Genomic DNA, 72,089 nt, shown 5'->3' on the forward strand with positions numbered 1-72,089 from the left:
TCAGCTACAAACACAAAATGACTTCAAAAAGACACATAACAGCTGCAAAGAGATGCCAAATGACAACAAAGAGACAAAACTAAATGACTACAGCCATTGATTTTGCATCTCTTTCAGTCTAGGAGCTCCTGTAGTAAGGATGGGGGGTCTTTCACAAGTCTGTGCCCAGGGGCCCGTGGTTTCGTAATCTGTCCGTGACTGTACGGTGTTTTGAGTTTGCATGCATTCAGTGATACTGTACAATATGTTGGCATTCACATGTGACCCGTTTCCCTCCCCAAACTTCCTGAAAAGCACTTGACAGATCAGTGGGTTTTCACAATATCAGCATCCAAAATCAGGCCTTCTTTTTTCTTTTGTGTCTTTGTTTCCATCGCTCTTCTTCACTATCCTTTCATCCTTGATTGCATTTAGCCAGAGGCCAGTCTGCTTCTTTTCTTCTCCCCTTCCCATGTCACGTCTAATGCCCTCTGTCATTATCACACCATCCTTTTCTTATTACACCGTGTTACCCGATTCCATTTTTGTGCTCACAAAACTCTTCAGCCCTTCTTCCCTCCCTTCTTCTCTTGCTTCTAAGCTTCCATCTTTCTCTCCCAGCTCTTCGTGCGCTGGCTCCAGTAGAGTTATTGCTCCAAAGTTAATTGTGGTATCCGTATTGCAATATACCCACACAGTATTGGATTACAGTGTGATTTAATGGATGGAAGGACATTTTCTCCACTCTGAAATTGATCGTCTTCAGGGACCAGTAGCATGTGACACCAACTGACATGAGTTGCACTTGTACTTTTCATGGCTGTAAATGGTTGCACTTATAATGTAAAGAAAGAGTTGTGGTATTCTGATGGCTTTTCGCAAAAAAATCAAAGCACACTAGATTGCAAAGTAATCATACCTGCTACTGGACTCCCTACCTTTTTGTCTCCATCATTTTTATCTCTCCTCTCTTTCCTGTCTATCTACGCTTTCCTCTCTTTTCTCTGCATCCTCATCCTTCGTTCCTCCCTCTTCTCTCCAACTTTCCTCTCCGTTCGTTCTCTGCAATCCCTCCTCCTCCTCTCAAACATCACACAATCCCCTCCTATCCCAATCCAGTGCACCCTCACTCTCTCCCTCCCTCTTCCTTTATCTCTCCCTCCCTTTCTCTTTCTCCCCTTCATCTCACCTCCAGCAAGCCGGAGCACCCTCCTCCTCTTCGCACAGCCCGCCTGATCTCGTTCACTTTCTCTCTCTCTCTCTCTCTCTCTCTCTCTTTGTACCTCTAACTCTCTCTCTGCTCTATCTTGTCTTTTATCTTTCTTTCTCTCTCTTTCTGTCTCTTTCTGTCTGTCTCTCCTCCACTTCTCTTTAGCTGCCAGAAGCTCGCAGGCTCGCCGCTCATCCTTCAGACACTGAGGATTCAGAAGCACCCGGGACGAAGACTTTGTCAGTGGAGGTGAGTGTCTATAGTATGTCTATGTGTGTTGCTATTGGTCATTAACCTGCATCAGCTGCTGCTTAAGGAGGCAGATGGGATGACTTGTGAAAAGAAGAGAATAAGGAAAGAAATAAAAACATGTATTGGTGGAAGACAAATGTTCTGCAGTACATGGGAAAGTGGCATGACGAGAGAGTGAAAAAGGGATAAAAGGGGCAAACAAAACTAGGGGAGGACAATGATGATGATGGTGATGTCATATCAGGGGAACAGTGAAAGAGAAGCACGTGAAAAGAGTGGCTATTTGATTTGTGATCGTCATTATGCATCAAAAACGACAAAAATAGTCATATAGAGTTAGAGGGAATAGAAAGAAAAGCAAAAATGGAAATGAGGGCATGAGAAAAAACAAAACAAGACATCAAAAATTAACTAGAGAGAGCAGCTAACAGAGAGTGAGAGAAATATTTCAAGAGCAGGAAAAAATGAGAATGGGATGGTGATGTTTCCCCAGTGTAGCAGCTGCATGCCTACAAATGCAGAGGTGTCTGCCTCCTCCTCTCCCGTAAAAATCCCATTCACAAACAGGACCTGAAAACATGGATGGTGATTGGTTCCCTCAGTCCTGTGTGTGTATGTGTGTGTGTGTGCGCTCCTCAGTGTATGCGTGAAAGAAAGAGAGGGAAAGATAGCGGGGGGAGGGGTTTGGGGGGGGGGAATAAAACCTATTACATTCCTGTGCTGGTGATGCTACGGTTTTGGAGCAGATACTTAAATGAAACTGCAGTGTATGTGCTTGAACATTAATGTCACCTATAATGCACAGTCCGTACTATACAGGATTGTAGAGGTGTTGAAAGATGTACAATGACATTGCATTTTAATTTGTGGATTCATTTTTCCGTTGGCTCAACATAACGTCGCAATGACAGATGTGTAGACAGACTGGGGTGCTAGTTTTTAATTTCGGACCAGACTCATACCTGTTTTTTTCTAACTCTTTCTCCCTCATTGCGTCATTCTCTGTTGTGCTGTCAACCCTCTCCCCGCCACCGTCACTGCTACAATCTCACTGCCACCACCAGCCCGTCTAGATTAACAGCTGTCCAAACAGCCATGCTCTCCTGCCTCACCAGTGCTGGCCAATTAGAAAGTGACATTTGTGTGGGGAATGGTACGTGGGGATTTGGAGGGTTTGGGATGTGATGAAGGTGCAAAAGTGACGGAGGTAAGAAAAGGACGGGTAATTTCAGATACCTTTTTCAGGTAACAACGTACAAAGACAAAGGAAAAGGAAAAGAAAGGCTATATTACCTAGATTAGCGCAAATCTTTGACCTCTAGGTACGTTGAGTATCTGGAGTGAAGTTCATGGCAGTTCAACCAAATGTCATCCTCCTGGTGGCAGTTGGGGAAAAGCTAGGGGGTGACCAGTTTAGGAAAAATCTGGAGACCATCAATGTACAGAATCTCATGACAACCTGTGATATATTTTGGTCTGGACCTAAATGATGGCTGACTGACTGACACTAGACACTGAGATAAATGACATAACATAGATATGGAGATATAAAATCATACAAAGCAATTAAAAACCTGCTTAAAAGGTTTTAACTAACATTTAATGGAACTGTGAACGGTAATTACACAATAGCAGAAAATGCCATCACTCCTGGTTTCCAATCTAGAAATAGTCTTTTCCATTGACATAAGTGTGTGCCCTTACATGAACAGGCTTTGTAAGCAAGGGATGCCTTGGAGCCTAAAGCCAGTCCATAATCCATTTTATGTCAAATCACAGCATTTTGAACTGTTTTCTTGAAGCCATGTGAAGCCAATAATGTTCCAGTTAAAATTCCAGCAGCACCATTTATTTATTTATTTTTTTAACAGAGTACAAAAATTCTGACAGAATAAATAATTCACTTTAGAAATATTTCTCACCTGATAAAATTAAGAGTGAATGTCCCCTTCCTCTCAGTTCTGCTTAAAATCTAAAACGATCCTTGGAGTGCCTCAGCAGCTGGATGATTACTGCATGAGCTACATAAACACAACATCACTGGTTCAATTCCAGATGGGTATTGAATCCCTCTCTGGATAAAATAGAAGAACCTTTCAAACTTTTGGAAGACAGCTTTGTCAAAATTGTGAGGCTTGGTTAGGAAAGAATAGTGATCTGAATCTTCATTCAGTTCATTAAAATGGAGAAGCTAAAGTTCTCAGACCAACTGTTTAGGGTAGCCAATCTACAAGAATCAGTAGGGTTCACAGGAAATAATAATAATAATAATATATAATTGCATATCATCTGCATATACATGAAACAAAATGTTTACTAAGTATGTATATGGTAAAAATAATGAGACCTAATATAGACTCTTGAGGTACACCACAGATACATTTTGTAGATGAGGAAATTTTTAGGAGTTTTAGTCAGCCTTAGCCTTAGTAAGAAGACACAAAATGATAAAAGTTCCTCTTCTTACCAACAAGCAGGATATTATAGAATACATGCAGTCTATACTTAAAGTATCCACACACCTCTCTGAACTTTTCCTCCAGCACATTATGCTATCTCACTTCACTCTTAAACTCACACATAATATGTTCCCATAAACTTTATCACCACTTCTCCATTAGTTATAAAAGTCAGGCCTGATGCACAGTATATCTTTTCCTCATTCCATGGGAATTCAGTGATTTAATGAGCGTGGAGCTCTGTGGAGTGTAAAATGCCCCATGTGATATAATGCTCCTCAGGGAGTAGACCTCACAGTGTAGTTATGAGACATTTGTGTGTCTGTGTGTGTGTGTGTGTGTGTGTGTGTGTATGAGACAGAGAGAGGGAGAGAGAGAGAAGGAGAGAGATGGTTATGTATTTCTGTATATGAACCTGGAAAAGAAGAGAAAGACAAAAAGAGGGACAACCAGATGGAAGAACAGGTGGAAGCGTTGATGATGTGTTTAGGGAAGCATGGAGAAACAGTGTCAGTGAAATTTCAGACGTGTGTCAGTGGCATTGACATTAGTGGACTGGGAAAAATATACAAGTACCATCAGAGTCAGACTGGGTGTTCACTGAGTGTGCTTGTGTTTGCGTGTGTTGACATTATGTGATCTTGATCGTTCTATTAATTGTTAGTCTGTGTGAGTTTGTGCACTTGTATGTTGTATTCAATGCAGGGAAAGACAGCCTACATTGTGGTCAGCATGTCTGCAGTACTGAATGGACATTTGCATATAAAATTCATCCATCCATCCATCCATCCATTTTCTATACCACTTGCATATAAAATTCCCACAACAAAATGAGAAGTTCACCACTTGGAAACCTTAACGCTAATTCTTACAATTAAAAGGTGCAAACATAATATGTTCTTTTGTCTATAGCCTACTGCCACTTAATGGTTTCAATAATTTGTTTTTACAGACTGTGCTCTTTTTACACTTAATAGTTATCATTGGTGGAGAATGCAGATATCTGCTCTGACATCACTACAAATGAAAAATAAATCTAATAATGTGAAATCATTTAAAATATATTTATGTGTGATGCAGAATAATTTTAAATGTATAAATCTTAACTTCTGGCTCTGTTAAACAGCATTAATGTAAAACAAGAGTAAGAATCTCATTCCTTTAATCTCTACAGCCTAACATGCTCATTGGCAAGGCAAGCATGTTGGCTGGTGGAACATTTTGCTTTAGCATCTTAGCTAACATTTGCTAATTAGTACTGAATGCAAAGTACAACTGAAGCAGGTGGGAATATCATTAGTTTATGGGTATTAATGTTGATCATCTGCTTATACCAGATTTGTCGAGACATCTATGACAAACTTCATGACAATCCATCCAATTGTTGTTGAAATATTTCAGGAACAAAGTGGAAGACAGATTAATGCTGTCATTCCTCTGGTTGTCTGTTTTCTCTTCTCTTCTGTTCACTGTTGTATGGAGATGAGGCTGTGAACATGAGTGAGTAGGATGGAAGCTTGACGGGGTGGACTGCATAAAGAAATGTCGTTTTACTGGTAAAGATGGACGTGTGTTTGCCTGTGTGGGCTTGTTATCGTAGGTGAGAGACTATCAGGGCAAGGTCAGTTAGTTGTGAGTAGTGAGATGGAAGCACAGTGCTTATGTGAGCAAACATCCATAGAAAGATGATCCTTGAGAAATCTAAATATGTCCTCTGTTGTGTATTTATTTCATTATTGTTTTTCTTCTTAACCATTATTTCTTAACCATTCTTCTTAACCATTATAAGCGTTCAGCATCATCATCTTTTTCTTCTTTTATCATCTAATCCCTTCTCTCCATTCCCTACTTTTCCTCATTTCACTATTGCAAAAATCTGTTCTCAGCATTAATCTTTTTCTCGCTTTTGTTCCCTTCCTCCACCACCTGTGAGCTGAGAAATAACGGTAAGATAAGTTTTGACTGCTGAGCATATGGTCACCTCATCACTGCTGTTTCTTCACCACTTAAGAGGTTGTCTGGATAATTAAAACACGGTTCCCAGCCACGGCACAGAGGCCGCTCAGAGACAACCGGAATTTGCGCTGATTTTGTCATGAAAAGCACAATTAACCCAGTGTTCAGGGCCCTTGTTAAAAGGTATTAATTAAAACACAGATTTTGAATAAGATGATGTCTTACTTTTTGCTGAGGTTTCAGAATAAAAGGGAAAACTCTGGGTTTGATGGCAGACAGAAACAGTGTTCATCTTATAGAGCTCAACAAGTATGCATACAATGCACTTTGGACTACATTTGCTTAACGGGCTGCATGCAAAGGCATCTAGGTTGATAACATACACATTATATGATGTGCTGTAGTCCCACGGGGCACTAAACCTTGTCCACCAGATGCAAACTGACACAAATACGTGTATACAGGTGCACACATGGACAAACTGTGTACTGAAGCAGGGCAGGTCACACATGACAAACATACACACACACAGGCTAAAAAAGATGATAAGTTAATGGCCCTAGACAGAAGGCTGCAATAAGCAGACAGGTTCTCTGGAGCCGTCACTCGTGAGACTTTGTCGCCAAGGTCAAGGACAGATGTTTTGTTAGGCAGCTGGCATCTGGAGGAGCGCTTGATGATCTCACTAATACGCAGGATGATCAGTGAAAAACGTGCCCGACACTGCCGATCTGGGGCTTATTGTGGTGTGTATCTGTGGCCGTGTGTGTATGCCTGTAGACAGCGTTGTTCGTGTGGGTGGTACCAGCACTGGAACTGAGCCACCTGCTAATAAGAAATTATGAGCATGAAGTGAACAGCATCTATTGAAACATCAGATGGTGAGGTTCAGCTAATATTTGAATAAGTGGGACTATAGCCGTGCACAGTGTTCTGGCAGACAGTGCTCAGCTGGACTTTGTGAGGTCATGTGAAGGTGCTGCACATAATCGATATGAATGGAGAGGTCTCTGGTGTTAGGCTGTCTTATGGTGTCTAAACAGCTATAGCTGCGCTACTCTAAACACCTTTAGTTTAGAGGTGCCCCGTGCTGTAGCTCATTCCTCTTCTGAAAAGCATCCTCACTGCAGCTTTTCTCACTGCCTCTTTGTCCATCTCTCATGTGTTGAATTAATGTCACAAACCACACACACAGAAACCCAACATGCAAACTAAAGAGTAACTTATCTGTCTTTTCTGTGTTTCTGTTCATGCAAAATATTTCTTTTTCCTTTAAGGATAACCTTGGGTCCAAACGTTGATTGAGCTATTTGCAATGTTGGGTGTGTTTCTGCTTCTCTCAGTGCGAGTATTTTTAGTGAGGTCAAAACGTCGATACTAACTTTAGACTGTCACAGAGGTCAGCTCAGCGCAGCAGAAATCAGCCCACCTCTAATTAGAAAAACCCATGACCTCTTAATTGAGATCATTAACGAACCCATTGTCAGATGGGACAGTGAGTGAGCAAAACTGGATTGAGACTTTTCTTATTTTAGAGCTTGGTCTTTTTTTTTTTTTTTTTAGACAATGAGAATTAACTAGGATGATGATGTGACCTATTTTGTCAAAGCTAGTGAAAGCCTTCATCTCTGGGGAGCAAAGTCATGGTATATAAAGGTTTACACTGGCTTTTAAGCAGTGACTAATATGAATCCTGAGCTTAAACATTTTTAGTTTTGTTAGTATCAATTAAAATGAAAACACTTCTGTGGACTGATAAAATAACTCTCAGATGAGAGTGAGCGCAGAGCTTATGTGGACGCTACACTCACTCCGATCTCCATTTATAATTGAAAATTAGACCATTTTCCATCCATCATTCATCCAGATTTTACTGAATATTGACAAACTGTTAAATAAATAGATATGAAGTAAATAGGAGTGTCACAATTATGGTTCTAAATTAAAAATGGAAAGCAGGATCAGCAATTCTCCCAGCATTTTTTTCTCTCCACCTTCACACCTGTCTGGTGCACGTCCAGAGGGAAAACCACTTCACAGACGACACAACTTACCTGTAAACTGCAGCCGCTTATCCTGTGTGCAACTGACTGGTACCCTGGACGGCGTCTGAGATGTTGAGGTTATTTTCTTTTCAGACATCCTTGTGATGAAAGAACTGAATTGAACAGATTGTTTTTTTTTTCTTTAAAGAGGGTTTAGATTTCAGAATCTGAACTGAAAATAAATTTCCAAAAATGGAGCACAACTTTAAATTCTTTACCTGTTCCCCATTCCTTCTACATCTGATATTTTCAAAGTAAGATTATTCAAAGTCAGTGAAGAATTCTCCCCGCTCCCAGCAGAAGACAAGAGAACAAGTGGGAAAAGGAAAAACTGCTGTAAAGGCTTGGTGCCAAAGTACAGTTATCTTGAAACGGCTCAGGCTAATATGGAGCAACTAACTGTCAATGGTCAGATAGAATTGCATTACCCATGAAGTGAATGACAGCTCATCTCGATAGCAGAGATTAGGCGAGATGAGCCTTAGCTGTGGCCTTGCAAAGCAGCATTCGTTGCGAACAATATCCATCAATCCCCTTTGAATGTCATATCCCAGGCCACATCCTGCCCCTCAGGAACAAAAGCCAGGACAGCTGCAGGGAAGTTCTCCTTCCATTTTTCGCTTCCTCCTTTTGCTGTATTCCCCTTTCGTCTGACCTTCATTTCCAATTCCCTGACTCTACATTTAATTTAATCCACAATCCTTATCCCATCACCCATACTCTCTCTTGCCTGCGTCCGTCTCTGCATTATCGCCTGCTTTGCTGCTCAGTTTTATGCCAGAACATTCCTAACAGAAAGGCTTCAGAACTTCTTGCCTTTCTCCCTCAGTCTCTCTCATTCTTTCTCTTGTACACTCAATTGCTGGGTGGTGGATGGAACCAAACAAGGGCTGTTTATGCAAGGAATATAATGTAAACAGAGCCAAAATATATGTGCATATGTATGACTACACTTTGCAAGAGCAAGGAGATAAAAGTCTGGAGGAAAATCAGTGTAACAATTGTTACCTAAATGAATCAGTACTGCACTTCAAAACAATTAAAACCGAGGCAGTAGAATGAGAGAGATCATATTTTTTATTTCACATTTTCCTCTTCCTTGTCAAGACCTGTTGCCTACATTACCCACAATGCAATTGAACCACCAACTGTTTGATTGAAGATTCAGGTGTGTTGTGCTGGTAGTGGCTAATGTAGCCTGCTGTCACCTTCAGGCAGAGATGAGGAGCGAGCTACAGAATTCTGGTAGGCTTACTTGTTATTAAATACAGACCTCCGGAATTTTTTCATTTCTAAAACTTGTAGTCTTCAGATGAAACTGACACTCAAATGATATCACTTCCGTATGTCACCATATTCCCAAGGACCAGCAGAGAGACTTGTTTGTAAAATAAGTGGGGTTTCCCTTTGAATCAACCTGTCTCCAAGCAGTCACAGAAACATACAGTATGTTTGGCTTGTGGCGGCCACCGATGTAGATTTCAACAAATATAACCAACTCTGGTTTTAAATACTGTGATATTTTCATTCAGCATTCACTGATCTGATCAAGTACGATAAACAAAATCCAGCAGCAGAAGCAACACTCAGTGACAGTGTTTATCCCATATTGCACTGGTTCATGAGACCCATTCACTTCAGTGTCATATTCAATCTGGTGACGGCAGGCTGAGGCCTGTGTTATCATCAGTAAGAGGCAGTAGATTGGAGACCGACGACATTTTGATGAGGCTATTTTCACTTTCATAATGCACTTCTATTAAACAAAGAGTTTTGCAGCTGACTTTTTGCCAAGATGATTTGGAAGTGTGTGTCTGTGTGGGTGTGACAGCATTATTGAAGCTGTTTAATACACATTACTTTACGTGTACAAAAGTTGAATTTTGTTCAAATGTATATCTGTGAATCTCTACACATGTATGTAAGTGATACTTTCATAGAAGTGTGTCTGTATTCACTTCTTCTCTTAAAGCTATAAGTCAGATACACTGACTCAGTCTTTTGTGGCTACGTGAATGACTACACATTTCTCTCGTTCATGTAAATGTGCATGTTCCATCCTCAGTCCCTGCCTTCCACCCATTTTCCATCCTGCTGGCTTTCTCTTCCTTTGTGAGAAGGCTGACTGCGTCAAAGAGGCCGATGGCGAGTCCTAAGTCCTAGAGTGCAGACTGAGTGTCAGAATGAACATGAGCGACTGAGAGGGGGTGTGTGGTGTATGCCCCAGTCAGAGTGGGTGTCTTTGTGTATAAGCAGTTGAGAGTGTGCTATTATTTCTGTAACTGTTAGGATTTTCTGCTGCAAGGTCAATGGAGAGCTACCCCCGCCCCCACCACCACCACCACCACCCATCTCTCCCTTGAAGCACTGCAGGAGTTGCTGTCAGTAGCAAGCGGGTGTCAGCTGCTGATGCTGACCAGGCATCACTGCTGGGGTTAGGGATACGGGGCAACACACACATACTGGCACAAATTGGCATTCATGCGCACACTCATGCGTGCGGGTCAGCATTGCTCACTCACACGAACGCAGATTCAAATGCGTGTACACACCCCATGCCACCAGCACTGAGAAGTGTATTGATGAGCACTTGAGTTGTGATGTGTCGACAGCCATCCCACTTAATCTCCTACTCCACTAAATGCGTCGTTATCCAACTGTGAGTCTATATTTAGACAATCCTGAGCAACTACCTGATAACTCAAGCTCAGTGCAGAAAAGTCATGTGTATACAAACCACTCATGTAATGGTGCATAAAATTATGTGGATGAATGGTACGAGATGAATGCCTAATTGCAAGCAGCAGCAGAATGAAAATGATTATGATGGTATTAAGTGGATAACAGTGTGTTTGATTACCTTATCTCACATTAAAAAAACCATTCTGTCGACAATGTAAGCAAATGCACTCAGACCCCCCACTGTATGTCCAGTGAATTTAACCAGCCTTCAATCTGTGACTTCAACAAAACCTCCTCCCCTCGTTACCCCCCCCCCCCCCCCCCCCCCGCGCTCCCCTTTTCCTCTCACATCACGGACGTGGTCCAGAATACAAATTGTGTTTTCCCTTCTTTATTTGGGTAGCCTATAATGCTGTAGGCCAGAACAAAATGGGAGACGGGAGTGAATGTGTCCTGCCAAAGAAAAGAAAGGCAACAATAGGGTACTAAAGCTGCTCTAGAGACAACAAGACGGAAGACAAAGAGAGGTAGAAATAGAGACACACCAATATATGCAGAGAATTTGCAGAGACCTAGGATACAGGAAAAGGGAGAAAAGATACAAAAGTGAAGTGTAAAATGATGATAAAGGAGGGTGTACTTGAGATGTGTTCGATAAAGTCTTCCAGGTGTGGTTTGATCCAAGCAACAAAGATTTGATAGTTTAATAGAAGATAGGTTCCCCTCAATAGGAGCTGAAAACTGCGTCGTGCTGCGTTGATTCACTGTGAGATCGACACTACGAGTGTCCCTTTCACATTACAGTGAATCATTAGATTCCATGTTCAGATCAAAAATATTGATCAGAGGAGCTTTGACCTTTACTTGTAAGATAATGCAACACATCAGGTACCGACTGGATCCCTGAGTCTGCTCTCACAGTGAACATCAGGCGTGAAGGGCAACGAGAAACAGTATCCTGCGACAAACTCAAACTATGTCTTGTCACCTTTTGCACTTTTTTTAGACATACGACGATGCGACATACGTTTGGATATATAGTTCAAGGTCGGGTTTCACCCCAGATGGCACCTTGGCTGTATCAGATGGAGGGATGGTATGTGATCAGGCCGCATTGTGCTTTAATTATATTTCTCATAGTAATTGTTTAATAAATGAAATTACACATAACTTCCACCAGAATGGTCTACAATATCCTCAACATCATCAGGGTTTGGAAAGCTGTCAACAGAACAACAAAAAACAGTTTGTGACGGGAAGATCACTTGATTTGTCACTGGTCACCAGAATATCCATAGCTGCAGGAACTATTAGAAGTAAGCCATTCATTCCCAAATTAGACTTTCAGTGACACCAAAACTGAAAGAGCTTGTGTGCAATTACAGTGGGAAGGTGATTGTATGTGCTACATGTAATTCCATGAATGACTGCACTCCATGCCCTCAGGCATCAGTATAACATTGTGGGAAGAAAGAGTCTGTTTTTCTGCATGGACAAACATTTGGCGACACCTGTGATATACTGACAGCGGCAGTGATGAAGTAAGCCGTTACTCTTATTTAGACAAGGTTGTCCTGTGCCCCTCATAGACATTATGTGGTGAGTCAGACTTCAGAACCCATCAGCGCTCATTAAAATCAACAGAAATGGGCCTGTCTGCCACTCATCCCATAGGGTCCCTCACTTTGTCCACGGGATGGAATGGTAAACACTGCCAGTGCTCCACTTACGCTGGCCTGCTGCGTGGGGCAGCTGGCAGAGAGCAACGACATTAGAGGAAACAAAGCGGAAAAAGGCTGAGAGGGAAGATAGGATCAGCAGCAAAAGACCTGGGGTGTTTGTAAATACCTGTGCTTCATATATTGTGTGCGTGTAGACCACTGCCTGGAAGAGGTTTGAATCATGTAAGTGAAAAAAATGGGACATGTGGCACACATGATTCGCTCTGGCCCCATTTACTTAGGACTCAAAGTGTGTTTGTGTCGCCGCACTCTCGCACATACGCACCTCTGCCTCATTTGATTTAGTGTTTTCTTTAAACAAAGCTCAGCCAAACTGGACTCCATCACTTTAAAGCAGCTGAAGAAAAAAAAACAGGCCCTTACATCACACTGCTGTGAGCCAGCCAGGCGTGACGAAGACTGCAGTATTTTCAGCAGGGGAGACACAAACTCTAAGACACACACGCTCATACACACACTCTGGCTAAACTAGTTGGCCCCTCTATAACACTGCAACTTCAGTGACAAATAACAGCATTTAGAGATTCTTATAGTCGAGTGAACCTCGGTGAGGAAAATGTTTCCTTGTTTCCTCAGGGCAGTTGCACATGAAGGTTAAAGCTACACTTTGATGCTTTTCCACCTGTCTTTGTTCTTTTAGTTTTTACACTGAATGAATCCATCAGTGTCAAAGTAAATGATATGTGTGAAGAAATTCATCTTAAGATAATGTTATGCTCCAGTGTGTGTGACACTGGCCTCAAAAGACCCGCGTCCTGTTGAAATGAATTATCTACAGGACTGTGACTCTTCAAGTAAATGCCTTGTCCAACACTTATGTCATTTACTAATGTGTGTATGTGTACAGTATGTGTGTCTTTTTGTATTGTGTATATGTGTGTGTGTGTAGCGCCCTGGCCCCCAGGCTCTTTGTCGTACAATGCTGAAGTATAAAGCAAGAGAACGAGACGGTGAAAAGGATGAGGCAGCGCAGTACAGGGACAGAGGAGGGGAGATCAGTCTGACTGACGTGCAGCCTGCAGGATGCTGACACTGATCACAGAAAACACACATTTCACAGTCAAAGTCAAGGTCATGTGTATACAGATACGTTCTAGTGAAGCAAAAGCTATCGCGTCCTGTTCTCAACACTTTCAGGTTCAGTAAATTGTGTCCTGGGTTTGAGTCTGTTGTGGCAGAGTGATAGTCCTGCAACTCATAGATGTGCAGGCTCGATAAGGTAGGAACTCTCAATTGCTGGTAAGTATGAGTGTGTTTTGTCATATACTGCGTACGCTCTGTGATGTACTGGTGTCCCGGATCAACTGCCTCTTGTCCAATACATGCTGGGATGGTCACAACCCTGACAAGGATGAAGCGAGTACATAAGATGAATGAAACCGAAGTCCGTGAAAACATTTTTATGATCTACCTTCAGGATTTGCAGAGACTTACCATCAGCAGTGTGCAGCACATCATTCAGACCCTTTTCTACTACACCACCAAGCAAATAAGAAAGTATAACAAGGATTTAAAACGTATGTGAGCAGGCCAGTCTAGGATGATGGACTTCCATTGTTAGCAGTGGTGGGGGACGAGGAGCGAACTACAGGGAAACAAATTATCCAAATATATCCCATCCATGGCAGCAGTGAGCCTTGTTATACATTTTAACACTGAACTGAATTTATTTCTGTAGGTAGATAGTCAGTGGCATTTATAGTGTCTTTGGGTCCCATGATGCGAGTCTTTTTTGAAGTGCCTCAGTTTCCAGCATTATTCCCAGGAAGACTTTTTTTCAACCTTGTCAGCAGCTTGACACACATTACATCCTAAACTCGTTCTCTTTTCTGCTTGGCAGAGGAACAAAAAAGCCTCATCTAAATATTTCTTTTCATTCAGCCTTTTTTCATTACACAGAACATAAATATGCCATTGTTTGAAATTTTTAACAATTGAGCTATTTCCATTTTGTAGAAACCACATAAATTTGTCCCTCAAGTCAGTCTCTCGCAAATATCAATACGAAAAGTAATTAATTCAGGAATTCTCCTTGGCGGTTGCAAATGCCTTACTTATTTCTACCATGAAAGATTATCTCCATTCAGAAACTCCCATTCAGATACAGTGATTCTTCTGTCTTACTCAACAAGTTATAATAGCCATTTTTACACCTCATTGAGCCTAGAAGCAAAGTTATGGTATCACAGTCTTGGAAACTATTGATGCTGCTGTCTATTTGGAATTAGAAGAAGAAAGAGAAGAGGGGGAAGACAGTGATGTGTGAACACATTTCTGAAAAGTTATCTTACTATAGTTTATATTGCAAAAGCCCATATTAGCCACAGTCTGTCAACACTACTGTCTGAAACAGGTGCTATAGCTGAGGGTGACTAGCAAAACATGGCAAAGTCTTGTTGGAAAGAGAGCAAAGAAACACAGGAGAAATGCTGGGCATAGAAAGGTTGGTGCAATGATGGGGCCATTGGCTGCTCATTGCTCTGTGTGTGTGTGTGTGTGTCTGTGTGTGTCTGTGTGTGAGAGCCACATTTTGGTCCTCCTGTGGTCATAATTCAATGCACCACACCTGGAGTATGATCCTGCCAGAGGGGGTGGAGGGACACGGGAATGAATGAAAGGAAATAAAAGAGAGTGTGTGTGTGTTTGGGGGTGGGAGGTGGCCAAGGATTAAGGGTGAGAGAATAGTGGATGCAAAATGTTGGGAAAACTGGAAACGAAAGCGAAAAAATTAATATAACAAGAAGAAGGTGGGGAGGGGGGGGCAGTCAGCCAAATGAGAGGGAGGAGATGGATGGAGAGGCAGTGCGATAGATGAGGCTGTTAATTTGGGTTGCAGGGACACATTGTCTCTGCAGCTTCAAGAGGATGAAGAGGAGCCACGCAGCAAAATTAAATTAAAAAAAGCAAACACAGAAACAAAAGAAATGAGAATGGACAAGAGAATGAGGCCAAACCTGAAATAAAACACAAAACATGCAATAGGTATAACAGGTGAGAAAGCCTCATTATACTGCTATTCATTTTCACTCTGCTGGCCAGTCTGGCTCCAGTCCCAATGAATTATATCAGAGCATTACTTTGGAGGTACTTCAACATCGTTCTGGCATTAAATGGATAAAAGTTAGACTCAAGGACACAGCTCCCTCCTTCACTAACTCACTCACCCCAAAAAGCATCTTTCATATTGTGTGCCTGGCAGAGACAGACTGATGCAGGGTGTAATTACTGTGTGAAATGGAGACCATGAAGACATGTTGTAGAGAGTTTTTCTTTGGTTTGATTCTTTTGCTTTGGTGTGAAATTGAAACAAAGTACAAACAGGTTAGATGTTTCGCCTGGAAAGAAAGAAAGAAAGAAAGAAAGAAAGAAAGAAAGAAAGAAAGAAAGAAAGAAAGAAAGAAAGAAAGAACACCACAGAAATGTGGTCTCGCACCAGATCTTAGGGGAGGGGTGAAGAGAACATGGGATGACATGGAGATGCAGCAGAAAAGAGAGAAGGTGAGGAAGAGAACATGGTAAGATGCAAAACGGAAAAATGGAGAAAAAGAGGAGAGAAGTGATGAAGTGTGAATTTGTTCTCTCTGATAAGTTGAGACTGTGAGCCCAACATGCTGATGTTAAGTGGGAATAAAGTTTATGTTCACCATATTCACAAGCTAGCCAACGTTTTGACCTGATGGTGGCTGTAGATAAAAAGAGGGGGATCACCAAAGTCATTAGTATTCACCATTAGTGGACCATGAATGCCTGGGGCAAATTTCACACCACTCTGTGCAATAGTCACTCAGAAATTTCAGTCGGTGGAGCGGTCGGCCATGTCGCAAGAGTAGCTCGTGGCTATAAGGAAGAAGAGCGAATGTGGAAATGGAGGAGGGCCATAAACATTTTGGGCCCTCATCCGTCTCATCACTGCAGCTGAATCACACTCACCACTAACTGAGGGGACATCAGTCCTGTTGAATTTCCTCCTTCACCTCCACTTTTCCTCCCTCCACTCCCTGTCTCATCTCCACCGTCTCCTTCCCGAATCTCCCCCTCTGTAGCATCACACGCCTCTCCTGATTACTCTCTGTGTCTGTCTCCTTGTCTTCCCCTCCCCCTGCCTCCCTGCTCCTCTCCTCACCTGCCTCATGTGTCACCTCTGATTCTGTGTTGGGAGCTTTTATTGACAGGCCCAGTTCAACATCCACTACAACCATAATCCTCTGTACGCTGGTGTGTGTGCCCTTCTTTCTGTGCGTGTGTGTGTGATGTGATTTAAGAGAAGAGGAAAGAGAAAAAAAAGAGTATGTGTGACCTGATGTGTGTGTCCTAAATCCTGGCAGCTGCTATTAAGGTTGCTAAGCAAGTAGGGAAGACAGAAACACTGCTGTTGAATGAATGATAAACCAAAGCCTAGTGATCAGAGGAAATCACTCCTTCTCCCTCTTCTCCAACTGTTTCTGCCATTCACTGTTTTCTGCTTTCTCTCTCCACAAGCCTTATTGTGCAGTATATTGAAACTTTATATGCGCTGATCCTGCACCCACACTCTCACATAGAGTGTGAAGGCTGACATGCAGCAGCAAGTCTGATGCAGGCCGTTGAGCACCGATTCCCTTGGGTTCAGCAGCTACCCTTCAGGTGGCAACAACAAAGGTCAAAGTATTGATTGTTATTCATTCTCACAAATTCTGTGAGGTAGTGAACACAGCCTTTGTCTCTTTTCTTTTTACACACACACACACACACACACGTTCACCGACTCACTCCTACATCATTGTTGCACTTTAGACGATAGAGTAATGCATTCCAGTACTGATTCTTCTCACTGTACAGCCTACACATAAAAGATGCAGCACACTCGCAGGCATAACTCTGAACTGCTGAACCAGAGCACTCACAGATCTCACTCACATGTTTGAAGTCACATATACAGTACATGCATGATGCCTACACAAACACATAAACACTTAATTGGACCCCCCACTCTGTACATCATGTAAAGGTTCCTTGGGCTGATGAAAGCCAAAGTTAATGCACATTAACACCGTGAGGTCACTTTGTGTGTATTATGCTTGTGAGTGCAGGCTTTATGTGTAATGTAGCAGGTAGCAGGTAGGAGAGGTCAATGTAAAGGTATAATAACTGAGTCATGAACTTGTTGTGACAAGTGGAAGGGAATGTTTGTGTTTGTGTGGGTGTATGTGCATGCGTGTGTGTGTGTGTGTGAGCATGTGCAGAAGGATGAACAGGCCAAAGGGTAAGCCAGGAGCAGACAAAGTCACATTTGGAAAAGTCTTTTAGATCTAAAGCAAGCAATGCATGAAAGCATGAGAAGAAAAAACTGAAGATGAAATTGAATCCTGAGGCTGGTGGATGCTCTCTTTTTGCAGAGGAGCTCTGACAAAACGGTTTTCTCAAACATCTTATCTTCTCTTTTCCTCTCTTCTCTTCTCTTCTCTTCTCTTCTCTTCTCTTCTCTTCTCTTCTCTTCTCTTCTCTTCTGCATAAAATTAGATTAGATCCTTAATTATATTTCAATCAAAACATACCTCATTGTATTAATATTTAACGTGCCCTTTGGCCAACTTGTATTGGGATTTTCAAAATTTACATTAGCTGTATGAGATCATTAACATTAACATTATCTACTAACATTGTACAGCTATCAGTACTTACACTCTGCAGCCACTGTTCATTATAATTTACATTAAGTTATTTGCCAACAAACTTTAGAAAATCCAACATGAGACAGGTGAGTCTCCGTTTGAGCCACTGGTTAATCAAGCCCTTCATGTATTTCTGCAGTGGGAACAGAGAGAGCAAGACATTCTTCAAAGGATTAATTACATCTGTTTCCCAAGAAGTCATGAATGATGCAGAGTTTGTTCAAAGGCTCGAAGACACCTCACCCAAAACTCAGCTCAGTTAAAACTCCACTCTGCTACTATCTGCTCCGTAAAATGAAATGCAGCTAGTTGTTGCTGAACTCTTTTTAATCCAGGAATTAAAATAAGACCAATTTCTATTTTAGCAAGGCATAAAATGAAACATTGTTTGGCGTTTTTCTTATTACAATAAGATAAGAGGACTTTGCTTTTCTGGTCCCCACAGAACAAAATCATCATTCGCTCAACTTCCTTTTGCCATTTTTACTGTCACTGCTGCTGCATTCAGCGACAGCACATATAGCTCAGTCTGTTGGTTGAGTAAATGCGCTTCCGTCTAATCAGATCATACTGTGGTTGTAGGTGTGCACTTAATAAGTCTAACAAGTCATGTCACCATGGGACACAAGCAGGGAGTGGATCGATGCACACGAGAAGCCAGTGCATTAACTTGACTTAATTATAGTGTCTCTTGTGTCAAACCCCACCTCCTCCCCCCCTGCAGCACACATGAGTACACTCAGTAACCAGTTTATTAGGGTACACTCTAATAAGCTATAATGCAGCCTCATATGATTGTTCTGCAACAAATCCTCCCTTTAAGGAGGTTGTAATATTCAGTTTTTTGTTCTCTGAGCCCGTGTTTCCAGTGTTAGCTAGTTCCTGTTAGCCAGAGCAACTCTCTGAATTAACCAGCTGCTTAACACTCTAACACTGGCTTTTCACTGTCAGGTAGCATGTGTAGTCCCGTTAAGCTATAAGCTATAGCTATAGTTAAGCTGTTAAGCTAAGGAGATATTAGTCATTGTACCGTAACTTTGCACCATGTTTACACAACAGCAACTTCTTGATGCAGGATATAGCACTGTTGTTGCTCTAGCCAACAGAAGCTAACATGGCAGTAACATAACTGTGCCCTGAGCCTGAGGATTTTTGCTGACATTATAAAATTCCACTAATGATACATAAAAATGTGATGTTTTAAGTTAATTTATTGGTGTAAAACTATTCTTTTTTAATTTTTTTTTGTAAGAATTTGCTTAGTGTTGTCTTTACCAGAGATAGTAAAAGGATGTTATGAGTATGAGTATGTCACTGACAGGACACCATACCCTCCTCGCTGTAAACACTGAACACTGTTGGTTTTGCAGGGATTATTATATTGTTCCTGTGTAGACCAAACCAGCATCAATGCTGTCCACACATCTGGGATTAGTTCAGTCATTAACAATTAGATAACATGCTTTAAAAACTCCAAATGACTTAGTAAAGTAAGTGCAGTAAAAATACACACACGCATGCACCCAAGTGCATTCTTGCTTCTTTCTCTCAACAAAGCAAGTTTTGTGTGGTAATTAGACATGTTAATGCATGTTAAATTTAACATATAGCTTTTAAAACATGCATAAATTGCATACAATTACAGTTCAGGGGAGATCACCAAAAAAAGCACAAGTAACATAAGCATAAATAAATAAGCATACAGAAAAACTGGAGCCACACATACACAACTTGTATTTAATGTACACTAATGGCTTCAGTCTGTTGTTTAATTGATTGATGGATATAATGATAGAAGTTCCTCCTATCTGCCTTGTTGTCCAGAAGAATCCCTCACCCGAGTGAGTCCTTCACTTAAATTAGATTTTAACTGCAATGCGTCTTCCTTTCAGTGCACACTGTTAACTTAAACTGTCCATAAAGAGCAAATACAGTCACATATCTGCAGGATGAGAGTGCAGAACAGGGGTCATTTTCTCCACTAATGCCAGCCTTATTACGGCTCTAATTTTTTTATAATGTGCAGCATTTAGTTGTCATACTGGTTGGTCATACTGAGTGGCCCTTGGATTAACAAAAGGAGCACATGAAAATCAGGCTGCCTGTGACAGACACTTATTTCTGGTTATTATCATAATGTGCAGATGTGGCCATGTGCCACTGATGTGATTCAGGCTTGAGAGGATTTAAGGGTGGAATAATCTTCAGATTTTCTCTTTTTTATTGCCTGACACCAGTGATTTGTTGGAATTCAGCACACTTTACTGCTCACACCCCACACATACCATAGAAAACTTCAAGGTCAAACACCTCGCTGTTCATTTATAGAATATGTATGTGTGTTGCTCTGCTGTACATGTGTATATTTGTGTACTTAGATGTATACGTTGGCAAAATTGTGTAGGTGTGTGTGTGTGTGTGTGTGTGTGTGTGGGAGGGTCATCTTTAGATGCTGTAAATCTCCGTACTGTAGATAAAAAAATGAAAAATGAAACACTGTCATTCAGATTAATGTGATGTGTGTGTGAGTCTGAATTCCAATCAATGTCATCCTCTTGTAATAAATAGTTTGATGGGCTGTTGAACCATAACTCAGACATTAAAGTCCCACTCCGTGACTTGTTTCCAGCACTGATTCTGACCACCTGTCACACTGACTCCACATGATTCACATAGCATTGAAGTCAGCATAATATCCATGGTCTGCATTTGAACAGGAAATATATTGTGTAGTGAACTACAATGGACATTCTAGTTAACGACAACCCACAATTTCTGGATAATTTTCAGTATTTAGAATCTCTCTCTATTTAGACATAATTATGAATAAGAAACAATCCATCTTGTCTTATGATATAATATGAACGCCGTGCTTTCACAAACAGTTGTACATATGTAATATATATCGTTTTTTTGATATTGGAAATATTGTTTAGGCTAACTTAGGCTAGTGTTGTTAAACTGTTTGAAATAATCTTTGATTTACTTATTAAAAATAATTTACAGAGGGACAAAACTTAATTAAATCCTGTAATTCTTTTCACAGCTTAAGTCAAAGATTGAAAATGTCCTATATGACCCCCATAAACTCCCTTCACTTCTAGCAGCCTTTAAATCTTTTTCATTTCCTCCCCTTAGAAAAAAATAACAATCTAATCTGATTAACTCCACCCAGTATAAATTAACTGCTGAACATAAACGTATCGAGACGTGATTTTTTCAGAGATCAGGTCGGTGATATTGTACACGTCCTCTCAGGTTGAAGTTTCGACTCTCTTTTACTCAGTAGTAACCCTCACTCCATCACCACTGTGTTTACCTCCATTCATCACTCTCTCCAGCACCTTCCGAACACTTTCCTTTTCCGGCAGTTCTGCTACATCCTCTTCCTCTTTCATCATGCCTTTTACCAATGATACATTCGTTTTAATTTTTTAACTTTTTACTCTACAGCCTCTCTTTGTTCTTCCCTCTCTTCCCTCTCTGTCTTTGAAAACTCACTGGCTGTCATATCAGCATGCTGGAACTCATATTGCTTCTGAAGTCAGTGTCAACTCTTCCCAGACACCTGTTGCTGGACTCACACTATTCAGCCAACCAAGGCCAGCACCAGATACTGTGTGAATCACGCAATCACCCTGCATCACCTCACACACTGTGGCTCTCTTCAACATTCCTGCTTCGTGTGTGTTTGTCCAATACATGTATCAACACATCAGTGTTTTATATTTCAATGGGGATTTTCAGATGTCTACATATGTTTTACATACGCTGATGGACCTGCTCATCAGTAGCAAAAACCACTCATATATTCAAATGTACAGCACTCACACGCTGACGGAAGAGCTATCAGGAGCAATTTGGGGTTCAGTATTTTGCCCAAGGGCACTTTGACGTGCAGCCTGAGCCAGATATCAAACCACCAACCTTCTGATTAGTGGACAACCTGCTCTATAATCCGGTGACGTCCAGGGAATGAGATTCACTGAGGCTCACTGATGATGACAGTGGAGATATAGTGATGAAAGTGATAAAAATGCTGTTGATGACAACAACCTTGACACATGGATAGTTTCAGCACTGACCTGAGAGATTTCATTTTCCAGTCTGTCCAGAGCAATGGAAAGACACGGAGACAGATGCCTGACTGTCTTCTATCGTCAAACTCATACATCTTCCTTCTCAAATCACATACAATGAATTCATTTTTCCTCTGTGTAGTCTTTTTCCACCTCTTTTGCCTTCCATCATCCTACCTTCTCTCTGTCAAGGCTTCCTCCATGTATACACAGACAGGTCAATCATTCATTTGGTCTTCTAAGTCTCTTGATATCTCTTCTGCTTCTGATAGAGGGTGAGTTCTGTCCAACCTACAGGCCTGGGAACAAGGACTGTCAAAAGGATGTGATTATATAGTATGCAGGGGGGTGCTGTGGGATGGGGATTTGTCTTGACGCCTTAATATTTAGAAAGAAAGAACAATGATTAAGCATGTGCTGCACGAATGACAGGCGAACATCGGACACACGGACAAAAGCAGACAGCAGGCAAGATTGGATTGGATTTCCTATTAACAGGCGAATCATTCCTGTCCACTCCTGTCTCATTCTCATTTTTGCTGTCAAGGGTAACGTCCCCCTGCCAAACCCCCCCCCCACCCCCCATCTATCTATCTATCTATCTATCTATCTATCTATCTATCTATCTATCTATCTGTATGTCTTGTCTCGTCTGAGTGGAATTTCCTTCTATTCTCAGATTCACTTCTTTATTTTTCATCAATCTCTGCCTTTCATGTTTCCCTCACTATTCTTATTGCACTTATTTTTTTTCATTCTGCACCTTTCTACTGTGACAGAGACATATGGAAAAAACATGCTGAGACAGAGTTATAAAATAGTGTACGTTTTCCTCTGTCTGCCTGTCTGTCTGTCTGTCACTCACACATTTTGAAAATGTTTTCACCAAGGAAATTTCACATATTCCCACATTCCTTACCTTAACAATTAGATTTTTTTTTTGTTCTTTACAGTGGCTGACAAGACTTGATTTGTTAATAGAATGATGTAAAATGTTTTGTTTCCTCACATCAGTATTGGAATCCTGAAGCATCCTCATTGGTCCATGGCATTATTCATACACAAGCACATCATCTAAATTTTGGCACATGCTTTAAATCTAAATATTCTTTGCTTCAAAAGTACTTAAGTATTGTTCGGGGGTAGATGCACTTACTGAAGTCTCTACCTCAGCATCTTTTCTGTGCAGTATTTTCTTTATCATGTCTTTCTCCCTCTATCATGTCTGTGTCTATCATGCCTGCCACTTTGCACAAACATCAGCCCTTGAATGCTGCTTTGAACTAAAGAAATCAAGCATACTGACCTTACTGGAATGTAAAACCTTGTCAAAAAAATGCTGATGGTGGAACTTTGTTCTAAATGCAAAATTTTCAAAGTCTTCCTGTTGTGCGGGGACAACCTGCACAGTGCTGAGGACAAGTGAAGTCAACGATCTGGAACCTCAGTTCCTCATCAAATGCTATACAGGAAGATGTTCTTCTTCAGGGGTTATTGGTGTGAAACTACAGTGGAATAAGTGAATGTACTGTACTTCCTCTCTTAACAGGACATTTATTTTACTGTGCTATATAAACCATAAGTGTGAATAGTAGTAAAGTAAATAGTTGAAAGCTATTTTTTTCATGTTCCTCAAGCTGCTGACAAACATTTTTTTAAAGAATGAAGAACAGGATTGGCCTGGTGGTCATATGTGACACTGCATTGCTTGAGCTCGTATACTATTGCCACCTCAGTTTGAGACTGAAAATTCATTGGTGAAAAAAGAAACACAGTTTCAAGTCTTGAACAAGTCAAGAAGTTTGGCAATATGTTGCGAGCCATGCAATTTAATTGTTCAGGCACAAGCTGCTGCCTTCAAGGACGAACACTGGCTTCTGCTTAGTGACGTTCATCTGATAACTGATATCCTCAAACTGCAGCCTCGCCTGCTAGAGGACATAAGTATCACAAAATGAGTGTCAAGTACATTTGGCGTCATCCAATATGAACTGTGCAACGATGCCCTTGCCAATTCCATATGATGCTACACCTTCTTTCTCATTATATGTTCTTGAGCCTCCCAGTGAGGGCCAGGAAGGAGAAGAGGGGTGGAGTATCATTTGCATAGCACAATGTACGGTGATATGCAGTGAAGACAGATACCTCCATGTTGTAAAAGAACCATAAAAATGTCACAACAGACAAGACGAACAAGACGGAAAAAGATTGTGGAGACAGGAGAGAAAAGGTTTAGATCGGAGAGAAAATGGATGCATTTCAGCCAAAGCACTTGATGTCATGTTTAGGTATTTTCTAAAATTTCTGGCATGTCCATGCTTATTTTCTTGTGAACAAAATCAAAATGTGCAGAAACCACATGGCTGGGAACATAGTTTCTATGTCTCTCTATGCTACCCTCACATAGGTTGTGTCTGCATTATGTTGGATTACCTGGACTCAGGTTCAAAGGCATCTCTCACTCCTGCTGTTTCTTATTAGCACCACCCTTTCTTCTTTTTCTCTGTGGAATTTTTCCTTATATTACCTGCTATACTCTTAGTTGATCCCAAAACTAACTTCCCTTTATTCAAAGTTACAGGATATAATATGAATGTAATCTTATGTTTATTCTGGAAAAGTTTAGATCAAAAGTTTGTGCAGTATCCAAAAACAAGGCAATGAAAACTGTATAGTAATTATTAGTACTGTAGATAGTCTGAGGTCATAGGTCTCACATATATGTCAGTCCAAATATGAAAAAATAATTAGCATGTTGATTTAAATTTGTGGTAAATGAAGTGGGATACTTTCACAATGAGCAGTGTTTGTTTGTGTGATTAACCAATGGTCTGGTGATGGTTCGCATGCCTGCTAAGAAACTCCCAGTGGAAAACACACTGTAAATGAGCCATCATGGAAGGTTGTAATTTAATAAATTAGTCAACACATAACTAAGTCATTTGAAACAGTCTCAAACAACCCACTGTGAGTCCCATAAGTAATCGTGCAAGCCTAAAGGCTTTTTAATGACAGCGATTAAGAGAAAATGAAATAATTTGAAGCAGTAGGACAACCGAGACTTTTGTCTGAAAATTCTGACATATTTTTGCTAAGGGAAGTTTGTGTTTATTATTAGGTATGCCAGGTTGTCAATGACCAGTAAACACAAGAAGAAAATCATGAGGAAATGTTTCCATTCTGTCTCTGTTAGGAACCCCTAATGTTCAGTTTATTCAGACAATATGTGAGATAAAACCGTTCCTGTGATTTGAATTCTCTCCCTCATTTTCAACCATTTTGCTTTCTCACCCCTACCCTCCGCCTCTGTCCATGCCCCATCTAACATCAACATTCCCTGGCGAGATCCATTGTCGACTTTGAGCCCTCTACCACTTCACTGCTTTGCTCTTTTAGTCTCTCCTTTCCCATACCTCTTTTAATTCCTCCTCTTTCATCATCTACCTTTATCCCCCTCCTGTCACCACTCCATCACCTCCTTCTCATATTCCCTCTTGCCTTCTTGCAGTTCTCTTTGCCCCATGCTGGCTCAAAGAGAACTGCAAGAAGCTCCCTGGCACATCATGGGATCAAGACAACTCCCTCTGGGGTCCTTTGGCTGCTGTGAGGGGATTGGAGAAGGTGATAAATTTAGAGGAGTGAACCAGCAAACGGATGAAAGGAGGGAGAGAAACACTTGCTGCATCAAAATTAGAAGAAGATCGTTGGAGGAGAGATGAAAAAGAACGGCCATGGAATGGTTAAAGGGTTTAGGACTTTGAGAGGAAGGCTTGTGAATTAGACTGGGAGTAATGTCCCTGTGCAGTTATGCCATAGGGATTACAGAGCAGAGGACAGAAATACACCTTTCACACTGGACCAAAAAAAAAAAAAAAAAAAAACATGGGCTGAATTTTAGGGATGTTGGCTCAGAGACAGTTCCCCATCTGACTTCATCATTCAGTCAGCATGGAGTTTGAAAGAAAGACTCAAGTAATAGATAAACAAGTAACCACTGTGACAGTGTCATTGTCCTCCACAGTGCTTTGTACTGTTGTTTTCTAGTGTATTTTTAATGTTGATTTTGCCTCTTTTTAGTAGTTTACCCCTTTACGCTGCATATGCAGGTTAATTTTGGTGTAAAAAAAAGTCTAACAGAAAGACAGGGAGTAAAGGATAAGTTTCATATAGCTTTTCGACATTTGTCATGGTTGGGTTAAAGAATAATTGTGGTTTGAGTAACACAGATTGGGCTTGACTTTTGGGGTGACACAGGGTGCAGACTGCCTAGTCATCCGTGCTGATTTATTCTCTAAGGACGAATTTGGACGGACAACAGTACTGCATGAAAATAGTGGCCTCTGTATCATGAACTGTGTATTTCTACTGTTTACCTGCTGATTTTACGACACAGGACAAGATGATTGTGTCATGATGACTTTCCTGGTGTTTGATTTGATCTAAAATCCTGTTCAGACCTCTGAAACTAATAGATGTATCACTCAAGCACATTTTTTCAAGCCTCCAACATCCTACTTATGTTTTCATACAGTCTGAACATTGTATGTTGTAAGAGATGTTGTGGTGGTTTAAACACCTTACACTCCCTCTTTTCTCCTAAGAGAAGGCAAGCACTATTCACACACCAGGAGGATTTTATCAGTAAACATACAAAAGTATTTGCTCACACGACCCATCTTGTTTTTCTGCAGTCCCTGGAACTTCTACAAAACATTTTCTGATTGACTTGCAAAGATAATCAATGCAGTTTCAAAATGACTGACTCAAAAAACATCAATAAAACAGATATCATGAAAACGATAGATGTGTATATATAAATTTCAAAGCTTGACAGTAACTGAGATAATACCTCCTGCTGTTGAAAGGTATTCCACAGTAGAGAACACCAGCCCCTGATTTAATGTCTCATACTCACTCACACCTTTTCTCACACTCGAACACACACAAACATTCACAAGATGCAGAGAGAGAGAGAGAGAGACTCAATAACACATAAATCTATGCCTTCCAAGAAAACCTGTTTATGGCTTTCACGTACCAACAGTAGCCCTTAAGGCTCATATTGGCCTCTCCCAACCAATACTTCCTAAAGGTCAGCATGAGGCGTTCTCCAGTAATACCACTGGTGGAAACAGCTGATGTTTGCTGTGATCCATAAACACTTTACAAGTATAAGTGAACCTCAGGGAGGAATCCTGGACAGGGAGTGCCGCACTGTCCCAGAGGGATGTATAGCCTGCCAATGCTGAGTGTTTTATTATTGGGGTTAGTGATGTAGAGCAATGGAGCCCTTGCAGGTCCCTTTTCTGCAAAGTCATTATGGCCTGCAGAGATGGAGGTTTCTGCATTATGTAGCCTTGTAAAACCAAAAACACAGAACAAAAACGTCTGCTCTAATGTTAGTTGCAAGGGTTAGCATGTCTGGCAAATTAACTTAACCAACTATGTCCACTGGTAACCTTTTTAATAATAATGCGAAGACTTGCTCTACAATTCAATATAACTTCTTTATTTCTATGTCTTTTATATGGGCCATTAACTGCTGAAGATGCTGACTTTTTTCTTGGAACATGCAGATCATTAACCTCCATCTTTTTGCAAAGACTGCATCTTCAGCTCATAGAGCTGTGTTTTTTCATGGAGTTAGTGTTAGCTTAATTAGTTAGCAAACTACATCTGAAAGAAATATAATGTCAACAGTTTTCATTTCGGCTGTCAAAATTAGCAGCTGCTGGTTAGAAAAGAGGAGCTGCTTTTTTTGTCTGCCTCTATTTGAAATGAAGGACCCATTGATTCAACAAATCATTAGGATTTAAGACTGGTAAATTTGCCCCCTTATCACTGCGAAGTAAAGCTAAAGCTAGATAAGGTTTGAGCTTTACAATTTGTCAGTGATGACAGCAAATACCTTAAAGGAGGAGATGGTAGATGAGAACTAAAAGTAAAAATTAAAAGTTTAAAAGAAGGGAGACAGAGAGAGAGGCAAAGAGAAAGCAAATGGGAGAGATTGGATCAGAGGGGAATTAGAGGACAGACTGAGGTTCCTCGGGTGGGAGGTGTGAGAAAATGAGGTGGAGAAATCAAATGGGAAGAAGGAGGAAGTGTTTGAGGAAGGGAGGGGCGGAGAAAGGATGAACATAAGAAAAGAAGTCAGTATGTCGGTATGAGAGGAGGAGATTTAAGCTTATGAATAGTAATGTTTGATTAGCATGTGTGCAGTCAGGAAAGCAATGTGGGCAGGCCAAACAGTAACATCACTGACCCAATGCTCATTCGGTCAGCCATTTTTTCACCCCAAAATACTTAGAGAGGATATGTATAAAAGACAGACAGAGCATACCCTATCTTCTTTACTGGACATCCCTGTAGCAACCATCTGGCCTTTCTCCCAAGTCCCGTCTGTCACTAACCAGGTAAGACCAAGAAATCAAAATAGAGCTTTGAAAAGCTCTGCCAGAGAGAGGCAGATGGAAGAGATTGTAACAGAAATACTGACAGTGGATATTTGATATTGACATCAGTAGTTCTACAGTCCTTGATATCACTTTGTGATCAGATTCAGAGATAAAAGGAACTTGTAGGTGATAGAGAAATGTATAAAGAAATGCCATTTACTGTCTTCACAGGTTGATCTATAGAATGAGATTATATTTCAATACAGAGTATATCAACAAGGTAATTACTTTCTGATAGCAATAGTTTACTGCCAAAATAGGCACAGGTGTAATTCTGTTGCATTGCTTACTTGTGATATCTGTCAAGGTCAAACTTTAATTACACCTAATGAGATTGAATACCGTGCTGCAGGGTAACACAACTTTGCCAAAATGCTGATGCAGTAAAAGACATGAAGTTCCTCATGAGAATTAATTTCTGTGTACAGCTGATCCTTTGGCTGATCACAAAAACCTTTCATGTACTCACACAGTAGAGGCATTACGTAGCATGAATATTCATCGACAGAACGATGCAGGCTGTTAATTAATGAGGGCAACGCACAATATTTTGTTTGTGTGTCACAATGAAATATGTAAGGCTTTCTAACAGTCCTCACGCTCTTGCTTTCAGTGGCTAATTAAAAGGAATTTACATCTTTAATTTGTTTTCTAATATTTTATGCAAATGTGTGTTGAGTCTGCATGCTTAAAATCCCTTTCATCGTGTGTGTGTTTTGCAAAGTCACACACATGCAAAAAAGAATTTGTAACCTTATTAGATTATGAATCTTGGTGATGACTGCAGTATGTTAAGTGGGAGAACGTACACACCCACACACACACACAGCACTGTTGTGGTTGCTAAGCTGTGTAACTGTGTGGTTAAGCCACACTGTCCTGTACCTGCCAGAGGATTAGACAGTGGACAGTGGTGATAACAGCCACACAATCCCTCCAGGCCTCGGCACTACTTGTACATTGTCTATCAGCCTCTCTATAAAATCATCAGACAATGTAATGCACACTGAAAAGATAGCTGTGGCCGCGGAGATCTGTAGCAAAGAATCACTGATGCCCCTTTGATTCAGAAAATTGACCTGTTGGAGTTCTTCACATTCATGGTGCAACTTTAGCTATAGCTGGGTCTCTGGACAACAAATATGTCATCATGTATAGATACATTTAAGATAAATAAATACACAATATATCAGAGAGTCAATTAAGATTCTGGATCGATTGAGAACAGTTTAGTTTTTATCATCTGCGCTACTGTAAATGACCTACTGTATAACCAAACTTATTTACAATCTTATTTACAAAGATACAAAGGGCTTCTTGGAGAACAGAGAGAGATTTATTGAAAACATTACATTATCAAAAAGATGAGGTGTCCATGAAAAATGATATGACACTCAAAGTTTACAGTATAACACAACATGTTCTGTTACATTCACAGAGCAGCTCAAACTCATCATTTCAGAACACTGTTGGATAAAGTCAGTACTGTCCTACCTTCTGTTTATAATAATCTGAACCAGTCATAATGCACTGTGTGAATCTATGATCTAGAAGAAATAATAACCTGAATTATATTACATAAAGTGTTTTTTATTGCAGCGACATGGGGATGAACTTATAACTAAGCAACCACTCACAGATGCAGTCATTACAAAAAATAAAAATAGAAAAAAATCAAATCAAATATTGGTGACCTCAGTTTAAAATTAAAACAGGGCATATGAGTTGCATCAAAAACAATGATTCTACAAAACAATGCTCACTGTTAAATGTCTCGCTGCAGTATACTGACACCGCAGCACAAAGGGGGGAAAAAAACTATTAGCTTCAAAGTGTTTTCTGTAGAGGACAAGAGTTCACCTCCAGTTCACAAGCAATGATAGTGAAGAGAAATAGTTTTTCTGCAGTATGTTTCCCCTTCTCCTTTTCCCCTCATCTGCGTCTCACTCTAACATATATTTTCCCTGCTTTTCGCAAACACAGCACACAACATTCATGAGAACATAAGGGAGTCAGGTTTCTTGAAATGCAAGTACATTCTTCTTTAAGCCTTGCATGTCTTCATCCCAGTCTGTTTGGCACCCTCTGTAATGCACATAAACACTTGCACACACACCAACACACACACACGCACATATTCACACTTTAATGCAGCTGTTACAGTAGACTGAGGAGTTGGCAGAGCTGCAGCACGGTTAGGTTTCCCACACCTAACGAAACCATCAGTATGATGGGATTTCCCACTAAGGAAACCCCAGTTCACATGCTGTATTAATCACATAGCATTGACCTCATGTAGGAGAGACCATCCATCAGTATCCTGCAGAAACCTTTAAAACACAGGGTTTCTGCTACATATTGTTAGCTTATGCTTCACTGTTCCACATGAAACACATTCAGTTAAACATTTTTTAAATATGTGGACTGTATCATCAACAGCTTTAAAATATCCCAACTGAAATGAGCATGTCAGCCTTAAGTATGAGCCAGCTCTCTGTGCTCTCTGTCTTGCCTCACCGCAGCACACCTCAGGGACAGGGTTTCAAGACTGCAGAAATCAAAAATAAGAATTAAAAAAAAAATAAACAAGGGAAGGGCATCCAGGACAACTTGAAATTCTCAAGTATAGTATAGTAGTATAGTATAGATACACCAATCATCCGCACCATTAAAACCACCTGCTTGATATTTTATATGTCTCCCTTGTGCTGCCAAAACAGCTCTAACCCATTAGGGGAAGGGACACAGGACCTTTGCGGGTATTGTGTGGTCACTGGCATCGGAATGTTGGGTCCTTTGGGTTTTTCTGGTGCATCCCAGAGATTTTCAGTCAGGGAGGAGTCATGGGGTATTATATTCCACCATAAATGTCTCAGTTAAGTCTTCACAATGAAAATGTATCAAATGTAATGATGAACCTGCAAGAGATTATCACCTGAATCTTTAGTTCCCCTTGGCTTTATGAAGCTTCAAAGCAAGTTTCAGTTCAATTCCAGTGGCAGCAGGCAGCTGGCTCTGAAAAGCCTCTAAAAAGCTTAACTATTGGAGTACTGAGCAGCTAAACAACCAAATCTGTCTCTCGAGAGATGGTGGAGAGCAAAACCTGAGGTAAAAGAGAGTGAACATTTAACTTACACTCATCAGATGCACAGAAACAAGACTTCATTTGAATGATAGTCGTCAGTCATGATGATGCTGATAGTCATGATATGTCAGTGCTGTATTCAAAAATTATTTCCATGACTCCCAGTGACTGAAAACAAACGTTAGTGCAGATTAGTGCAGAAAACAGAGCATTTCAAATAACTGACTGGGATCAAAGATCTGCAGAGATGAGAGCAGATCAGCACAATTACAATTGGTCTTTATACTTTACATAAAATAAATCAGTGCGAAACAATCTTTACAGTTCTACTGGCAGCATACTACCTGAGATATCTCAGTAAATCAATCTTATCCTCCTCATTTCACGGTGAATTGTCTCTTTTCCCTGTGGACACCTTTGTGGTAAAGGTCAGAGACGGAGGTTGTGCTTTTATATCGATAAAAGATGGAATATATGACCACACAAGTTCAGCTTAGTTGAATATTGATCTGTGTGTGTAGCAGAGAGTTACAGAAGGAGATAATAACATCCCTTCGAAAGAAGTGCATACATCACTAAAGCCGAGTGTGACACCAAGCAGGACTGAACAACTATAAGTACAGATTAACACCACATTTATCAGTAAGTGTCAAAGTCCAAACCAAAATAAGCTTTATTACTTTGTAAATCTTTCCTTATTGACCATTTTCTAAGACATGTCTTAATTTCTTTTATTTGAGGAGTGTAGTCAAGCTTTGGTGCCCTCTCAGGTAATTAACTGATGATTTCCCCACACTCTAAAAAATATTTTACGATGTTTTGGAGCTGAACCCATATGGATAGCGTTTTTGTGGATATCAATCTTAAATGCAGTCAAATAAAACCACAGTGTGGCAGACTATCAAGTTGATGATATTAGAGGAGCTGCACTGCTTTGGGCATGATGCAGCAAAATACTTTAGCTTGAGTGATTTGTGATGGGAGGAAATGTACAGAAAATTCAGACTGTATTTCCACGGGGAAGGACAGAGCAATGATATTGGCCAGCTCAGCGTTACGTGCTGCACAGAGGGAATGGCCATGATACAAGGATGATGGCAATAGTATCATTAATGTGACCTTTCCATGCGACATCGCCCTTCTCCATGCTTTGCATCAGTATCGTTCTCAGTTGAATGTATATATCATATATCCAAGAGCTCTAAGGTCCACTGCAGATAAACTACAGTAAACTAAGTTTGGAACATGGTTGTTTACAGTGAACTCTACTTCACAGCAGCATCCTTGAAAAGCCAGCCACACACATGTTCAGTTTTTATAGCTATGTTAGTGGCTCTAGGAATGACAGTGTTAGAATTTGTGCAATTTTGATGGAAATTACAGCAAGAAATACACAGCAATTAAGTGGAATTAAGTAATTTTTATCATTAACTTAGGGGAAATATAAAAATCTGAAATGAAATTCAACTTGAAATTTCTGAATGAATATACTTTGATTTCAAATAAGTTTCAAATAAGTTTCTAAACAAACATAATCAGCACATTAGGATACTTTGGATGCAGAGGTGCTTAGTGGGTTAAAATTGTTATTGTTAGTTGTTAATTAGCACTAATTGTTAGTGGCTGAAAAGTTGTAGATAAAATGCTTGAAAGGTGTACTTTCTGTGTTTAATGTTTACTAGCAAATGTTAGCATGCTACTCTATGAGAATGTTGTAAATATTAGGAGCTGGAAATCAGCACATCAGTACTGAGCTGCTCGCATGTCTGTAGACCCTTCAGGCGTAGTTCATGCAGAAAGGGTTTTTAGAAGCCTTATTGGCATTTGTCACTCAACTGCACACACACACACACTTCTGTTTTAATAAATGAACTGGTCTACACTGATACTGAGACATGCAAGTGATGCACGTCACCACATCTTCTTCAGTCTCTATAAAGACTTATTTCTGATTCCACTGAAGACACTTTCCTTGCCTGCTATAGCAGGAACTTTGAATAAAATCAATGAATGTTGTTTTCTTTCTGTAAGAGATGTAAAAGATTTTTTTCCCTGTACCTTTCTGATATTTTAGAAAAAGATAGCCAGTTCTAAAGACTGAATGTAAGTCAGACTTAGTTGAAAGGAGTTGGTGCTCAATGATATTGTGTTTTTGAGGTGGATGAAGTTGAAGTTTTTTGTATGGAAACACTGGTTGAGAATCTTTTGAGTCTGGCAGCTGGAGGCTGAACCAAGCAAGAAGCTGCTAGTATAAAGATGTGACTCACTGAATGTGAAACCCTACAAACTGTTGGACAACTAGTTTAAAATACTCTAGGAGTGAGTAGTCCTGAATAGTGAATACTGAATAGTCCTATGTCAATGCAAATGTACTCATAAACTGATGTTTGTGGAAGCAAAGACCTCTGACAGGTCACCAAGTTGTCTGTGTGTTCAGTTGTCAGGTTGGGTTCAATTGGATGTCTTGCATGAGATCTCAATCATCTTGTCTTACAGCCTACTTAAAATAATGTGTGTCCCAAACAAATACCTAATAGGGTTTGCCAGACCACAATGAATGAAGAGAAACCAGATCCCTGCATCGCCTGCTCCATGTGTCACTCACTCCTTCTCACCGCCACAGTTTCCTACACTCCGGTCTTTTTCCGCTGCTCGTTGGGAGACTGCCTCTGTCTGTGTCCAGCATCAAGTATTTACATGCTGTATATGTGTGTTTGCAACAGAGGACAGAGGGCATCAGTCAGTGCTGAGGGAAGGTGACAACAGACAACGTTCAGTCACCCATGAGGCAAAAAGCCAAAGCACTTTCAAGTGCCAGGCTCAGGTTTCAGTACGAGAAGAAGATTCTCTATGTGGACTGGGCTGACAAAATGAATTCTTCTGATGCATTTCAGTCACAGCAGAGGACTCAGATGGTCTTGTTAAACCCCTGCTGACTTGGCCTCTGGCTTTGTGCCCTCCTTTCATCTGTAACAACTCAGTGATATCATAGATAAAATGGACAACACTGCTATGCACACCATGCTGTCCATTTGATCCCCTCCTGTTCCCCCTTTTCCTCAGTCTTTTCTTTAATTTTGAAGACCATGGTACAACATCCTGCAAACGCAGAACTAAACCTCCTTTCCCTCCTTCTTCTTCTCTTTCTTTACATTTGTCACTTCTTCCCGTCCCTCTCTCTGCCACCCCCCCCCCCCCCCGACTATGACTAATTCTCTTTATCACTCCTCACCTTCTTCTCCCATGCCCTGGTTTCCTGCTCCATTTCTAGAGTGTCACCAGTGTAATATGATAATGTCTCCAAGTTCTCTCTGGCTTCTAGTGACCTTGTTTTTAACCTTGTCCCCTCTCTGTCCTTCTCTTCTTTCTTGTCTCTCCCTCTGTTTGATCCAGCAGCTAAGATGGCAATGAGCAGCATCCTCAACGCTGATGACATCAAGAAAGCTCTAGATGCATTTGCAGGTAAAACACTTATCATGGGGGCGGCACGGTGGTGCGGCGGTTAGCACTGTTGCCTCATAGCAAGAGGGTTCCAGGTTCGAATCCCGGTCTGGGCCCTTCTTCGTGGAGTTTGCCTGTGTGGGTTTTCTCTGGGTACTCTGGCTTCCTCCCACAATACCAAAAACATGCACATTAGGTTAATTGGCTACTCTACATTGTTTTAATTATTCAAATTTTGTTACATGAAATCATGTCTTGCCCATCATTTTGGCCTGGCACATGGCTGAAAATACTATACTACTCATGAGCCTTAGCCACTGCTGTTTATGGGAAAAAAGGAACGGTCTTCTGAAACAGCATTCCCAGCTTTGCAACTGTAGATCACTAATGAAAGAAAAACATTCAAAACATCAAAAAATGAAGTCATGCATAAAACTATTGAATACATTTTCTTTTACAGTTTCTTCTACATGCCTGTAGTTAATGTTGGCATGTATAGAGCAGGCAGACAGGAAATGCATGGAGCTTCATGACCCAGAACTGATGGGTCCTCTGGCAAACACATGTTCTCAGTCTATAACTGTCACACTGTTAGAAGGCTACCGAACTACAATTAAATCTTTGCCTCTGGGTCTCATCTCTCAGATCAACTCAGGGAAAGCAACTTAAATTTAACTTAATGCCTCTACTGGCTGTGTGTGGGATTTCAAGCCCATTATCTTTGGAAAGAAAAATGTAAGTCTGCAATAAGTGTCAAACATCTGAGGTTAACATTTTGGAGTACTTGTAAGTAGTGACATTTTGCATCTGTGTGTGTGCAGTTGCTGACTCCTTTGACCATAAGAAGTTTTTTGAGATGGTGGGTCTGAAAGCCAAGTCTTCTGATGATGTGAAGAAAGTCTTCACTGTGTTGGACGCTGACAACAGCGGCTTCATTGAGGAGGAGGAGCTCAAGTAAGTCACCCACTCACCAACACACACACACATACACATACACACAAACCCCAAAAGATGCAACAATTGATGTTTCTGCACATTAAACATTAGTGTTCTGTGACATCGTTCTATTCTGCTTTTCTGTCCCTGGTCAGATTTGTCCTGAAGGGTTTCGCCAAAGATGGCAGGGACCTGACAGACAAAGAAACCAAAGCATTTTTAAAAGCAGCCGACAAGGATGGAGATGGCAAGATTGGAGTCGATGGTAAGAATCAAATTCCATTAGTGGGAGTGTCGCGAGATCGCACAAATAGAAACATAAACAGAATGTAGAACAAAAGTCACTGAAAGACACACAGGCCGTCTTCATTTATTGGTCACACACTAAGACTGTAGCTTCACTCTAGATTCATTTTCCTACAAAATATAAAAGCAGACATGTAGTGGTCCTAATAAACCCCTGATAAAAAAAACCAAATCAGAATCAGAAAAGACTTTATTGCCATTGTAAGTGAAGAGGTTTCACATTACTAGGAATTTGTCTTGGTGATTGGTGCATACATAGACCGTAACAAGTAACATATAATAGAAGAATAAAATAAAATAAAAATAAAATAGAATAAGGTAACACCAAATAAAATAAAGTAAGTAAAATAAATATGTTTCTGGAGGTAGTCCAAAAGTGAGGTAGTGCAGGGTGGAGTATAGTGCAAGTGGGTGAGGTAAACAGTGCAAAATGAACAGCAGGTGGGTAATGACATGAGCATTACCCACCTGATAAACCTAAAAGCCTTTGTTTTTTTCTTCCTCTCTTGCAGAGTTTACTTGGCTTGTGAAAGAATAAAACATCATCTAGTGCGACTGACTAGATGATTCAAGATCACCTCCTAACCACCGCTACATCCTGACAGCTGCTGGGCCCCTCTTCCTCCCCGGCACCCACACCTCAGCTGCCCACTCCAACTGCAGGCGATTCCTGCTACACACACTCCTCTTCCTCACCCTCTCCCACACTGCTGTCTTCACTTAATGCAATGCTGCACTATAGGAAGTAAGCTGTGGTGTGCTGGCCCTCACACACACACCCTCAAATGTCCTCATTGCTATTTTCATCCTATTTATTTATCCTTTTTATACTAACTGTTCTTGTTTCTGTTTATGTATAGGTATAAGACATCCCTGCAGGAATAAAGCTCACATTTTAATGCATAAAGTAGATATTCAAAGTTAACAGAGATTATAAGAGAAAGACCTTCATTTCCCTCTGTATTTACCCTCTTTCTTAACTCTTCATTTTCTTATTTTCTTAGCCAAATCTTCCTCTTGCTTTTCTTTCTTTCTCTCCCTTTTCTTTCTTTCTTTCTTTCTTTCTTTTTTATTTTCATTGTCTCTCCTCTCTATTGATTTCACTTATGGTACTGTTCCCTTCCTCCCATTCGCTCTGTCCCTCCCACACCATTACCTCCACCCATCCATCCATCCATCTATCTATCTATCTATTCATCCCTCTCTCCTCTGGTAATGAGCTGTTGTAAAACATACCAAAAGAAGAAAGAGGTTAAGCTGTGAAAGAATCAAATAAAATGTAAAAAAAAAACCCCAAAGCCTCCAGAACACTGACTCACTAAGACTCTTCTGTTAATTCTTTGCTCTGATGTGATTCTTCTTTCTCTTTTTCCTTTCAATCTAGCTCCCATTTTCTCCTTCCTTTCTCTATTTTGCTGTCACTTTTACTCTTATCAAGCAGAACAAGCAGAACATATCTTGACAGGAATCTCATAATGTATAAAGGGTGTACTTTAAAAAGTGAGAAGGTCAAAATTAGCCTTCAGTGTCATTTGCTAGTATTCATTAGCACTGGCTGAGTCTTCTAAGCAGTGTCGGGAGAAACAAAAATTAAGACTCTCTCTGAGGAGCGTCACTCTGCCAGCCTTTTCTTTGCAGGCCATGCTGCATTATGGATGCAACTTCAGTGAAAAACAAAAAGGAGGCGGAGGACACAATATTCCACTTGCCAAAGCATCTTTACTCAGAAATGCTGCGCTAGTTTAACAGAACCATGCTGTCAAACCATTAACAGAATTGGATTCACACTAAGGTTCAATTTGGGTTAAATATCCCCTGTGGAGGGCCCAAACAGGCATCGCGGGAATCCTGATCTTCTTTAGCAGGCCATTTCACTGCCTGAGCAAATAAATACACGTGTGGCTTAGGGGCTATCACTTAAACTGTTCAGTGTAGTGTGTGTAGTTCAGACAAGCTCATTATTGGTCCCAACAGACTGTCAGGAGAGTGAGGGTTTATTGGAAGTGGCATGTAGTCATCTTTAACCTGTGATGAAGTGCAACATATGCTCCTAACTGTGTGACAGATAAGAGTGTGACTTACTTTAAAGGGCTCTGATAACATTTTCTCAACCAGATTTGTAGTACGAGTGAGGGGTTCAACATGAAAAATTTTCTGTCTTTAGTTTTTGTCCATGCTCTTCTCACTGGTCTGAAGTGGGTGGGCCTTTGTTGAAATAAGACAGTGTCACATACTTATAAAATTTAAACCAGAATCTGATGACAGTTTGGGCCTGATCAGACTGAAAGCATTTTGCAAGCTGCAAAACACTGGCACAAAGCACTGCCTTTTAATGAAGGCTTCAATTAAAAAAAGAAAAGATGAGTGGTGAAAGTTTTTTGTTGTTGCTGTTGTTTCTAAGAACCCACGAAATCATGTGTCATTAACATAACCACAAGCACATAAAAAAAAGAGATCTAACCTTTAATTTTTGACTGAAGTAGCTACCTTCCTATAGTTAGCAGATATTTAGTTAGCCAGCTAAACCTCCACATAAAAAATGGATGGACGTCATTTGGTTTGTCTCTGATTGAGGAGGAAAAGCTTAACACATCAGTATCATCAGCTGGTCCGGGAGCTTTGCCTGGATAATGGACAGGTTTAGTCAGGGACAGCTTGACAATCCGCTGTGAATCATTGGATCCTCATCACAAAAGTGACCACTAACCGCAGACAGTGTATTGGACCTGCTGAGTGGCTGAGTATTTGTCTGTGGTAATTTATATTTGTGTTAATGTCATCATTATCTTGTGGGTTTTGTTGAAAATGAGCCAACATTAGCTTAACACCAAGCAGGAGCTGCATGCTATCAGTTAACTGTTAGTGCAGTTTCAGTTAATAAAAACAACTTACCTGAAATTTGCCTCCATGCCTGCTGTTTTCTTTTTAAATCACGGTAACTAAGTTGGTAAAGTCAGTGTTGTTTTCAAGCTGTAAACTGTTACCTCAGTTTATCTAACTGGACAATGGGAAAAGAGCACCAGTGAAAGTTTGTTCAGCTTCATGCAACAAAAATGCTCTTCCAAAATTCTGAGTCATTCAGAGCTTCTTAAACACACCCAAGGCAATAACTGCCCATAAACATAAACAACTGGAAAAAGAGACCTCTGGCTGCAAAAACTGCACTTTCTGATCAGGCCCTCGGTGGGTTGTTTGGTTCATTTCAGACAAGTGGCTCGATCAAACACAGTCCTGATGAAGCAGATTAGTGTCTCAGAGACAAATACCAATGATTTGAAATCAGCCTGTCAGAGGCTTTAACTCATGATGTAATACCAATAAGTTTATGATGTAAATACTTACAATTTTATTCTCGTTAGATACTATACTACAGTTAGCATCACCATTATTACATAAGCAAAACATGCCATCTGCAATAATATGAAACAACCTGGCTAAAGTAATTATGTGATGCTATAACAATGGTAATAAATTATCTATGAATGCACTGCATTTTTCATTACATTTCTGGCTTAGACATTTTATCCTATTTTTTGCATGATATTACATTACCTGCCAGAGGTTACATTTTCATTTTCTACAAGTCATTTCCCAAAGTAAATTAGTAATGCAATTAATATTTATAGCAAAGGACTTAATTCAGCAGACCATGTAGAGAGAAATGGCAAGGATGCAATACAACAGCAATAAAAATCAAAACATAAAAACAGATTACAGAAGCAGCTACGTACATGGCATCATGCATCCATCACTGATCCATAAATGACAGAAGTTACATAAAAAATAAACTATAAAGCAACATGTTCTTAGCACTCATTCCCAACATCAGCTGTACACTATATACAAATCATAGATGGTTATCATGTATTTCTGATATCCACGTAATGCAAATGTCAGGATTTCAGTGCCACAAACCAAGCACTTTGTATCAGTTTAGATTTAAGATGGAAAGGTCAGTGCAAATAATACACACATTTGTGATTAATTCTTACTGTTGCACAAATCACAATACCAGAGTTAATTATAAAAAAGACTATATTTAGCAAGATCTAAACAAGAATGTATAGCTACAGTCCTTGCGCAAAATTTTCTTTCTCCATGTTCAGAAGGGCGTTGGTTGACAAAAAACCTCCACTCACAGTCCACTTACTTTTGACCACACTGCTATCCCCAATGTCAAGAATGAACTAAGTGAAAACGTTTGTTTCATCGTCGATTAAGACGTGGGGCTGATCTGTCATCGGTGAGTGTGGGCTTCAGCTTAATTGTGGCAAACGGGTTGGTACCCCTTCAAAAAAGAGAAAAGTAAAGAAAAAAAAGGAAATTGGAAAAATTGGAAGAGGAGAAAATGACAGAAACAGTGGTTTCCAATATCAGAGAATACTGTGGCGTCTTTCAGCCCTACTGTACAGGTTATAACAAAAGAAATAAGCTCGATATTTCAAAGTGTACAAGCATCATCTAACAAAATGCTCACCTGAATTGGGAGTGAGAGTGGCAGCGATAGTTAGGGCTCCCAAATGGCTATAACTGAAATGGTTTCAGTACTAAACTGCACTTCAAACTCTAATGGAAAGAAAGCAATTCCCTGCCATTTAGATCGCTGCCCTCATCTATTGTTCTCTGATTCAATGGGTTCATGATATACTTCAAAAAATATCATTAGTTTCTGTAGAAGAGAACATGAGTGGCCCCCATTTAAGCCTTTCACAATCTGTCCACGCTTTCAAACCAGAGCCATATTAATCTTACCTTGGGAAGAGTTCTGGTGGTGATCCATGTGATTTTGATCCCTGTAGAAAAAGATACGAGAAAGGTATGGGTAGGTGAAGGTCAAAACCAAAATGCAAAATGTAGACACATGCACTAATGGAGGCCCTTTGGCCCTCTCCGTTCCTCCCACAAGCTGCTCACTGATGTTTTGCTTCAGGCACCCCCACACACACACTTCAGAGTTTGTCCAGTTGACACAAAATGCAAACTCACCTTTATACAATAAAAATGGACAAGGGAGCAACAGAGACCACACAGAGACATCATAAAAATTTCCATATAATGATAAATCTGCTTTGTCATTTGCACTTTTGGCTGAAGAAGAAGATTTATACCTAAATACTTTGCACTGTCACTGAAAGCAGTACAAATTTCCATTATCAGTGTGTTTTGCGCTTTAATGAACAATTGACTTGTTAATGAAGTGTTTATTGAGATGAAATGTAGGAGCAGAGTCTGGCTGATGGAAATGGTGGAGGGATATGAAGGCTGTGGTGTGAGGAAGGCTTCAGGAAGGATCTTCCATTGTCACGCTTGTTGTCCCTTAAATGCAACAGCCATTTGGAGTAATAGTGTAATGTCATAAATCACTTTAAAATCAATTATTTTATAAAACTAAATATCACATCTAATGAGGGTCATTTGTTACCTTATGCACCTGTCTATCAAAATCTCTCTGCATGTAGAAACAGGAATGCTATTTAAACCACTGTGTGCCTGAATAGCACCAAAGAGAAAAGACATAATATCACACTGTAGCGCCTTGAAGCTTATGTGACTAACCTATTCAGTCACATGGACTTCAAATAGGTCCTCACTTCAGCAGACTCAAGTTACAGCAAGCCAAAACAAGAACACGCATGCATGCGCACAACCATCTCAACCACACACCATCAGCAGCTGGAGCTTCCTCCCTGCATCCACCAGAAAGAGGGTTGTGGTGCCATTGAGAACAGCACCTTGCCACAGTGCATCTGCTGGACAGACTGGGACATACATCACAGATTTACATTCTATATCTCATGAGAGCTGTCCCATATCCGTTGTCCAACTTCACCGAGGAGAACACAAAGGTGTTCAGTTTCACTAACATTTATGTTGGCTCAGTTTCCCCAAATTGCTTTGAATTTGTCCCCGCTTGGTGTCAAATGATTTCATAGAACTTTTTAATAAAGTCAAGAGCAAACCCAACCTGCGACAGTACCACTTTCTAATAAAGTACCTTTTATGACTCAGCTCAGTTTAATTTTGTGGTTTTCATAAAAACATGCAAAGTAAAGTGCTTCATAGAGCAAGATAAAAACAGCACAGACAAAAAGGGAAAACTAAATACAGTAGCAACAGTAAATACACTTTTGCAAGCCTTAAGAAATGACAAAAACAAAGTGTAAATGTAAATAAATACGGGTAAAAAAAATAAACACAAGGGATATAAAATATCAAAACCAGTTACTTAACATCTAAGGCAACAATTGACATGGCACCTTAAATAAATACCAGGTTGTCCCTCAGATCCTGAGACAGACCAGAGACTTGAGGACCACAGTAGTCAAAAACTAACTTCTCGTGTGCTTATGATGAAAAATTAAAGGACTGCCAGTTGTAATTAATGACATTATTTGTGGTTAATGAGTAATTTACTAATGCTCTGCAGGTCAATAACGAGCCAATAATGAAAACAACTTCTGGGTTGTCAGGTGGTACGAAACAGTTTCAGAAAAGCTGGACTAAAATCAATTTAGAAACAGCTTAATAACACTATAACTGCAGATGTGGCGGATTAAAACCCTTTATTAATGACTCATTATCTTTAATAACCAACCCTTAAAATTTTAATTTCAATAAAAAGGATAAACACCAAACAACAATATTTCCCACAAGCTGGTACCCCAAAAAATTTTTCTTATTGATGAGTTAGAATTGATCTAAAAAATCTTAAAAATGGGTTAGTGACCACTGATAGATCATCAGGTACAATTCTACAGAAAATTTTACTAAAGGTGCCTTTTTTAATAAAGACAGCAGAAGAAGAAAAATATATTTTTGAGGTAATTTTTTTGAGATGTTTGAGGTCCCAAAAAACTCAATTTCAGTGTCCATTTAAAGACCACATTTAAAAAAAAAAAAAAAAAAAAAAAGATTGATAATCTTTCAATAGGGAGGGGGAGATAACTGATTAATACGAGCCACACTGATCGATGAGTCAGGCAGGCTTACCTTGTTTACTGAATAAGACTCAGCCCCTCTGTCAGAAGTAGGTGAGACTGGCTCATGCTGTCTATTTGAAGAAAGAGACGGAGTTGGCGGTGGAGGTGGAGGGGGCGGGCCTCCGCTGGGGTTTCTGCTTTGTGGTTGGTCGAGCAGGCTGCTCATGCTGCTGCTGCTTCGGAGTGTGGAGCTTTTGAAATGACAATAAAATTTAATTTGCTTAAGAACTATGGTGTGGTTGAATGCTGTTACTATAAGCTGTTTTGGAAAAGTGTAATTTATAGTATCAGATTTGTACCAAAAAATATAGTGTTAACTGTTCTTTTCAAAGTGAGTCAGATTTAACATCAAATACAGAGCATTTAGCATGTGTGATTTGCATTAACGTTCACATTATAGGCATCATGGCATGTGTCCACAGTGACTGAGCAAAGTTCTATTTTAAAACTTACTGGTTTTCCTCACAGCTATGGGTCACCCAAATATCTTAAATAGTTCATGTTATTATTCCAGGCCTGAGTTTCTGCTGACCCTCTTTTAAAAATGTTGGGCCCATAAAACAATAAGGACAGCCTGGGGAAACTGCAAAATGTATTGTGTTCTAAGATTAAAGACAAACGTGCAGAAGATTTAGTTTTTGGTTTAAAATTGGTTGCAAATAAAAAAAATATTTTTTTCAGTGAACACTGACATAAAGTTCTTTGGACTGAGGGAGGCATACAAACACAAGGCAGTGTGACCACCAGATTCAAAGCCACTTCTTGTGAGGTAGCAGTGTTCAAAATGCTTTTTCATTTTAAAAATCATAATAAAAATAGGTAGCTGTCAGTTAGTGAGTTTTAGAGGTGCTGAAGGGCAGATTTTGTTCCCTTCAGACAGAGCCAGACCAACTGTTCTTCCTGTTTCCAGTCTTTATTCTCAGCTAAGCTAACCTGTTTCTGCCTGTAGTTTAATATTTGTGGTGAACTTAACCTGTATTCTAATGCTGGAAGCAGCATTAGAATGAACCATGATGTATGGCATAGTAGGATTCAGTAAGACACATCAATACATTTCTAGCCTGATATACTTCTGGAACACATTGTATTGGATGTTTACCGAGAGCTGCTTATCTGTGGAGGATCATCCACTGCTTCCACATAGGAGCCTGGAAACCATCCCTGACTGAAAACAGCACAGTCACAAAGTAAAGACAAGCTTGTGGATTAGCTGTTAATGTTCATTTACTGAATGGTAGCAATGTTTAACAGTAAGACAGAAACAGAAACTTGACAGACAGACAGAAGGTAAGCTACTTTCACTTGACAGAGAGACATATTTACAAAGGGCACAGATGGTTAGGCAAGACAGACAGATGCTTCTCCATTCTTACAAACTCTCACAAGAGAACATCACTCACTGTGAAGTGCTCTCAGAACGTCCATATAGCCAGCCCTTCCTGGCCTGTTGCACCAGCACAGTGATCATCTCCCCCTTGGAGAAGGGCAACAGGGTGGAGTTAGAGCCACCAGGATGGTGGGCCACCCGTGCCCTCATGGATCTCCCTCCACCACCACCTCCCACTGACTCCCACTGAGAAATGCTTCCTTGGGGAGATGGGGCTGGAGAGGTGACATATGAAACACACAGGTGTGAATTAGCTGTTAGACCCTCTTAAATGGCAAAGAAAGATCTCTGGGGACACTATTAATTATAAAATAATTATAGTTATGATTTATTCTTTATTCATTATGGACCTGGTATTCATAACTAGCAAATTACTAAGTATCTGTTCCCTATGCATAATTATTTTGCCTGGATGGCAGGGGATGCAATTCATTGAATCATACCAATAGAGTGACATTGTTTTTCTCTCCAGAGAGCATCAGTTGGGCTGCTGTGCTACAGACAATAAGCTTGCTGCATGCAGTGCTTTAGAAAGGCAAAAGTAGAACATAAGTGGAATAGCTATTTAGTATTCTAGAGATTGTTGATTGTCTGTTGCTGTATCTATTTTTATTCTAGATAAGCAAGCCAAATAATTAGGCAGACTTTCTGCAGAGGAAAATAGAAATGAGGAGGTATGAAAGTGCATGATGTGAAAAATTATGAGGATGGAGAGAAAGATAGAAGAGTGAGGGGGAGAGAAACAGAAATAAAAGGCTTAAAGAATGATAAAGCGGGGAGGGGGTGGAGTGAGGGCAAAATGAGCTCTGATATGCAGACTGAGGCATTATAGGCTGTGAATGATTTTCAGACAACACTGAATATTACAGACAGGCTTTCATTCTAGCATGAAAAATGAGGGACTAAAGTCAAATCAAACTGTTTTTTTAATGAAATGGTTGTTAGGTTGTCTGTATTCAACTACAGTGTCACTTAAGTGATATATGTAGAGTTTTGGGATGAGGTTGTGCTCATATTACAGCTCACACTCACCTCTTGATGGGATGTTGCCGAGGGTCATTTCCTCTCTGTTCTTTCTGGTGTCCTCCTCCTTCATCCTCATCTGCAAAATTAGATGCAGCGTCGATACATCTGGTAAACACGAGGATTAACTAGTATAATAAACAACAACAACAGCCCGAGAGTGAGCGGTTAATGTTTTCTTAAACAGGCCGCTTATGGCAGTGCATCTCCTATATATTACACTGAGTACTGTTTATCACATGCGACTGCTGAAGCGCAACTCAAATGTCTGTCCAAACTGGCTCACAGGTTTCACTCTGTTATAAGTGAGGATAAATCCCACGGCAAACCAAAACAAACACAGAATCCATGTTAATCCTCTGCTTGTTATTACAGTAGGATGTGCATATGTGGGCTTCACAAGCCCGTCACCTTGCAATGAGGAACAGACTGAAACTGACAGGGTTTATCTCGGGGGCGTCTTTGTTGTTTACTTGAATCGTAATTGTAGTCTTCATGCAAAGAACCATATGGTTTCAGTTTGTGAATTATCCATGGCGTTAATCCTGTTGTTTTAAGGTGTACAGATGTCTGAATTCATACTAAAATACTCGTGCATTTATGAAGATGATGTATAAGGTTCAGATTTTGATTCAAGTAAGAGCTTGGACAGGAAAATAGTAATAGCCTTATTATAATTGCATATTGGTTCCTTTCATATCTGAGAAAGTGTAATCTCTGTTCTTCTTTTCAGCTACAGGTTTAATCCTCCTAAGAAAGCTTATTAAGCCTCAGTGCCAGAGTTGTGATTCATCCTGATGGTTTCAAATTAAATCAGGCTCTAACCAGCAGAGGGCACCCTGGTAACAAAAATATCATTACAATAATGCACTGAATTCTCCATAACACAATCTGTGTATGAAATTACTCATTTCTTGATGTAGATAAGACCCACTTCCTCCCGCTTATGTTTTCTTATCTAACATTTGTTTTATGGATTCAGGGAAATTTAGACACTGGAGTTCTGAAACATTCAAACTCACATAGTTGTCCGGAGGAGGTGGTTGTCTGCTCTCGCGTCCTCTCGTGGCGTTCACGTCATTCATCCAGGCATCAGCTTTCTGCTGGAGAGACCCTCCTGTCTACCACACAAACACACATAAACACACATAAATGTAAGATTTTTTTGGGGAAAAAAAATGCCATTACAGGTTAACAGAGTTAACAGTTTATGTTACAGTTAATGGTCAAGTGGCAAAATGAATTCTGATAAATGACATTCATACACATTCCCATGTGTGCTGTGAAAGATGTATTGGGCATTCAACTATCTCATGAGTTTGACGCAAGTACTTTGATGAAGTGAGGCAGATGTGTCAAAATCTCTCAAATTAAAAAAAAAAATCAAAAATCAAAAATCTCTAAATTTTTTATCTGAACAGTTTGACTTATAGTCTCATCATTTTAACTTTTTTATCTCTTAATTTTGACTCTCCATGTGCTTCTCTGTGTTCATCATGATTAACTCCTCACCTTTTTATTAGTTTTCTTTTGAAAATGACCTTCTATAGTTACCTGTTTCATAGCAGGCTCTGCAATAGCCTCATTGTAAAAACTACGGTTTAGTTTCCCCTCACAATAAAAGGCGTCAGTGTGGTCATAAAGAAGTGAGCAGGGAGTCCAGAGTTCAAACAGACGGGCTGTTAGCGGGGTTGCCGTCCCTCTGAAGAAACTGAATCTTTATGTGTAGCTCTGAAGCTGTTGTCTGTCTTGTTATAAAGGAAGGGATCTTCCCTACGGGGATTAATAAAGTTTCACATAATCATTACACATTATTGTGATTCTCTGTTAGTGTGACTTCCTTTTATTGGCCTTCTGACATTCACTACCGTGAGTTGTAAAACAAACCCAACCCATTTGGCACCTGTAGTCAATAAGCCAAAACACACCATGAAATATTGAATTCACAAATGCTATTTGAGGTGAGCTGCATACCTTATTCATGAGGTGGGCGATGGATTGTATCAGGGCACAGTGTTTCTCAGCCAGGAAGCGGTGACGTCTCTCCTCCTCCTTCAGAGCCTCATCATGGCTCTTCCTGAGGAACTGCACATACTCACTACCATCCTGAGGAGACACATATTTGACAGTACATAAATATGTTGTACAAGGACACATCCATATACATAGTGCTGAGTTTTCCTCCAGGGTGGAGAATGACGGGAGCACAAACCTGGTTATATCCTCTCCTAAACTGCCTCTCCAGAGCTGTCGCCAGGCTGTGGACCTCCATCTCATATTGCTTCCTGCTGCCCTGTATGACAGTATTCATGTCACGTCTTTTCCCATTCATTCTAATGGCTCCTTCAGTTTTAATCAGAATGTGTTACTTCTTTATTGTCTGGGAGTTAAGCGACCTATAAATCAATATATGAATTTATCAGATTACTCACTCCATACCTACTCCCATGATACCCCGCAGTTAATAATTTTACTTTCCATTTGGGGAAATAATTATGATATAACAGCTTATCATTCTGTAGGAGCTCCTTTTTGACCTTGTGATGCAGGCCTTTGCTTTGGCCCTCACTCACTGATATGTAATCTTTGTCTGTTTTAATGATGTTGTCCATCTGTTGAATAACCTCCATGCTGAACCAACGAAACTGGAAAAAGACACACCAAGTCATATTAGTCATGACTGAGAAAATGGAGCACACACTTTAAGAGTGTGATCAGAATCTACAGTTGTGATGATTGTAGTGTTGATGTCACTTACGACTCCCTGAAGCTCCAGTGTGAGTCGTTTTTGGCTCTCAGAGACCTGAATCAGGACTTCTCCTTTAAGAAAATAGCATTTCATGTTTGTAAATATACATGCATACACACATACATGTACTGTATATATTACTAGAAATCAATAAAATGACATCATGCGATATTCACATGTTTCTAAACATCAACCGATGATCTAAACAGCTATCAGAATATCTCTGACTTTATTGCTCACTCTCACTCTCTCACACTCACACACACACACACACACACACATACACACCTGCTCATGTTTGTTTAATTTCCAGGTGCAAGAATATTAATTTGTAAAGTAACAAGTAACTAAAGCTATCAGATTATTATAATGAAGTTAAAAGTACAACATTTATATTTCCCTCTGCAATGTGGTGGAGCTGAAGTATAAAGTGGCACGAAAAGTAAAGTTCCTTAAAGCACCTCATACTAACTAAGTACAGTACTTGAGTAAATGTACGTAGTTAAAGTAATTTGTTGCTTGTTTTTCAAAGTCTCAGTGTCTTAATGTTGTTATTAATGGTTTCATCCACTGCTTATTTGAATACGAATATATTAGAACTTGTTCAGTTTCCCTTATCGCTGTCCATGAAATGCATGCTGGGATTCATTTCCTCACAGCGTTAGCACAGTAATTATCCAGTTTGGACCATATATTCAACCCCAGCCACTAAACTGAACACGACACCGTCAGAGCGGCTGGGTTAAGTGAGCGGAGCGCGGCCTGCTGCCTGTCGTCGTCTATTATTCATGTTGTCTGCTAGCGTTTGATACCCGCTCTGCCAGCACACTTGGCTTGAACTCATGTGGAAACAGGCTCTAATAACGCACTGTTTCATAATCTAACTTTGAGCTTAACTGCTGTCATAAATGGAAACCTAATAAGACAGTTCTTCACTTGACCTGAGCCCAGTACAAATGTTAGCTCAGTATGAGCTGGGGGTGAATGTCTTTATGAGTTTCACTTTGATTCTGTAAATTTTCACGCACATCTCACACGCTTACATCAAAGATACAGATTACACATACACTGGGTCTTAGTAATTGTGAAAGGAGCAAAGTAAAGCGTAGCCTGAGGGTAAACTTTGGTCTTCATGATTCAGAAGAACGCTTTAATTAGTTTAAACAATGGCCATAAACAGATCAAAGACTAAACGCTCACATCCTGAGACTGCACAAGCCAGCTGTGCATGAGAGTGTGTTGATACATACCTATTGATTGCGAGGACATGGTGTGGAAAGCCTTCTCTCCAACCTTTGAAAGGGCACTGAAGTAAGCCTCACTTGTAACAGCAAGAGCTACAAAAAAGACAAACCTAATATTCATTTGAAATGCAAATGAATTTGGCACAGTACTAGCAAAGCAGGTAAGTGGAGTGATTAATTACATAAAAAGGAAATGGGAAGGAAATCATTTAACTTATTTAATTATACAAATTCACACAAATAACTCTCCACAACACAGCTGCATAAAATCACAGTGAAATCATTTTTTATATTTTGCTAGAAATACCCTTGAGGTCGGTCTTTGGTCTTTGTTGCTACCTGACACTGCATTTGGACCGTCTGCTGCTGATGTGGCTTCAGTTCGATTATGCTGCTCTACAAAGCCAAGGTAGACTGAGCATTTAGTCAGGATTTTGCTCAGACTATTTTCTGTTTTTTCTTTTAACATGAAATGATCAGCGTCACAGAAATATATAATTTCAAAGAAAACAGAAAGTTAAATTTGCTAACACATCTAAAACCAGGAAAGCCAAGTTTTTTTTAAAGCTGGATGGTGGTTGGCTCAAGGTACATTTACCTTCTTACTTAAACTTCTTGAACTTACAGCTGAACTAGTCCTGTAAAAAGGTAACTATCCTAGCCTAGCAGGGGGGGGCAGTAGCCTAGCCTCATAATCTCAGCTAACGACTAGTGGAAAAGTCCTGATGTTGGTGTGGTTAAATTTCTTTTAAATCGCATGGCTATGTAAAGGTAATGAATAATAAATTAACTTGTTAGATCAATTAAAGGTCATTTTTAAAAAATGATCGATGGAAAGCAATACGATTTACCCAGTTAGTCTGAAAACAGTAACACACGCAAATCCCCCAGCAAAAGTATTTGGGTCTGTTTGACTTTTCTGATGAAAACTCGTTTTTGGACAGATGAGGTAACAGTCAGTGGTAACCAATCAAACACATACACCCTGAGGCTAATGATTTCAGTAATATACACCTACTACATTTCCTTTAATAACAGTGGGAGAGTGTAAACAACTTGCTCTACCAATTTGAAAAATGTTGCATCAATAGGTACTGAATTTTGTGCTACGGCCCTGACTCTGACCACACAACGGCGATTTACAGTGTGTATGCAGGTGGCAAGGAGAGACAACATAATCAGTATTTTACTGTCTGCAGACCATTTGGTGCAGTGGTGCTGCCATGAATTAGGTGCTGATGACTTTGCATTGCAGCTCTTGCATATATTTAACAAACCCCTATATAGCAATATAACGTGTAAAAGCAACACAAGGTAAAACTGCTTCTGTGGCTGATTTTCACTTGCATTTCTACATTTTAAAGGTATTTCATACTCACATTGCACAGGGACTAGAGGTGATTGTGATGTGGATAATTAACACATAAAATAGACACAATGACTTTACATTCAGATTCAATGGCTTATCTTGGCTCTGAAATGACCTCTTCTCATAGAAACAGGCAAGGACAGAGCATAGAAATAAATTCAAAACCTTTAGGCCAGGACTACGTTCAATAAATCTCTGACCCTGTATATGAAAATCAAATCTTAGTTGTGTGGCCTTGTTTGTCTGTACTCATAACAACCACTGCCGGCCTTAGTTACAGGCCCATAAGCAAGACTATAACAGCACCAGGATATTCCCAAGGCTTATGGACTTTGGAATTAGGTGTAGTGAAATAGACAGCTCCCAGAATCTGTGTACTGTCACCATAGTTTGTTTAGTTTATAGCACTTATAAAGGAAGGTATGTGAATTTCTCACACAAATGACCAAAATGTGAGAAATCTTTCAGTCTTACCTTGAAAAGCTTGGATGTAACTGTTACCCAGTGAGACCAGTTTCTGTAGGCTTGGGTTGAACTCCTCCATCAAGCTCTGTTTGGGAAGCACAAACACACACACACACACACACACACTGCAGTTTCTGTCGAATTTTGAAAGTTGGAGAAACTTTAAGACCTAGCTAAAGGAGAATCGATAAAAATCCATCTTTAATTCAATCTGTATTTATGAGCACAAACTCTCCCTCCCAACACCGGAGCACAGACAGCCCACAATTTAAGTCTCTGGTGTTTTCAAGCACAGGAAATACTCCTTGAATTTGAAAGTGACTATGGGAATTTACATTCTGTTTGCCTGGCAGATTACATTAAATACTTAAACTGTTTCTTGTTTTCCAGAAACTTTTCTGAAGTGTCTCTTAAGAGGAAATAACACCACAGGACAGAGCACTTCAACACGTTTTCTAGTCATGTGGTTATTTATTAAACCCATCTGTCTTCCAGGCAAGTTTGTTGTCTAATTTGAGCCTTGAGCCCACACACAAAGTGTCTGTTACTTACCGAGTAAATACCCAAGGTGGAGCGATACAGCTGATCACTATTCATCTGCGACATGTTTATATCCTGAATAGTGCAACCGTCAAAGAACCCTTAAGAATGTCAGCAGGTCTTATATCATCCAGCAAATGTGCCGAAGCCTCTGTGAGAAAGGAGAGTTAATCGTATTGAACTGGACGTGGAGTTGAAGAGAGGAGGCAGCTCATTGCGTTAGCAATCGACACCACTGTGGCCTGAGAAAGACCGGAGTAAATAATTAAACATGGCTCAACTATAAAACACACTGACATATGCTATAAACCATGAATGTCTGGGCGTGTTAGTGTGTGTGTGTGTGTGTGTGTATTTGTGTGTGTTTGTTTGTGCGGTTGCCATAATGTATATTTTATTCAAGGCTGTAACAGAGATCTGTTTTCACCCTATACTGTATCCAGATGGTATACATCTGTATCTTCAGCTGTGGTCATGAATTAATATCATAAAACAGCTGAGTGCTGTAGTTTTCTACCAATATTATTTAAGGAGTAAATGGTGTTAGGAGACTATTTTCAGGTGCATTTGGTGTATTTAAGAGTATTTACAACAGCAGGATGGTGATAGTGGCACTGATACTCATGTTCCTCATATCATATTCTGTTGCATGTCATGTAACAGTAACATGTCTTCCAGTGCAAAGGTTCGACTCAGATTAGTTGTTATGTCTCGACTTCAGCTCAGAATAATTTACTGTATATCAAGCTGTGGGTGCACGGAGAATACATGTTAGTAGAATCACTTCATTGTTCACTTTGTGTTTTTGAGGGATTTATAGACAAAAAAAATGGGCTTAAGCCCAGTTGTTGGTCACATAGAAATGTGTTGTATTTAGTGTGTCCAACTGAATTGTGTTGTCCATAAAAATCTACATTAGTAGTTTTCTTATGCAGACAGAAGGGCTTGAAAATGGCTTGCACAGATCATCATGGCATTGGCATTGATTCTGAGGAAAGTGAAAGTGGAAAACGTGTCTCCTAAGCACAAGGAGATGAAAAGAAACTGCATCATAACTGGAGTCTACAAGCTAAATTATCTGTATGTACAGGAAAATTTTTTAAGAAAAAAATCATTGTTGCTGGTGCCTCTGTGTGAACAGCATCCCATCTGTAACCTGTTTTTATACTCTGTCCTTTGTGAGGGTCTTTATGATGAAGTTGATTCATATTTGTCATTGTTATTCATATTTTTGTCAATCATATTATTGTAATTTGAGTCTATTTTGTACACTCTACTATTGTTGTATATCTGTTGGGAGTTTTTCCTGATCTGAATCGAGGGTTTAACGACAGAGTGTACAGATCGTAAAGCGCTTTGAGGCAAGTTTATACATTTGGGGATATAGAAATTTATTTGACACAAAGTGAGAATATTTTGGAACCCATGACTTTTTGAATCCCAATCCTTTAACACCATAATATCACTAACATTCCTCATTTTTGATTGGTTCATGGAGCATTAAGTGATCATATGTGCTAAAAATCCTGTAATCCTCATACTTTAATCACCTTAGATGTCAAAATCCTACTTGTGCAAATTGTACAAGGACAAAAAGGAGCAGCAGTGTCCCTGCATTTTCACATGAAATACAGAAAAGAGATTTGCTCTGACATATTAGAGCAAAACTTCGCCAGTGAAGGGAAAGTCATTGATTTCTTTTCTTTACTTCAGCGATCATATTTTGGCGCCAGGCTTATTACCCAACCCCCCATTGCCAAGCTGAAATGCACACTGCTGGGAGCTGCGTTCGACCCGCAGCTCTGATGGATTTACTATTATCAAACTGTAGATTTTTTTCTTTCTCTGACATGTTAGAGTCAGTGAACTCACCCTGAACTCCCAGAAGAGAACTGTAGGCGACACGTGGACGGTGATGTGTTCCCTGTGGTGTGCTAAGAGGAATGATTGTATCTCACTCTATTCAATGCACATGTGTTAGGAAGATTCCGTAAAGGAAACCTTTGAGTCCTAGATTAAATGTTTACAGTGGAACAGATAACAGACCGGCCAGAGGGGAGGGCAGAGAGGGAGACAGAGAGACAGAGGGAGAGAGAGGGAGAGGGAAGAGTGAGAGAGACAGAGAGAGAGAGAGAGAGACAGAGAGAGAGAGAGAGACAGAGAGAGACAGAGAGAGAGAGAGAGAGAGAGAGAGAGACTTGTACACTAGATGGCACCATCAACTAACTGGAGACATGACTGGAATTTTAAACAGCATAATAACACTTATTTAATCTCTTTCTTGTTCTCTGTTCTTCTTTTCTCTCAATAAAATTATATTAAATTTGGTTCAATATCTCAGGTGTTGGTGCAAACATCCCCTCTAACACAGTCTTAAATAAGAAGCTGATGTATATGGATATGGTGTGACCTATTGAGTCATGATATAGTAAAATATTATATATTAGGATCACATTACTGGAAGAAGTCAAAGCCTTTAATTAAGTAAAAGGAATAAAAACTAGATTACATTACAGGTAAATATTGTGCATTCAAAGGTAAAAAAGGTTGGTAAAAAATACAACAGTATTATCAAAGTACAAATACAAGTAACCAATATCATACTATGCCTAAGTATGATATTGGTTACTTGTACAAATACAAGTAACCAATATCATACTTAGGCATAGTCATTTAGTGTATACTTAGTTACCTCCTGTCACTGCAGACCATTAGCAGCTCTTTGATCTGTGCATATTGTTCATTCAAAACAGCATTAGCAAAATGAAAAAATCCAAACAAGGCGAATTCTAATATTGCTGCAGCATGCAGTGTAAAGGTCAAGGGTGACTTGAATGATAAATGGAGCTCTGACTCGCCGGTCACAGTGTCTCTCTCAGAGGCTTTTATACACCTAATACATTGGCTGTATATTTTGATTATTAACAGGACAGTGGTGTCCAAAATGCTTCACCCAACCTGACCTTTTCAATGCACAGATTCAGTGGACTGTGCAGCAGCAATCATTTAGCTCCAATAAGCCATCCAAAGCAAACTTCTACTTCTAGGCTTTAATACCCAAATGTCTTCATATACAGAACCAGTGTTTACACTTCCATCATCAGAAATCAAAACCATTTGAAGCCAGAACTGTCTCTTCAGTCAACATTAGGTGTACTACAGCCACTGAAAGAGCCCACACTATGCTGCTGCAAAGCTATTTACAGCCAAAACTTCCACTGGTGACATTTAGTGGATACTCTGAATACAAATGTATGAAGCTCAGACATTGCTCTTACTTATATGTGAGGAGTGATTATTTTGTATTTACTTTCCCTGGACTCTTGTCCCCATCTCTACAGGGGTACTTAACAGTCTCCTTTACTATTCTAGTGGTCCAGTAAAAAGACTGAGAGCTATTTTCTGCTGCAGACATGTTGGATGTCTCATACCATTTCCCTCACCCATCTTATATTAGGGCCTACAGCAATTTTAAACAGTCTTAGCCTAAATCCCCACGTAATACTGTGTGAGCATGAACATCACACACTGATATGCACACAAGAACTACTTCCCTCATACGTCGAAGATATATCTCACACCTGTCTTGCTCTCCATGCTTCTCACCGACACTCAGTCGCTGTCATGCAAGCTCAAAAGAAAATTCTTTTTTATTTTGCGTGTATGTGTGTGTCTGCATGTGGAGCTTAACATACATTTTTATTGGCAAGCTTGGTTTAATGAAATTGGCTAATAGGACAAAAGCCTATCATGCTCTGCTACACACACACACACACACACACACACACACACACACACACACGACCACTAGGGCCATCATTCTGTCATCTCTGCTGCTGTAGAGCTGTTCCACAGAGAGCCTTGAGGCTGACTTATGGCCATCCGCATGCCACATCACAGTAAGGCTTGTATGTTGCTGAGCAAGGAAATATTAAGCTGAGAGGAGAGAAAAAAAACAATTTACAGATATTTAGGTATCCAGGAAATATCCAGTTTAGAACTGCATCGTTAATGAAAGCTTGAGATTTAAAAAACAAAAAAAAAAAGATGGAAATCCCGCCTCCTTTTTGAAGCTGCATGCAGCATGGCTTTCAGCGCATGCTGCAACACCTGTATGCTGTAACACCTGTATCTTTCATATTCGCTTATCGCCTGTCAGCATTTTAAAAGAAAACACAGATCACAGTTTCAACCTTGTTGGAAAAGTTAGCTCAAGGCTTTAAGAAGAAGAAGAAGAAGACGAAATGTACAAAGAGTGTTCTGTCAGACGGGATGGAGCGGTCTCTGTGCTCTCTCCATCTCTCTCCCTCCTTCTCTCTCCCCCTCATTCTGCTTCAGTATTAACAGGCTGGATTTTGCCTGAATAGCGAGGACATGCGCGCTGAACGGGGGAGGAGGTGTAACACAGACTGCCTGCCTCTCATGTTTTGACTCCATGATCACTCAATTATGGTGCGGAACTCTCGTTTTCTAGTCGCCCGTTTTTGTGGACAGGGAGAAAAGTGAACAGGTGATTTTTTCCGTCCATTCAGACAATAAACATTTTGACACTTTTCTTGTTTTTGGTACGTTTAGTTTCTTGCGGAGTTAAGAGTGTTATTCATAGATTTTTTTTAGAAGAATCGTTCGCCCCCGCCGCCACCCTGAAGTTCATTGTTATTATCTTGGCCGCCGGAATGGTGGCCTTCATCGGAGCGGTTATCTGCATCATCGCAGCCGTCCACACCGGATCCTCCAGAGCTGCCGCGGCGCAACACCAACCAGCAACCGACAACCACTCGGTGTATCCGGACTCTGCAGCGCAGACCCCCGCTGCAGGGGGCTCCGTGGCCCGGGCCGGATCGTTGGGAGCTCTCCATGGTTCTGAAACGCCCGATTCAGAAGCACCAACCTTCAACGTCGGGCTCGGCGGGCTGGACGGAGTCACTGGACTCACTGGACATGACCCAACCGTCAGTCGACTCATCTGCACGCCGATCCCCGCGGGGGAGTGCAACCCGAAAAACTTTCAGCAACAAGCGGAAGACCCGTCGCTGTACGCGGGGGAAGATTGGGGCTACCTCCGCACCACCGCGGAGGAGCTCCGGCAGACAGTCCTGCAGCAGAAGGACCAGATATTAACAGACCAGCGGACCATCAGAGAGCTGACGGGGAAACTGTCCGAGTGCGAGAAGGGGCTGGACGGCAGGAGCAGCAACGCCGACAGACGTGGGAGCGCCGCTGGGCTGTTGGGAGGAAAAAGCACCGACGAAGGGACCCACCTGGAGAGGATCATGGTGCGGGACAGTCCGGCTTCGACGCCCGACAGTGTCCACTTGCTCACCGTCAGGGCTGTGGATGAACTGGAGCAGGCTATCACTCAGCTCAAAGACCGCATAGAGAAGCTGGAGGTATGTACGTAGTGAGTGGAGACATAATTTCAGACATCCGCATTTTTGCATGCGAAACTATACGTGAGAAAGAATCAGAATGAGGTGTATGTGAAAGGTCTGCCTGCTGTAAGATGAACCAAGAATGGTGTTTCATGCTCTGGTATCAGCTTTCAATATCAGTATTCCATAACTCCAGCTCTAGTTACATTTTGCTGTAATTGTAATAATCGAACTTGACATTCATGGTTATATTTGTCTCTTTTTTTACTCTGTTGTCCTTTTTAGGATTTCTGGGCACGCATTAGTGGTTTACGAAAGCAAGGGTGCTCAATTTTGAATGAGAAGTGAGGTGTTTAAAAGGCTTTTTGTCTGGTACTAGATACTGGCAGCCAGATTTAGTAAACAAAGATCAAGTAGAGCATTTCACTCATTGGTAAGCATTTAAAAACTTTAGAAGATGCTTCTTCTTTTTGTCTGCATACTAAAAACATAATCAACTAACCGAATCAGTTTGAAAATCACAATGATGTTAATTGCTGATAACATCAACATCTCGTGATTTTGTATAATCACAACTTGTCATCTGTTCATCTCTGGTCTAGGCTGCTAATTTCTCATGCCAAGAAAACAGAATGAAGTTTTAAAATTAGAGAAAAGGCAGAGATGAAAAGTGAGGCAGGGGAAACTGAGAGAAACACTGGGGGAGGGGAGATGAGGATAAAGATAAGGTGGGGAGAAGAAAAAGGAGGAGGAGTGTATGGAGCCGAGTAACATGAAGCATGCCTTTATCTGACCAGAATCCGATGATGTATAACCTCATTTTTGGCTGAAGAAATACCATACATAATTTATGACTTGCCTAGATTTGCTGAAAGGACCGACTAAACATGCTTCTCTGCAGTGTAGTACTTCTCTCTTGGTGGGTTTATGTAGGGCATGTCTGGATGGGTCATTTTCCACTTTCCTTTTGTCCTTTCCTTTTTTAAGATCCGAATGGATTTCAAAGGTCTCGGGGTGATGTGTAGTTAAACCTCGAACATAATACTGTAGCCAGTGTTTTTCTCACCCCCACATCTTGGTTACCATCCAAGTCACGTTTCTGTGTACAGCAGGTACTGGCCTACTTGAGCACATTGTGTTGTGTTTACATCAGATCCCGTTGTTCAAGCGGAGCATTCATCGGGGTATACTAGTCAGGTCAAACAGCTGTGTTAAATTCCTTACCTGCACATCCTTCTTCTTTCACATGGATTACTCATATGAGTGTTTGGCTAATGCAGTTGGAAATGGACGCAGGCACTGTAATGGTTTTCTATTTCCAGCATACGTACCGATACTCTTTATACTAGTGCCATCAATTTAAGCAGGTGAAAAACCAAGGCAAACTAAAAATTGACCAGAAGATGGCACTAGGAGATGGGCACAATGTTCTGTACCAAATTCGGAGGCCATCAATCTAACAATGTTTCAACATTTCCAGAGTCTGACCCATTACACAGGATAATAAGTGGACAGCAAACTTCCATGTCTGAAAAGTTAAGCTAATGCAAAAGAGCCTTAAACTTGAATTCTTTCTCATGGCTGGGCCAGACAAGGCTGTGTGAGCATTGCAAGTGCATGACAGAACCTCTTGCTTTTCATTTTGGAGCCCATGTTAACAGGTGAGAACAATCACACAGCCTGCTGAAGTCTTTAGGTTAAAGTCTTCTTCACTACAGCATGGGTTTATTAAATGAATGGTCTCATTTAGAGTAAAACCAAAGATAGATCTGGCTATGCTTTAGGGTCTGGGTCGCCTTGTGACTGAAAAAGCTCTGAGTTCTTAGTCAGATCCAATGTCAGGTAGCAATGAGCATCCTCCCCAGCTCTTGTGATAACTTCTGGCTCCAAGAAAACCAAAATGGCAACGGCCGTAATGCCAAACTCCAGGCTTCAAAATCAATGGATGAAGTCACTGTGTCTCCATCAACTATTTATTATGAAGTCTCTGTCAAAACCACAAGTATCAACACCTTGGTGATACTCAAAGGAAAGTCAGGGGATCACCAAGTCATTAGGATCCATCATCTGGGAACCATGAATGTGCATACAAATAGATATTTCACCATAAGGGAGACAGTTGATATGCTGTTAGCACCACATGACCGAAGTCTTTTCTATTCATCCCTTTCGCAACATGAGTATTTCTAAAATTTCATGGCAATCTATCTGTTACTTGCTGAGAATGGACCAACGAACATGCTGACAACATGTGGTTAATGGAAATAGGCACACTGATTGTCAAGTTACTGTGAGGTATAAACATTTCAGGACATAAGCAGGTTAAGGATGCCTTTACCACATTTTAGGATATTGAAGATGTTGTTTTCTCTAGAAAATGTTTGACATATGCACATGTAAAGACCTGCCTTGCAGCTTAACCCCAGGCTTGATAACAGAACTGTCAAGTACATTTGGGAGTACATCACGATCATGCCCAGACTAACAGGAATGTTTTTGAGTCGACTCCGCATTAACATACACACGGTTTACCAAGATGCATCAAGCAAGGCAGTCAATAGCAAGGTGCCCTTAATAGCTATTATTTTTCAACTATGACAGCAAGTGTGTTTGTGCTTGAAGATAATGGAATATTACAACTTTCCAACGGAGGAATTTCACAAGACTGACAAAAGACTGTGTTGTTGTTTTTACCATAAATATATCCACAGATACGAGTGTTTGTTGGGATAGAGTGATAAGTCTGCTGGAAACCATACATGTTAAATCAGATGAGGATGACACCGAAAAACTGCAACGCATTCTTTTGCTCTTTGAAGTACGACTTACAGTAACTGATTTCCTCTGTAGCATATGTTATCATCGCTGTCACGTTTTCACCCCAGCTGTAAGAAGTAATTACTTTCTGCTACAGCCTTAGGTCATCTGTATCATCTGGCACAATATAGATAAACACACACTGTACACACTTATGTACAGTATGTGTGTGTGTGTATTTTCTGTATCATTTCTGTCATGATGTCTATGTATTGAAACAATATGCTTGCCAGTTGTACAGGACCACGCAGATCTTTTCAGTGTGTATATCCCACTTCCCTTCCCTGTGATGTGTGTTTTTATTTCAGTGAAACATTATGCAGCAAAGCCTGGCAATTTGTTGTTGACTGAAATAGCTTGTTCTCTTGGCAGCCTTTTTCTGACTTGCAATTATTTGTTGTGTTATACTAAATTGAAAACAAAACAACAAAAAAAATCCCTGTAGACATGAGATGGCTGAGCCTAAAGAAGAGCTGTTCATATCCAAAACGTCATGAATTATACTTGGAAAGAGACATTTTGGTCATCCTCTCTGTGTTATTCACTACAAGGGCTTACCCAGATTTAGTCATGCCACACATTTTTATAGAAATTCCAGAACAAACACAATGAAAACATGGCAAATTTGACACATAAAGCCCAGATTATGACAAAATAAATCCAAAGTAATGTCGCCAAAGTAACTGTGCTAAGTTTTGAAATTCAATATAAAGGAAAAGAAAACAGTTTCAAGGAAAAGTTTGTCATGTATGGAAATATGCAAAAAACAAACAAACCAAAAAACCCCCACATACATTTCATGGTTTGTGGTTTTATGGGAGGTTGTGTGCAAGACTATTTCTTGGCCTGGTGCAGGCTTTTAGTTTGCCAGTTACCTTAAAAAGGAACACTGAACTGTTTTAAGGACTGAACTGATTTTGACTGCAGCACAGTGAAACATTATTAAATCGCGTATCATGTAACATTCCAGCAAAATTAATTATTAATTAGGTCAAATAACTTCTCCTTGGATAGACATGCTGAGACTGAGATCATCTTGAGAGTTGCTGCTATAACTACAGTGTAGTTTTTCATAAAGTAGTAAATGCTCAATATTACCTCTGTGCTCAACAGTAATGTTCTTAAACGGTAAAACCCACACTTTGAACCAGTTTCCATCCACCGTCTCCCTCCTCTGCAGTCAGACATTGGCCCATTCCCTCACAACCAGACGGACAGCAACACCTCAGGAGTGCCAGAGGAAGGCGGGATGTCTGGCAGCCCAGAAGGGTTGGCTGATCGTGGGCCCAGAGCTGGTGCTGACAGGCCCTGGAGGATGGAAGACTTTGAGGGGGAGCTAGAAAGGAAGGTGGAGCTGCTGGACAGAGAGAGAAAAGCCCTGAGGCTGGCAACAGAGAAACACAGACAGGAAATTGACCGGGGCATCAATAAACTACACCACCGAATCTCAGGACTGGAAGTAGGTAGGTATTAACATAGAGGAAATTAAGAAAGAAAGAATAAGAATGTGTGTTTGTATGTGGGTACATTTTAATGTATGAATGGAAAATATAATGAGAGGCTTTCATTAATCATTTGCATGATGACTCCTGTCACTGTCATGAGAAATAATCAGCCATAAAACGTTACCCCAGATGTTTCATTTTTGTATTAATCTTAATCAAATCAAGCCATGGGGTTTCTTTGTGATGAATAAATTATATTGAACTTATGTAAAAGAAAAAATGATCAGAAAGACTAAGAAATCCATGCCCTGCTTCAAAAAGAAAAAAAGAAAAAAACTGATGTTTTGATGTGGAGAAAGAATGTGCGTATGTTGCCAGATCACTGTAGATCACTAAGTTCTCCTCGCTATCTCTGTCACTTCTGTTGTTTACATATTCATGCTCTTTATCTGCCTTTCCTCAGGTATCTCAGGCCATTCTTTCCCAGAGGGTTACAGACTTTCCTTCCCAACTCGGACAAACTACATGTACGCTGTTGTGAAGCACTCCATCCCGATGCTGCGGGCCTTCACAGTCTGCCTGTGGTTGCGACCAGCGGAGGGAGGAATCGGGACACCTCTGTCTTATGCTGTTCCTGCACAACCCAATGAACTGGTGCTGCTGCAAGGTCTGCACACTCCCGCTGAGCTGCTCATAAATGACAAGGTACTGTATCAGTCAAGCCGCATATGCTATTTATCCGAATTGATTTGTCTACTGCTTGGGTGCAACTGATTTTTCCCAAGGAGGTTTACTTAATAGTTTACAGGTCCTATTTCAAAGCATTTACTGATTAGAGTCTTAACATGTATTATTAACTTGACACAAAACCTTAACACAAGCCATTCAGCGAACATTATTAAGTACAAGTTCTGCAGAAATTAAATAAGACAAGATGTTAAAAGCCATGTATGCGATTAAAATAAAATTTTAAGAGATTGACATTTGGATTACGTTCATATTTGTAATTACTGTAATTATTGAATATTGTCAGTCATGGTGCAATATAAATAACATACTGGCACCATGTGTGGTTCAATATGTCAACTCTTCCACTTCTGCCAGCTGCTCCGCTTTAGGGGTCACCACAGCAGATCATCTGCTGCCATCTGAAAGCCACAGATAAAAAAGCCAAAAGATAAAGACATGTAGCATGTGCATTTTTTGTTTTCATTTTCATTATTACTTTTGGATTTATTTAATGTGTTATGTGTATTATATGTGGAATCCCTCTCGCCACTTAAATATATATTTTAATATACAAATGTGATTCTTCAATCTCAATAAGCTTGTGTTAATGATGCAACACGCATGTAGAATTTTGTTAATAAAATGTAAAAGGGAAGGCTGAGAAATTTGGTTTGTTCTACTGAATTCATGTGCTCACAAAATATTTCAAAAGATTTCCTTCTACAGTATTTAATTGCCTTTTTTAATGAAGACATCAAGGATATTATGAAGAAGTTGTATCTCAAACACAACGTGCTAACTTTTATGTAAGTGAAGTAGGTCACTGTGACTGGATCCAAGAGTCTGCAGCACTAATCTGGGATAGATATAATGTATACAAGACTTGATGGCAACCAGTGTATAACTCTCATATAATTTATTATCACAATAATATCACCCTAGAAGAATTTCACTATTGCTTTCTGCAAAGCTTGCTCACTTTCTCATATTCTACCACTTGTATATAAAAAGCATTAAAATCATGAACAGAATTTATAATGTCTGTTACAGAGGAAATAGTCCATTATATTAGCATACAAATAAGCAGAACCTCTCAAATGAAAGAGGCAATTTAGCAGACAAGCTAAATAGCCTCATTCATGTGTTTAAACCACCTTGACAACAATGCAGGGTCGTGTAGTGGAGTGCAGTGGCTTCAGATATAATTCACTGAAGTCATTATGGTAATCGATGCCTGGAGGAAAAGTTCTGTGCCCTTGGAGGTAGCAGAATGTCTTTGGGACAAAGGAAATACTGCATAACGGCCAAGTTTTGTACCTTGGAGACTTGAGAGACAAATGAGATGTTGGAGGGGAAGTCAATACAAACATCTGCCACATCTGAATTGCCCTTTTGCTTTTCCATTCCCAGGTGGCGCAGCTGCCGCTAAACCTCTCCAGAGGCAGCTGGCAACACATCTGTGTGAGCTGGAGCCAGAAGGGAGGAGCCTGGCAGGCCTATCAGGGTGGAAAGCTGAGGGGCGAGGGTCATGCACTGGCAGCCGGTCATCACATCAGACCTGAAGGAGTGCTCGTGCTGGGCCAGGAACAGGTAAATGCATGAATGAGGATGTGAAAGAATGAAGTTTTAACTGATCAGAGGCAGGTAAGCCTTGATGGTTTCTCCAGAAGAAATCTAATTTCATATATACATTAGACTTCTGCTGACTACAGCACTGCTAATAGTAGTTTACCCACTGCAACTGTAGGTCTACTCACGTATTGACTTCTCCAACAGTAGTAAATAACAGTAGCAAATGAAAGCATGTAACACTTTGAGAGCCTTCGTGCAAGTAGACACAGTAAATCTACAAATTTGCTTGGTGTGAAGTATGTTTCTAGCCAAAGTGTTGAAGCAATGTGCTGTGTTTCAGAGGTGGGTGGATAAGGTGTGTGTGTTTGTGCATAATAGTTATAAGCAACCCTTCAAATATGCCGTCTTTGTTCTGTAGTCCTGCATTCACAAGAAGGGTTGATCACACCTTCTCCATCTCAACAAAGGTCTGAAAGTCAACAGCACTGCAGCAAAGCTGAGCCTGTCCGTGTATGACAGAGATGCTTTTGTCTTCAAGCACCTTGCTCCTTTCCTCTCTGTAATCCATCTAACTCCATTCATCTTGGTCTCTAGGATTCCCTGGGTGGAGGGTTTGACTCATCCCAGGCCCTGGTTGGAGAGTTGTCCCAGGTGGGTCTTTGGGATAGGGTCCTGTCTTCAAGCCAGGTGGCCAGCTTGGCCCGCTGTGGCAAAGTAACCCATGGCAGTGTGGCCCCCTGGACCGAGAATGGAGTTGAGGTTTATGGTGGAGCAACCAAGGACCCAGGAGAGCCTTGTAGTAAACACAACAGAAGCTCTCAATGACTGAATATGGAAACACTTTAAGAAAAGTGGAAGTGAACGTGTGTGTGTGGGGTTGGGGGGTTGGGGGGTTGGGGTGGGGTGGGGTGGGGGCTTAGTGTTGTTGCATTTTTATGAAGGTAGGATTCAGTTTGCCCAGTCTCAACACTGCTACAGGATTCTCTAAACAATTTCATGTGGCATGGACCGACAATGTGAATAATGGAAAATTAATGGTAATTTAATGAGTAGAGACTTTGCAGTTACTTAAACAAACTTCTAGCAACCACAGCTGATGCCATCATGGAGGTCCACTAGGGAACTGTGCAATATAAAGTCATTTTTCTCATATATATAATTGTAGTATGGGGGGATTTGGATTTGTTTCCATATTCAAGCCGTACTAAACCTTGTTGACTGTAGTTCCTATTCTCTGCACTTTGCAGTTGCAAGTTAGCAAACAACTAAGAGTTCTGATAGCTATGAATAAGTGACTAAACATGTTTGCAATGACATATTGAACACGATGTGCAAGACTAAGTAGCTAACAGACATTATCTAAGAGTTAACAGTTAAAGGTGTGCAGAAATCAACGCAGTCTATTTATTCTACTAAGACAGCTGAAAGCTGTTGACCTCCACTATGGATGCCAGAAGTTATGTCAAGCAAGCTGAAATCTGTCCACCAGTGCAGCAGGGTAAGAGTGAAGTAAATTAAGAGCTGTGACAGCTTTAGAGTTGGGAGTCAGCGTAAGGTGATGAAAAACGGTGGAGAAAGTGGTGGGAATATTAAGTAGTAGATGGCAGTAAGGAGTAGATGATGAAAGAGAGCGGAAAGCGTGAGGACATGGGGAAAACAGATCAGAAGGATGATGCTACATTGTTTTCACCGCTGCATGATGTATTCATATACCTGTAATGTCTTGCCACAGTGTTGCTCACAAGTTTCACAAAAGAGGACAATGTTTCCTGCATCCATGGTGGGCAGGTGGCTGTCTTTGTGTCTCTGAAGGCCTGGGGGTTCCTTTTGTTCCCTAAATAAGTTACTGAGCAAATCTAAAACAAGGAGTCTTATTCCCAAAGGAAGTCACCACCACTAGCAAAATATTGGTCTTTTTACATACTTTTGACCAGCTTTTGCCCCATTTATTGACATAAATGGAGCATAAATTCTGAGCAAATTTAGAAAATCAAGGTCAAAGTATATGCTTTAATCAAGTAAATATGATTCAGATGATATCTCTCATCCTTTAGTACACTTTAAGTTCTTTCATGGTCTTGAATGCAACATTCAAACATATAAAACATTTTCTTGGTTTTTATCAATTTCAAATTGATGTAATTTCATACATATGACTACTTAATAAAGATTAATCAATAACCTGCAACATCAGACTCTTCCAGCCTTCCTGCATTTCATGCATGAGTTGTATGTTTGCAACATTCCTTGTCATTTTGATGATTATTCTTAAGTGTTGTCAGAGACATGATGTTAAATGCGATTGTTTATTTCAAAATTTCGCTGGCTGAATCCTTAGTGGTAAGTGCCTGTCAGGGTGTTTGTGCCCATGTAAACAAATGATCAAATTTATTATCCTGATGAAAAATTCACACTGGAAGATATTTTGATCTAATTAGGCATCAGTGTTTCTGTGAATTCCCTGGTGGATTTTTAAGATTTAAGAGGTTTGATAAAACAAAATTGAAACCACAGGCACAGGACTTCTGTGCAGTGCCACCAAACTGATGCCGAATCATTTCAGAATCATCTTGCTGTGTCTAATAGTGTCTTTGATGATGCCTCTCAGTCTGCAGTGTTATTATTAATACTATGCCTGGTGTCTGTTTAGCTCACGGCAGAGCATTTTGGGCTTTTTGATAGTGATGTGGCAGTATTATGTTTACAGTTATTGGAACTTAAATCTTATTGACTCTATTGGCTATGTTTGTCTTTTCTTAAATGACACTTCTGTTTTTTCACTGTACACATTGATATCTTGTCCATCTTCATGCTGGTGTTTGTATAAATACTGTATGTTCACGTCTTGTATGGTGTTGTATTGTTCTGCCTATGTACCATGTACAAACCTCAAATCTTTATTAAAGTCCAAATTTTCAGATGTAAAGAATGTGATTCTTCTTAGTTTCTGCTTAGTATCTTAGTATATAACACTAAATTAGCTTCAGGAAAAAGTTGAATGAAAGTCAGTCAGAGATTGTTTGAACCACTCTTTTATTCAAGGACATGCACAAATACATGCACTTGAAAATTAAGTATATCAGTAGCAGAACGTGCTGTGAAAGCAAGCTCTCCTGCAGTAAGAGTGCTCTCCAAACTCCACGAGAAAAATATAATCTATCTATCTATCTATCTATCTATCTATCTATCTATCTATCTATCTATCTATCTATCTCTCTCTTTCTCTCGTACAATTCAGTATTTTCCTGCTCTTCCGTTCAAACAAATTAAAGGCGAGAGTTCAAGCACAAAGGACTGCTGGAGCCTTCACCCGCAGATGCAGCAGGTGTAGGTGTGAATTAAGAGTAAATTGAGGATTTGGTAGACCCTGTGAGGCATCTGTTGTGTATAAGCTTCTCATCTAATCATGGAAAAATAGTTCTATTTCTGTTGAACATGTTTTAGAGACATAATGGGTTCAGGACCTCACACAAGTCTTAAATGGAAAGCACACTATAACACACATGATGCATGCAGTAGATAGAACAGAGAATATTTTGTTTTGAACAGCACTTTCATTTCCACTAAACATAAGGCGACCATTGCAGGCAGCGATTGGCTTAGTTTAGCATAAATGCCAGAAACAGAGAGAAACGGATAGTCTAGCCCTGAAGGTCTGAAGGCAACTCAGTCTACTCCCCAGCACCTAAAGTTAAATAATAAATAATTACGACTTATCTCTTGTTTGTTTTATCAGTACAAAAATTGAAGAGCGAAAACAATATGAACTTTTATGGGACTATATTTAGTCCTGCAGCAGTGACTTTGCCAATTCAAATCAATTTCAAACTAACTAACTAACCAGTTGCTATACCCAAAGTCTTATATTAAATTAATAGATATGTGAGTGATATTTTGATATGTTTTCCATTCCTCATCTCCTCATTCTTCATGACATTTCTGCCTGAGTCACACCAAATAGATTTTATCATTAGCATTTGTTTAACAATGAAGACAACAATTCCCATGCTCCCATGCTGCCTACGTGTTTTGCTTTGTTTTAATTGAGAGACCCGTACTGGCAGAAAGTGCATGCTGTACTTTTCACATAGACACCTTCAGTTCTCACTCTGCCTCCTCTCTCCCCAACTCTGTGTCATCCTGTATTCTCACCCTCCTGTCATCTTCTCACTCCCCCTCCTCTCCTCTCAGTGGTATTTCTATATCAGACCCCGCATCCGCCTCTGCTCATTGTCGACAACATGAGGATCTCACATTTCAAGGCTGCTGTCATGAAAAGTGTCACTTTTAAGGATATGTTGGAGAAAAAATGAAGGGAGCAAGCGTACAAGAGATTTGTGAAAGCAAATAGCTATCACTAGGGGTTTAAAAACAAATCCATTTATCTGTGCTTCCCTGCCTCAAGACAAAAGTCAAGCAACATCATTTTTTTTTGAGATTCTTTTGTGGGTCTGTGTGCTAACAGACTGTGGTGATAATTTGACCAGTCACCAAGTGACTGATCCTACCAACAGGTACAGCACCTAACAGACACAGCCCTGAGTGGTCAACAAAAAAGCTATGTGTAATCCCTAATTAGCGTGGGTCAATCTGCTCAACCGTTCCAACAGGATAAGACATGAATGTTCACGCTATCCTCTCTTGTAGTAATGGACTTACAACTTAAGTCCTTAATCGACTCTCCTGCTCATGCCAGACAGTCACAGTCAGCTGGCTGGTGTCACACAACTCAGATTTAATCCAAGTCAAAGTCCTGTTAACCTCGATACTATGTGGGGTGCAACCGGCCATTACACATGTTATTGTGCCTGTGTCGTAGCCTGAAGGATAAGATGTCTTGTGCATTAAATGATATGCTGTCTGGTCTGACGTATCTGGAAACATTTTGGATTACAAATTTCATTGCAGGTGAAGAACTGCTGACCCTGCATATTGTTAGGAATTTAGTTTGGTTGAAGCATGCTATAGAGCATTCAGCCATCAAGGCTGTGCAAGCGTCTTGCTGTTTCTATGTGATATATCAGTACATGTTGACCATATTATACAATATTCAACAGATTTAAGGGTTTATTTTTGCCACATGTCTTGCACCATGGTGCTGTTGCTTTAAAGAAACTGTCTGTCACAGCTAGTTTCTAACTGCTTTTGGCAGGCTGTTGGCTGTTAATTTCTCTCTCGGCGCTCGCAACATTTCTCAGAGGTGGCAAGCAGAGGAGACGTAGGAGGAGACACAAACTCAATGTGTGATTCTCACACATCAATTCAAACCCTTTCTTCTCAGTTTATTTTTTTCTGTTTTACCATCTCAAACAAAGGTATCGGGGTATATTTGCTTCTCTCACTTAAACATAATAATACAGAGAACAGTGGCAGCCTGCACGGGCACAGGACACTGACAGGAATAGATATACTGGCTGCAGCAGGGACTTAACCTGTGACCTTCCAGTTCCTGTAAAACCTCAGCGAGCATGAGGACGGCTGCCTTTCCCACATATCATGCAGAGCAAGAAGATGATATTCCCTGTTGGATTACTAATCTAATCCATAATGTTCCATCTAGGAATGGATGGATTGTAATCCCATATAATCCATGAAATGGATGGATCAACAAGCAGAGAGTTCAACTCAAACTAAATGAACTCTCAGGCCAGCATACAGTACAAATTCATGCTAAAAGACTTAAAAAGTCCATTAGTCTGCAGTGTATTATGTCATTGCATGTGCTGTTCTGCTTCTCTTGGACCGTTGAAGATTGTTCAAGCTACAAATAAAACAAATTTTGCTGTAAGGTGAATCTTAATCTGTACAGAGTTAAAAAGTCACTGAACCCCTGGCTGAAGGTGGTGTTTTGCCACCTTCTCTGGTTGGGTGTTGTGAGAAATGGGCTCAGATGCGCCTGTAACCACACCTAACATAGATGTCACCAGGTCCTGCAGTCCTACATTTAACAACATGATATCAGCAGAAACTAGCAGGAAGTATTAAATTACTTTTTATAGTTATAGTTATATTTTAAGAATTCTGTCCTTATTGATTTGATGACACTCTCACTAACTCACTCTCTGGTTACTGGTGGTGACAGCAGTGTGAAATCAATGCTGAATGACATGAGCCATCAGTGAGTTCCGGTAGGTAACTGGAATCCTGCACAGTAATGGTGGACTCCATCACTTAATGAAAGTTATATATAGGCAGGTAATTACGGAACAAAATATATTTTTAATGTCTGAAAAAATGCAAGTCATAAACATTTTTGACAGAATTGGATTTGATTTTATGAATTGCAACATTAACATTGGGGTTAGTGGCTCATATTCACACTAGACTGAAGCTTTTTGACATCATGTGGCCATCATGATAACTACGGTTTGTCAGAATCCTTAAATCTACCTACTCATCACTTTCCCTTTTGAACCAGAGTAAGTAATCCACCTACTCAGCCTCCACATGGCAGTGTACCAGAATCGTTTCTCTTCATCCACACACACACACATGCACAGTACAAAATCCCCACAGAGGCTCCATCTGGACAGGAACTCGTTTTGCTCTTCCTCCGTCTTTGTCGCCCACTTTGCATCTCATATCCCTTCCCCCCTCCATGATCTAATGGAATTCTCTTTCAAGTACAGGTAGGTGGCCTTGTATAACTCCATGGACATGGCTGTAATACTGCGAAAGTAGGTGGAATTTGTTTCCCCTGAGGCAACTTTTATATATATATATATATATATAAATGTATACACTCATGGTGCTGTAAAACTGTACCCAAAATGGCTTATTCAGTAAAAAGAAATAGTTCAGCTGTCTTAACCCACTTGAGTTTTTGTTCGTCAAGTCCTCTCAGTTATTACTTTTTTAAATTTTCTTTTTTAATTTGTACTAAAAAGACCTTATGTATAGAATACCTGATGTCTGTGGGGCACATTTATGGCAACAAATGCATAATCACATTTGTATTTATTTATCATTTCTTAAGTTTCCATTACAGCTATAACTGTACACTACTACACATATTATGTGTGGTACTACTATACATTTACTATTCTATACCTCATCTACTTCTTGTCTAGTAGAGAAGATGAGGATTTATTCATTTTATATCTTATTGATAAGAAGCTAAAACATCACATAGTGGAACCTCATTCTACATACACCAACAACACTACTCTGAGACATACAAACTCAAAGCTTGACTTGACCACTCCTGAAAACCACTCTTCACATTAGTTAGAATTTCATGAGCAGACAACACGGGTCCCCTTGATCAGTTGTTTCCACTCCAACATAATCCCTGTCTTCCAGTTGTCCATCCCTCTCTCCTTCACTTTCTATCTGTGTCTAATTATGTCTCCATAGCCACATCTTTCTCAACCTTTCCGCGCTCACTTCTTCCAATTTCACCGCGACAGGGTGAGCAGATGCATAATAATTTCTGAAGCATGTGACTCAATACAGAGAGGGAAAGTGTGTCTGTGTGTACCTGTGCAAGTGTATGCAAACGCAGCTTGCTCAGCTCTTGGTCATACCTGCAAGTGACAATCCACTTTGTGTGTGTGATTTCTTTATAAAACACATCCTGAGTGTTGCTCTCTGTGCATCGTACTTCTTAAATTGAGCACTCATGTCCTTCATGCATATATCTTTGTGACTGTGCATGTCTGTGATTTTCAACTAAAATGAGCTGACAAGCATTTTGAAAAAGCTGTCAAGTATTTTGTTTTTACTTGGACATCTTAAATAGAAGAGTTCCTCTTGCAACTTTTAGTGCTGAAAAATTGTGGAGATCCATCAATCTTGGCAGTTCTGTTCCTCAGGCACTCTTTTTCCATTATTAGTCATTAGGTATATTTATTCCCTGTTTCTGATACTGCATAAACAATTGGGTAATACAAGTGTGGTGTGAAGACAAAGGAGTGTCAGAAGATGAGCGAGCAGATGAGTGGAGTGTGGGAGTGGGAATGATGAAGAGTGAGAAATGCAGAGTGACAACACGACGGTCGAAAAAGTCCAATTTCAGTAAGAATAAAAAGGATATTTAATCAAATCTATTTTTTGAGTACAACATAAAAATGAGCTTGTGTGCTTCTATCAGCCTGCTCTCTGCAGCCTGCTGACTTCA

General features: G+C 40.2%; 3 protein-coding genes across 5 annotated transcripts; 2 read left to right on the forward strand and 1 right to left on the reverse strand.

The window, feature by feature from the left end:
* Positions 1–1,181: 1,181 nt before the first annotated feature.
* Positions 1,182–38,395, forward strand: pvalb6 (parvalbumin 6). Of its 3 annotated transcripts, none has more exons than XM_046416465.1 (5): positions 1,182–1,438; positions 34,989–35,057; positions 35,858–35,990; positions 36,128–36,237; positions 36,791–38,395. In XM_046416465.1, the coding sequence occupies exons 2-5, from the start codon at positions 34,997–34,999 to the stop codon at positions 36,814–36,816; spliced, it is 330 nt and encodes a 109-aa protein (XP_046272421.1). In that variant the 5' UTR covers positions 1,182–1,438; positions 34,989–34,996; the 3' UTR covers positions 36,817–38,395. The 3 variants fall into 3 exon arrangements, with proteins under 3 accessions (XP_046272421.1, XP_046272424.1, XP_046272423.1); XM_046416468.1 differs by lacking the exon at positions 1,182–1,438 and adding an exon at positions 28,323–28,468; XM_046416467.1 differs by lacking the exon at positions 1,182–1,438 and adding an exon at positions 28,340–28,468 and having other exon boundaries at positions 34,992–35,057.
* A 1,239-nt stretch (positions 38,396–39,634) lies between these two features.
* On the reverse strand, positions 39,635–54,040 carry baiap2l2a (BAR/IMD domain containing adaptor protein 2 like 2a). The gene is made up of 15 exons (XM_046416509.1): positions 53,908–54,040; positions 52,048–52,186; positions 51,505–51,580; positions 49,668–49,754; positions 48,427–48,488; positions 48,242–48,313; positions 47,881–47,961; positions 47,643–47,774; positions 46,691–46,789; positions 45,678–45,747; positions 44,659–44,860; positions 44,358–44,423; positions 43,269–43,449; positions 41,031–41,071; positions 39,635–40,566 (listed from the first exon to the last, which is right to left on the reverse strand). The coding sequence occupies exons 2-15, from the start codon at positions 52,099–52,101 to the stop codon at positions 40,485–40,487; spliced, it is 1,305 nt and encodes a 434-aa protein (XP_046272465.1). The 5' UTR covers positions 52,102–52,186; positions 53,908–54,040; the 3' UTR covers positions 39,635–40,484.
* A 2,509-nt stretch (positions 54,041–56,549) lies between these two features.
* cbx6b (chromobox homolog 6b) lies at positions 56,550–64,841 on the forward strand (the record flags this gene model as incomplete). The annotated part of the gene is made up of 5 exons (XM_046415828.1): positions 56,550–57,425; positions 61,405–61,687; positions 62,133–62,374; positions 63,809–63,988; positions 64,565–64,841. Coding segments are annotated over 5 exons (1,812 nt in total), but the record flags the coding sequence as incomplete, so codon positions are not given.
* Positions 64,842–72,089: the final 7,248 nt, after the last annotated feature.

Source organism: Scatophagus argus, chromosome 16, assembly GCF_020382885.2.
Source record: "Scatophagus argus isolate fScaArg1 chromosome 16, fScaArg1.pri, whole genome shotgun sequence".
NCBI classification, from domain to species: domain Eukaryota; kingdom Metazoa; phylum Chordata; class Actinopteri; family Scatophagidae; genus Scatophagus; species Scatophagus argus.

Coding starts and splice junctions, on each gene's coding strand:
- pvalb6 (XM_046416465.1), top strand. CDS start 34,997: ATGGCAATGAGCAGCATCCTCAACGCTGATGACATCAAGAAAGCTCTA. Junction 35,058..35,857: donor AGCTCTAGATGCATTTGCAG/GTAAAACACTTA, acceptor GTGTGTGTGCAG/TTGCTGACTCCTTTGACCAT. Junction 35,991..36,127: donor ATTGAGGAGGAGGAGCTCAA/GTAAGTCACCCA, acceptor GTCCCTGGTCAG/ATTTGTCCTGAAGGGTTTCG.
- baiap2l2a (XM_046416509.1), bottom strand. CDS start 52,101: ATGTCGCAGATGAATAGTGATCAGCTGTATCGCTCCACCTTGGGTATT. Junction 46,790..47,642: donor TCGCCCACCTCATGAATAAG/GTATGCAGCTCA, acceptor TTTGTGTGGTAG/ACAGGAGGGTCTCTCCAGCA. Junction 44,861..45,677: donor CGGCAACATCCCATCAAGAG/GTGAGTGTGAGC, acceptor TCACCTCTCCAG/CCCCATCTCCCCAAGGAAGC.